This window comes from Schistocerca nitens, chromosome 4 (assembly GCF_023898315.1).
Source record: "Schistocerca nitens isolate TAMUIC-IGC-003100 chromosome 4, iqSchNite1.1, whole genome shotgun sequence".
In the NCBI taxonomy this organism is placed as follows: Eukaryota; Metazoa; Arthropoda; class Insecta; order Orthoptera; family Acrididae; genus Schistocerca; species Schistocerca nitens.
Window position 1 is genome coordinate 168,276,043 of NC_064617.1, and position 72,089 is coordinate 168,348,131.

Consider the following 72,089-nt stretch of genomic DNA (forward strand, 5'->3'; position numbering starts at 1 on the left):
CGAAATTATTCCGTTACAGAACTAGAAACATTATGTGTTCTATGGGCCTTTACGAGATTTCGGCATTTTCTTTATGGCAGACACACCACCGTTTACACAGACCACAGAGTGATACAATTTTTACTTTCGGCTAAATTCACACACGATAGATTAAGCAGATGGAAACTGTATTTAGAGGAATTTAATTTTACGATTGTTCACATTCCCGGCACACAAAATGTTGTAGCAGACGCACTATCGCGTTCTCTCAGCAACAATCAGCAAGACGTAGCAACCAACTTCTGCAAAGCAAATTTCAGCGTTATGTACATTCAGCAAGTTGCATTTGAAAATTTTATTTCATCGTCATTACAGGATATAGCAAAAGAGCAAAGTAAAGACAATGTGTGGAAAGAAATTAAACACCTTTGGCAAAATAAGAATAATGTTACGATTGGGAACCACTACACTGTACGCAATGACATTCTGTTTCTCCGCTCTCATCCAGACAGCAACAATTGGTTATTATGCATTCCTGACGAACTGGTTAACAAATTAATCTGGTACACTCATTTAAGTTATGCACATTACGGAGCCAGAAAATGTTTTCCTATATTGAGACAGAACTGTTATTTTACAAACATGGAAAAACGTATACGACGAGTTTTAGCGTCATGTAAAATTTGCCAGAAAGCTAAGTCTGACACCACTTCACATATTCCTCCATTATATCCAATTGTACCTGTTAAATTAAGACATATGGCCGCAGAAGACATTTGTGGTCCAATTCCGAGAACTAATAGAGGTTTTTGCTACATCTTTGTCGCTGTTCAACTCACTTCAAAATTTGTTACCTTCACTCCGTTACGCAAAGCTACTGCTAAAACTGTTTCGAAAGCATTTGTAAAACATTTTCTATTCCATGTAGGACATGTGATGAAAGTAATTTCTGACAATGGATCACAATTTCGTTCTGCTATATGGACACGCATGTTACGAGCTAGAAAAATTTCTCCGATCTATAGATCCAAGTACCATGCTTCTTCGAACCCTTGTGAACGACTAATGAAAGAAATTGGTAAACTGTGTAGAATATACTGCCACAAAAGACACATTAATTGGGACACACACATATTTTCATTCCAAGATGTAATTAATTCCATACCAAATGAATCCACTATGCTATCTCCGTATTTTATACTGAAAAACGTTGAACCACCTAACAAAATCACAGAATTAGTAAACTTCCCGACATCTCGTCGACTAAGACACCACGAAATAATTGACATTGCGCTGAACAACATCAAAAGTGCCGCAGAGCGCCGGAGAAGACAGCAAAACAGGTTTGTAGACGCCGCGACTTTCACATTGGACAGAAGATATTAGTACGTACACACTATTTATCCAGCAAATTAAAAGGTAGGTGCAGTAAATTTGAACTTCTATACGCAGGTCCATATCGAATTCGCAACATTCCTCACCCCAATGTTGTACACGTCGAAACTCTGAGAACCAGAAAATCGAAAGGAAACCACCACTTATCCAACATAAAACCCTTTATTGAGTGAACATACTTTACGATTTATCATACTGTAATGCTGTTTACTAATTTTTATGATCATTTATGCAATTATATTCACATGACTAATTACTGATGATTATCGTATATTTCTTGGCAAGTGCCCGGCAAGGTAAGGTTAGCAGGTCGCTTTTCTTGTCGTTACACATCAGACCGTGCGCATTTTTCATTTTTTTGTGTGTATGATTGTTTTCCTGTTTTTTTTGTATGCATTAGGAAATAGTTAAGATATAACACACACCAGTTGGCTTTGACATTTTTTGCCCTGTGACATCTCAACATCATGACTATTTTACATTTTTCTTTTTTTTACTGCTGCATTGTGATATTCTCTGTACATTCTTGCCTTTGAACACTGTTTATGCTTTTGACATATTACGTTTTCTGTCATGTTATGCTGTATGCTTAATTGTCACCATTAACCAGTCATTATTTAATGGGTATATGATTTCAATGCAAGACATTAATCTTTGTTCATCAATTTCAGAAAGAAATGATGCGTAAAAGAAATAAATTAAACAGAAATGAGAATTTCACCTACGGAATAAACGAAAGAAGATGCAATAACTTTATGAGGAAGAGTAAATGGATCAGAATTAACAAGAATTAACAAGAATATACTATACACATCATAGAATAGCAGTCTTAACTAATTTTTTCTTTCAGAATACAAGGCGATTGATGCAAGCTGTCAGACAGAACTACACATCTTAGTTTTAAGTGATGAAATATGCTAGAGATAAGGATTAGTTGTATAATGAATAATGAAGTGATTTTTGCAGATGATAATGAATGCTGATGAAGAGTAATGATGAAGAATATACTAATATGGATAATGAAGTTTTTTTCTTTACAGGTGATGACAATAATGAAGTTATGATAATATGGATAATGAAGTGATGGATAATGAAGTTCTTTTTTCTTTACAGATGAGGATAATGTTGAAGTTATGTATTTATGCTATGTAGTTATTTAAGTATTTGTTGCAGTTTGCTTTGACAGCAGGTGTTATATTGCATAGTAGGATGACTGAAGGTTTTGGAAAGGACAGCTATGGAACACATTTTTATATACATTTCACTACCTGTTAATTCGAAGTTCACTACTTTTCAGCATAGTCTGCGTTTCTTCTTTCAGCTCAATAATCCATTTTGTATTTTTTCCAGGAGAAGCCTTTCATGATACTTACTAAACTTGTTACTTATTATACCTGTTCTAGTACTTGCATTTTTATTTTTTTTACCCATTTGTGTCTATCATTTACAAATGTGATCACATATACTGCCTTGTGTCACAACCTTGCTACAGCTGACTCATGACGAATGACGTTACACATTTTTCATTTACAGGCACAACCTAGAAGCAATTTTTTTTCTTTTTTCTTCTTGCTTTCCCTTATAATTACCCAAAGCAATGCATTGCTAGCACACACAAAAAAAAATGTATTACCAGTCCCAAATAATGATACCAGTTTCAGAAAATTCTGAATAATACTGATCAGCTCTGAATAGTATGTCACTTCGTTAATGACTTCTTAATGATACAAAAAAATGCTTTGTAACTGGCTAATAACTGCCATGTTTATTGTAATGAGACTACTTATAATGCCCATGATTATTAATGCTATGATTGTAATTAACTGATTTTTAATAATGACTTCTTAATGATCTGAATAATACTGAATGATGAACAATGTTTTATACTATTCAATACTCGCTGGCCACTGAGTGCCAATAATTAATATAACTAAATGAACTATGACCTTTCATGTTCTGTAACTGGCCAATGAGTGCCAATAATTAGTGTCACTAAACGAATTATGTTATTAATCATGACATTAATTAGCTCTTGTTTTCAATAATGACTTTTCATGTTTTAGTAACTGGCCACTGAGTGCCGATAATTATATGTAACTAAATGAATTAGCTCTTGTTTTCAATAATGACTTTTCATGTTTTAGTAACTGGCCACTGAGTGCCGATAATTAATGTAACTAAATGAATTAGCTCTTGTTTTCAATAATGACTTTTCATGTTTTAGTAACTGGCCACTGAGTGCCGATAATTAATGTAATTAAATGAATTAGTTTTCATATTTTGGTAACTGGCCAATGAGTGCCAATAATTTATATAATGAAATGTATTATGTTAACGCTAGGCCAATAATTGACTCTCCTTTTCAATGAAGACTTCTGATGAACATTATTCTGTCATACTAAATATGGTTTGTAAGTGGCCAAAGACTGCCGCTGTTTATTGTAATACGACTACCCATGATGGCAATAATTTAATTTTATGAACATTATTCTGTAATACTAAATACATGGTACAGAAATGTTCAATAACTAGGCTATGAATGCCGCAAACTACTAATGTAACTACTAATCAAGACTTGTCTGTTACTTAATGTCCTTCACCTTCTGACCTAACTACCTGGAATTACTGGAATTCCATTTGTCTTGTCCATCCTCATGATCATGGAGCACTATATTTGATTTTTGCACTAATTCTACGTTGGTGTTGCCTTGTAAGAGCGTGGTGTTGACACGACATGCTGTCCACCACCGTGAGCGATGGAGACGTTATTAGCGATGGAGACATTATGGTACCACTGTTTGGTGTACCTGATGTACTGCCTAAATGATAACATGGAAGATTACTACGACATTTCAGTGTCTTGGTTACGCTGATAAATACTTCTGGGAAAAGAACTTCAAATTGTGTCACTAGGTGTTGTACTTTGTGGAAAGATATGGACTTTCAGTGCAGCTACGTGCAATCTAAAGTGCTACAACCATGATGCAATCCTTCCCTTTCCTATCCTAATAGTGAAAATCATTTTTTAGCTAACATCATTTATGTTCATGGACTATACGTTTCTTTCGATTTGTTGAACTCCAGTGCAAGTACATTTATGTCACTTGTCGACATGATATTTTGCCATTATGTTTATTTGTTGTGAAAATGCTAAAGACATTTTTTCGATTTGTTCTGAAGTGCAGTATATGTGCACTCTTGTCATCTATATTGTATATACTTTTTGTGATTTGATGATTTTTTTACCCTTGCGTTTATTTGTTATGAAAATATTCGAAAGTTTTTTCAGTGCATGTGCACTTATGTGTTAATGTGTTTTCTACTGAACTTCAGTGCCTGTGCACCTTTCTCATTTTTCAATATGATTTGTGCTTATTCTGTATACCTCTTATGATTTCGTGATATGTTTAATACTTTAGTGCGTATGCACTTATGTCATTTGTTACTCATTGTATATACATTTCGCCATATGCTGATATGTTCTGAACAGCAGTGCATGTGCACTCATGTCACTTGTCAACATGATATTTTGCCATTCTATTTATTTGTTCTGAAAATGCTACAGAATCTAACAGTGCGTGTGCACTTTGTTATCTATCAAATAATTTGTATATACATTTTTCTGATTTACTAATATGTTTTGTACTTATATTTTGTCTTGTCTGAAATGTTTTGTACTCGGTGCATGTGCACCACATTTAACTCATGTACTATATCTGAATATTCTGTAAATTGTAAAGTTGATTAATTAAAGGAAAAATTTTGCCGCGATTGGGAAGTCCAAATGACTCACCATCGCTGCCAAATTTTTGCCCTCCCAGTGGAGGGTTATGAAACGCGTACGTTTCATGGGCAGCGATGGCGAGCCACAGAATCTCTGACCAGAGAGCATGTAGTTAGTGCAGTTGCGCTCGACTCGCAGTAGCGAACAGGAGTCTGTCGGTAGTGGTAGCCCAGTTCGGTTGCGAGCTAGTGGTTGCGAGTAGCGCGTCTGAGATGACGCAGTCGCGGTCTAGATGCGAGAGAGTTTAGTTGTGTGTGAGGAGTCGGTGGGCGCCGACATCGCACTCTGGTCATGATTCAGGACGAGGTATATTTTTATTAAATAACGTATTCATGCAGCATTGCGCTCATCAGATAATCTAATGTATATTTATTGTAATTAACTTTCAAGAATCGCCCCAATAATAATTTTGATTTCAAAGCAATTTTTACAAAAAAAAAATCATTTGATTCCCTTGCATTTCCTTAAAGAAAATTTTCAGTTAAATTAAAAAAAATTATTATTGCGATGCATTTCCTCCAAGCTGTGGCGCTGAATAAGAGCAGATACATTTTTACTAAGGTAAGAATTTCAGTTTAATTATTGAACAGGGCCTAAAGATCGACATTTCGGTCTATCTGTGTTTTCATTGTCACTGAGATTTTATTATCACAGAATTGATTTTCATTTTTGTGAGGAACTTATACTTGGGTCAGATTGCTAGTTTTCATTTAATTGTCTTTATCATTAAATTTCTCTGGGAGGTTACAACCTTCAATATAATCTTCCAACCTATTCACTCCCTCCTTTACCTTTAACACTGGAATTCCCATTGCACTCTAAATGCAGCCATCCCACTTTTCGTTTTACCGAAGACTGTTTTGGCTTTTATACATGCGGAACCAGTTCTTGCACTACAATTTCTTTTACGAATGTTTCACGATTTTCCTAGAGCCATTTTGCTTTGGCCATAACTGAGAAGATACTCCATAAGCAAGCAGTTTCACTACAAGTCACTTGAATACTACAGTGTCAAAAACCATTCAATTTGAAATCCCTTGTCAATAGCACTCATCACTTCGTGTGTGTAAAGAGCTAGTGGTGTTCACAAGAACGATTGTTTCTAAATCCGTGTTGACATTAGTCAATACGCCGTTCTCTTTGAGGTAATTTATAATACTCGCAGGCAATATATGTTCCTAAATTCTGCTGCATACCGATGTTAGTAATTTAGTGGATTATTCCTACTACTTTTCTTGAATATTGGTGTGACTCGTGGAACTTCCAGTCTTTGGGCACGGATCTTTCGTCGAGCAAGTGGTTGTATATTAGTGTTACGTATGGAGCTGTTGGATCAGCATACTGGAATCTAATTGGTGCACAGTCTGGACCAGAAGACATGCTTTCATCAAGTGATTTAAGGTGCTGCACTACTCCAAGCATATCTACTTCTAAGTTACTCATGTTGGCAGCTATTCTTGATTCGAATTCTGGAACATTTAATTCGCCGTCTTTGGTGAAGGCATTTCGAAAGGCTGTGTTTAGTAACTCTGCTTTCGCAGCACTGTCACCGGTAGTATTTCCATTGCGATCGCTCAGAGAAGGCATTGACTGTGTCTTGGCGAGAGAATACTTTACATACGACCAGAATCTCCTTGCATTTTTTCCCATGTTCCGAGATTAAGTTCGCTGTGGAAACTATTATAAGTATCTCACACCGATTTCCGCGCTAAATTTTTAGCTTCTGTAAAAGATGGCCAATCTTGGAGATTTTGTATTCGTTTGAATTTGGCATACTTTTTTCGTTGTTTCTGCAACATCATTCTGACCCATTTTGTCTAACAAGGTGCTCCGTCGTTTGTTAATTTATTTGGTATATATCTCTCAAATACTGCTGCTACCATCTCTCAGAATTCAAGCGGCATCTGATATAGCGTTCATCGTTAATTTGTAAGGAGAGGAGATTGTCTCTCTGGAAGGCGTAAGAGAATTTTCATCTGCTTTATTGAGAAGTTAAATTTTTCGTTTATTTTTGGAAGGTTTGGGGGTTACAACATACACTCACGCTAGACAAACCAGTGTTCACTAACCCCTCTATCCGTTGAGATGCTCGCTATTAGCTCAGGATTATTTGTTACTAAAAGGTCAAGTGTGTTTTCACAATCGTTTAGTATTACCGTGGGCTCATCAACTGGCTGCTCGAAACTATTTTCAAAGAATGCATTTAGCACAATTTCGTATGATGTTCCCTGCGTACCTCCGGATTTAAATATGTACTTTCGCCAACATATCGAGCTTATGTTAATGTCACCACCAACTATAGTTGTATGAGTCCGGCACGTGTTTGAAATTAAACTCTTTCAACCTTTCAGAAATTGTATCATCTGAGTTGTGAGGCCGGTAAAAGAATCCAATTATTAAGGTTTTTAACATGGCTGTCAATCAGCGACTGTTGTATAATACAAAATTTTGTAATCTCATTATTATTTTATTCCGGTGGGCAAGAATGACCTACACATACTTAAACACAGGAACTATGTGCTTCAATTTCACTACAAGATAAACTACCTCTAGCAGCAACAAACACGCCAAGGCCAACTGTGTTAGACTCCCCTTTCGGAATATAATTAGGTTCTTCGGAAATATTTCGGCTGAAGTTATCTCCGGCTTTATCTACCCTTCAGTGCCTAGAACGATTTGAGCATCGGTGCTTTCTATTAGGGCTTGGAGCCCTGGTATTTTCCCAACACAGCTACGACCATTTACGACTGTTATACAGATGGTTCCTGTATCTACGTTCTTCCTATCTTCGACCTGCACTCTTTGAGATTGAAGCCTTTTTTGTATTGACGCGAGACTCTAACCTAGAAAAGCACCCAGGCCACGCCATACTGCCTTTTCAACGTAGATGGTTGATATCAGCAGACATCTTCTGATAATGAATGCTCTCTTTTCTTGCTCTAATCAGCTTTTCATACCCCGTTTGTGCCATGTGGTATTTTGCTTGTAAAGTAGCAGAATTCCTTCGCCTGAATTATGGTCCACAATTTAGATGTTAAGTTTATAGCCTATCTCATTTCTGCTAATCCACATTACCTTCCTTTTTCTTCGGTTTCCTCTCAATTCATTGTGTGTGCTCATTGGATTCTCCACTCTTTTTAACTGGTCACGCAGTTCTTCTTCACTCTCAGTAATGACAGTGTTCCGGCGTAATATCAAGCGCCGGCTCGTCGGTCTAGGATGTTACAGCATAGAGGACTGTGAGACGACGTCAGCAAGCAGTATGCTGACTAAAAAGACACCACGACAGGAGCGGCATCTCACGAAGAGAATAAAAGCGACGCGCGCGCCTAGCCACGGCTACACTAGAAGACGAGCCGTCATTCAAACTCTTTAGCCGTGACTTATTAACTATTGTATTTTGCTTGCTTTGAAATAGTTCATTCCAAAGGACATTGATTATTTGCATGTCGTCAATTGCTTGGGACACTTCTCGCACTATGGAGGAGAAGGATCCAGAAGAACGCCGGCCCTACGTGACATGGGACTAGGCAACGATAAAGAAGAAGAAGAAGAAGAATGAAGAATTGCTTGTGACACCTCTTTGTAAAAACGCAAAGTATTCTGAATTTAACTTGCTGTAATAAACTCTATTAATAAGATTTGTTTTTATTGTTGTTGACTACCCCTCTCCCCGCCCCCCCCCCCCAAATTCTGTAAATCCCTCCAGATTCTCGAGCGCCATGCACTCCGCCTCGCCTTCCGTGTACGCCTCCCGTACCCCACGCGGATCCTCTACGACCTCATTCCTTTCCCCCATCTGCTCCTATTCCTCGAACATATCTGCATACTCTACACCTCCCTCCCCTTAATCGCCCTCATCCTCTGGTTGCTTCTCTCCTCTCCATCGCCCGCCCTCTGCCGCGCCTTCACCGTTGTTCCCCCCCCCTCTCCATCCCACACCATTCATCTGCTTTCCCAAAGTGGTTTCCATCAACTCCCCCTCCCGGATGATGCCCTCTCTCCCTCCATTTATCCCTCCTATCAAATCTGATCCTCACCTCTCCCTCCCTTCCTCTGTCCTTTTACTGAGCTCCCTCTCCCCCCCCTTCCATCCCGTTTTTTCCCTGCGTACCCTCTCTCTCTGCCTTCCTTCTCTCTCCTGGGTCCTATAGCATTTCCCTCCTGTGCCTTTCCCCATTCCCTCTCCTGTCCCTCTTTCGGTTCCACACTCTTTTCGTTTTTCCTCTCCTCCCCCCCCCCCTCCTTTATTCCCCAGATCTGTCCAGGTCCCCCCCCCCCACATCTGCCCACAGGTGTGGTTGTCATCTTCGTGCTGACTTTTTAGTGCAGTGATTCCAGTGATTGTTCAGTGTTGTGCATCTTTTCCGAAGTGTTGCGAACAGACATCATACTGTGGCTGGGTCTGATTTTTATATCTCTTGCGAACAGAAACCAGACTGTCACTGTGTTTTTTAATTGTCTGTCTACTATTTTACCTGTCTGCTTCCTGTGCATTTTATTAGCGTCGCCCACCCTTTGTTTTATGTTTTAACTTTCCACAATTTTTCGCCGTTATACAATTTTAGTCGCGGTTTATTGCCTGCTTTTGTTGTTTCTTACCTTCATATGTTTTAATAATTTTGTAGGCTGTTGAGCAGCGTACTAAGCTGCTGCCAGCCCGCCCCCTTGGGGGGAATCGAAATTCAATAAAGGAAAAAAAAAATTTATCTACATATCCGAGAAAGGAGGTTTCCTAGGCACCCTACTTTAGACGAGTGGGCAGGATACGACCGATAGCATGCAGTTGCAGCAGTGTAAAGCGACCAGTGTTTCGATGCGATCGTTAATTTTGGTTGTAAGAGCTTTTTGCTGCCGGGTTTTACAGTAGAATAACAGCCTAAATAACATGTAAAAACGAGGTGTTTACCTACTGAAACTAATAAGAATTATTTGAAAGTTTTCAGTTCTCAGAAAAGACTGTGATTGAATTATATGTTTTCATTTTCTTTAATAACACTCGGAGAATAGAGAACTCAGCATTTGTAGAAGTAAGTTGTACCTTATACTTCAAGACGAAACCGAATGTTTCGCTCGTGTCACACCCAGAACAAGCCGCGCACACACTGAAAGGGAGCCGTCTTAACTGGAGGCTAGCACGTTGGTAGAACTGTGGAGCGCGCCGCTATCGGGGAGGCGTGTCCGCCCTTCAATGTGCACTTGTGCAGACTCCTACACTGTCGAGCGTCCCACCCCCCAGCAGCAGGTGGTAATGCCGTGGGCGGGCCGGCCGCCGGGGCCCTCCCTGTGGAACATTACGGACTGCGCTGCGCGTGTGGACGGCCTGGAACTGCCGCCGCCGGCGATGCGACGCCGTATCTCCACAACTGTCTGCCTGCTCACGGCAGGTAGATCTCAATTAGAGCGCTGATCCTGGAACCGCTGCTGCTCCAGGCAGAACTGCTTTGTTATCGCAGTACGGACGGCAACGCCCTCAGGCACAGCGACCAAAGCTCGCTTCGCGCTGTTTGCGCTATACTCATCGCCTAGACTCTAATTATAGCAAACACAGGCAAAATAACATAAATTATGTGTGCGTGAAGCGAAAGAACGATTTCTTTAATTTCAGAAACGATATGTGATCTATATGCAGACTGTTTTCAGCAAAGCGTTCCCTTAGTGTTATATACCATAATATAAAATCTCATTGGGCTAACTTCTCGCCAATCGTCGCCGTTAACCTCAAACAGGTACACACTAGTCACTGGAGCTGTGTGAATGCTTAGAACTAGTTTCTGGCGGTGGTACACGATTACGTTATGTGTTGCGAAACCGTCGTACAACTGTCTTATGAATCACTACTGAGAATGAAAAACGTTATCTTGTTATTACAGAAGTTTTATTTAACCACACAACAATCAGTACGTATATACACTCCTGGAAATTGAAATAAGAACACCGTGAATTCATTGTCCCAGGAAGGGGAAACTTTATTAACACATTCCTGGGGTCAGATACATCACATGATCACACTGACAGAACCACAGGCACATAGACACAGGCAACAGAGCATGCACAATGTCGGCACTAGTACAGTGTATATCCACCTTTCGCAGCAATGCAGGCTGCTATTCTCCCATGGAGACGATCGTAGAGATGCTGGATGTAGTCCTGTGGAACGGCTTGCCATGCCATTTCCACCTGGCGCCTCAGTTGGACCAGCGTTCGTGCTGGACGTGCAGACCGCGTGAGACGACGTTTCATCCAGTCCCAAACATGCTCAATGGGGGACAGATCCGGAGATCTTGCTGGCCAGGGTAGTTGACTTACACCTTCTAGAGCACGTTGGGTGGCACGGGATACATGCGGACGTGCATTGTCCTGTTGGAACAGCAAGTTCCCTTGCCGGTCTAGGAATGGTAGAACGATGGGTTCGATGACGGTTTGGATGTACCGTGCACTATTCAGTGTCCCCTCGACGATCACCAGTGGTGTACGGCCAGTGTAGGAGATCGCTCCCCACACCATGATGCCGGGTGTTGGCCCTGTGTGCCTCGGTCGTATGCAGTCCTGATTGTGGCGCTCACCTGCACGGCGCCAAACACGCATACGACCATCATTGGCACCAAGGCAGAAGCGACTCTCATCGCTGAAGACGACACGTCTCCATTCGTCCCTCCATTCACGCCTGTCGCGACACCACTGGAGGCGGGCTGCACGATGTTGGGGCGTGAGCGGAAGACGGCCTAACGGTGTGCGGGACCGTAGCCCAGCTTCATGGAGACGGTTGCGAATGGTCCTCGCCGATACCCCAGGAGCAACAGTGTCCCTAATTTGCTGGGAAGTGGCGGTGCGGTCCCCTACGGCACTGCGTAGGATCCTACGGTCTTGGCGTGCATCCGTGCGTCGCTGCGGTCCGGTCCCAGGTCGACGGGCACGTGCACCTTCCGCCGACCACTGGCGACAACATCGATGTACTGTGGAGACCTCACGCCCCACGTGTTGAGCAATTCGGCGGTACGTCCACCCGGCCTCCCGCATGCCCACTATACGCCCTCGCTCAAAGTCCGTCAACTGCACATACGGTTCACGTCCACGCAGTCGCGGCATGCTACCAGTGTTAAAGACTGCGATGGAGCTCCGTATGCCACGGCAAACTGGCTGACACTGACGGCGGCGGTGCACAAATGCTGCGCAGCTAGCGCCATTCGATTGCCAACACCGCGGTTCCTGGTGTGTCCGCTGTGCCGTGCGTGTGATCATTGCTTGTACAGCCCTCTCGCAGTGTCCGGAGCAAGTATGGTGGGTCTGACACACCGGTGTCAATGTGTTCTTTTTTCCATTTCCAGGAGTGTACATAACTACAAGGGTTTAAAGCAAAGTAATGCCTCCACCTTTGTTAAATGGGTTTGTATGGGAGTATTATAGTAAATCAAAAGCAGAAATAATCCTTAGAATGTGATCTTTAATTACCAATATTCACTTTTCCACAAAATCACCAGTCAAATGCATACATTTCTTCCAACGATGAGCAAGTTTTCTGAAGCCGTCACGGAAGAAGTCGACAATGTTTCCGCAACCACAGTCTCGCAGTTCTCTCAACGTCTTCATTAGAGGCACAATTATGTCTGCGAAGATCGTCTTTCATAATCGGTAAAGGCGTCACCTTCATTCTCGCGACGCGAGAGGAGTTCCTGGCAAATTTCAATGAGACCTGATGGTCATGGAAGACAGGATTCGGTTACGATTGTGGACGAGGCCTTAATGAGTTACTATCGGTCGGCTTTTCTTTTAATCACAGACAATTTATTTAAAATCAACAACAAATTAAAATAACGGCAATAATTTAAGAATTGTTTCACGGCTGAAGGCCTTAATACATTAACAATTGATTAAACTTACTGCAACTTACAATTACAGTTATTAAAATTGTGGTGTGCGTACTGTAAGACCTTCGGTACACACACCATCAGATTATTTGACTTGTCGCTCTAACGAAGTAGGCGAGTGTCAGCTATATGTCGCGTGGTCTTATCGTGGCGTGTTTATCTTCTGCCGTTAGGTCAGACGATAGAAATGCCACTTGCATGCTTAGAGTAGCTGATTGACGGTGACGAACTTTCAACAGAACTTGATTAATTTTCACACATATTTATTAAAACAATAAAAATCATAGATATAACGTAACTTGATTCTGGATGCTATTTACAATTGACAATCTGAAGTTCCTTTGGTCTTGGTACGTTAATCTTATTCTCACACATCTCTGATACTTGACAAAGTGTCTATTCATTTATCTTCATGGCTATGTACTGGAATATGATAATCTTATTACGTGCAGTCTGAAACTTGGCTACAGGCTAATGCTGACTAATGCAGACAGAAATCGGAGGTCTGTACACTTGTTGTAATACCTCGAGCGTTCAGGTATCACTGCGCGAGTGTGATCCGCGAGGAGAAAAGGTTATACGTTAGCAGTAATCTCATTGGCTGCGTTACATATTAATACGCAGATCGGCGGAAGCAGAATTTGGTCCATCTCTAAGACATCGCCATCTCATAGTGCGTAGATGGACGAGCGCTGCGCCTCCGCTGTTGTACTTAGCGGGGCGCGCTCTAGTGGGTAAGTTGTGTACGCGCTGACTACGCGGAACTATGTACACAACAAAAATATAAAAGACAAGTGACCAAGGTCTTAAAAATGGCTCTGAGCACTATGGGACATAACATCTGAGGTCATCAGTCCCCTAGAACTTAGAACTACTTAAACCTGAGGACGTCACACACATCCATGCCCGAGGCGGGATTCGAACCTGCGACTGTAGCAGCAGCGTGGTTCCAGACTGAAGCGCCTAGAACCGCTTGGCCACACCGGCCGGCACCAAGGTCTTAAAGCTCGCTGCAAAATACAATTGCCAAATTAAAATTCTAAGTCAAGTAATCAAATGCATGAAAATTCGCTTCAGTAGTATTAGCAAAGGCGTAGGGTAGTACAGTCAGTTAGTATTTAGTATTGGGAGAAATCTGCACGTTTGGTGGGGGGATAGAGATATCGCCAGCGTAAAAATTAGTGTGCATGACAGGAGAAGACTTAACCAAAAACTAACAAAAAAACACGTGCACACATAAAGAGACCTCACACCACATAATTTACGTCCATACTACGTTAACAGAGCCCTGCAAACATTAAATTTATTTTAGGATTTCGTCCGTAGTAATAACGTAAATAAATAAGTAAATAAATATAAGAAGTAAAAAATTGTATTCAGCATTATTTTCTCTTTTTATGTAAATGAATTATATCAATGTAATGACATTTGTGAGATAATATGGCACTCGACCACTCTTGAGGACTGTGCAGGCTGTGAACCACACAGTATACTGGACGTCATGGCCCACGCCAGACACGGAGGGCGAAGGGAGTGGCCAGCCATAATAGCTTTGGCAGCCCAGGTGTGGGAGACCCCCATTGCACCAGAACCGGACCGCGGCCAACTGACGTGTCTACATCACACAGCACGGTTGTCTACCAGTACACGCGGTATGTCTCACAAGCCAGCGCACGCAGTGGGGCATCACCACACGCCGGCAGCCACCCACTAACGGCCGACGACCCGCCAGACCGCTTTTCGAGGGACTAGTGAGTCACATGGAACCACAGAACCAGTCGACATGCGCACCAGGCCTAACCGACTCAGTGGGGTGCCGTGAGGGACGTGTCCTGTCAACAAAAGGCGAACTAATCTGATGTCCTGCGCCGGCAGGTGCATTCCGATGTAGAGGTGACTGGGGAGAGCAGGGCTGCTCCACGTCTTACTAACGCTGAATGGGTTTCTACGCCAGGGGGTGGGTTGCACATCAAATGCAACGTTGTTACGCCAATCGATGATGGCTAACTGCTGCCTGACCAGGATGACGCCAAGCGTCCAGCTGCGGCCTGTAAGCTGCAAAGATGCTGGTTGCTTCCCAGACACCAGATATTGCGAGACGACAGGTAACACCAGAGATGTCTGCTGCCACTTTTGCCAAGCCATGCGCTGAGTGAGAGGCCATTCCACTTGGGCGCAAATTGCTGTTCTTCAGTCGTACCAGTCACAACTCGTGTGAGTGCATAAGTGCTATGTTTCCAATTTGTGTGACATTTTCAAATGTAAAATTCGTCTTCACAAGGACCCTTGTGGAGGGAGCAATAGGATACCTTTCTGTAATATTATTATGTAATATCTTTTTTCGTTTCTGTATGTATCAATTGATATGTCTTGATTGTGTTTTTTATGTTGTTCTGCACTGTTGTTAATGGTCTGATTATGTGCCTGTATTTGTTTTCATGTCGTAGATAATGATACACAAATTACAAAACTTATGTAATAAGACAAACGGATTACACATGTGATTTCCTTGTTCATTGAGAATTTGAGAATGTATGTGTCTGATGATTGAGATCAAATGAGTGATAGAGCAGTGGTAAATCAATGAGGAGATATCAGTTCATACTCTTGTAAATGATTAGGAACATTAGACATATCTCACCTCAGGATAGGGTGTGATTGGGTATATTTCTTTCCTGCAAGGCGTTTTAATCCGTGTCAAATGTTTATCGGTAGTCTGTGATGTAGCATTGACCCTGGTTCTAATATAATTCATACTACTCACAGCAGACTCTTCATGAACTCCTGCGGGCTTGCAGCTTCATGAGGGTGAATGACCCCTGGAATGAATTAGATCAAGCTAGGATGTGTTTCGCTACCACGATCTTTGTCCATTGTGGTCTTAAAGAACCTGTAAGTTGTTTATGATATTCTATCATAACGTGTTTTGCATAAATTATGTTAGTCTTTGTTTCTTTTTGGGGAAAATAAATGTTGTCTGTAAACTAGATTTTGCATACGTTCTCAATTACTCTCAAATATAGCCCCCAAACAGGTTAACTGTCATTGTGGCGAACATGCCAAGTTGACTTTCATGGTCACCATTCAAAGAAATTACATGAGTGCTCACTGGATGCAAAAACTTCATATCGAGATGTACCTTATTCGGAATGGTTACAGAGATAGAACATATTTAATGTACATTATTTTTTGGGTTAGTGGTGTGCACATATGTGTCTTATCCACCTAACCTGTTTTATGCTTTATTCTAGCCCAACCTACATTGTTACCATCAACCTCTTGGCTTGGTGATGTCCTTCTGCCACTAAACCTGCACGTTTAAGGCGCAGTTATCTATTTTGCATTGCGAGCAAAGTAGTTTGAGGGTTTGAGAGCGTATCACAAAGAAGCATCGGGTAACTGTTTATACATTGGCTGACTAAAATTACACGCATCTACACTGATAAAGAATATGCAGATACGGCGTATGTTAATGGCTTCTGCGATAGCAGGGAATCTGCTTCTGTCAAGATGAACCGATTGGTCGCACCATGGACACTGCTGTCCTCATGATGCACTCAGACAAGCAATACGGCACGTTATTCTAAGAGTGCAGGATTGCATTAAATTCGACAGTGGGACCTTAGAATCTTTATTGTAAACTGCATAGTGGCTATAATGTGGCGTGTGCAGTATTGCTTAAAAGTGAATGTTTTAAAAATACTTATGTTTAGATTGATAGTTTACAAAACAGATGTTCTAATGTTTACGAACTGTTGTACATGTGTGTGTTAGTAAAGCTGACAAAGTATAAATAGTACAAAAAGTAAATGGTTGAAATGGCTCTGAGCACTATGGGACTTAACATCTGAGGTCATCAGTCCCATAAGACTTAGAACTACTTAAACCTAAGTACATCTCACACACCCATGCCCGTGGCAGGATTCGAACCTGAGGCTGGAGCGGTCACGCGGTTCCGGACTGAAGCGCCTAGAACCGCTCGGCCACACCAGCCGTCTAAAAAGTAAATAGTAAGGTACATTGAAAGAGTTCTGTGTCAGAAACGCTTATGAAAAGGTACATGCTTTTATGAATTTTTTTTTTCTTCAGATGACTATTCCCATCACATCCTTGAATATTGACCTTTACTCCTGGGATACCGTGTATAGGGCAATTCTTTTTGTGTCTAGTTTACTTTTATCATCCACTGTCGAACCAATTTATCTTTGTTATGGTTTGTAACACTCCCATAGTCGTTTGCTTTGTTATGGTTATCTCTCTGTAATTTCACACTTCTCTACTATGCAGTATCGAGATATGCAAACTATGGGTATCTATTAGTATACTAATTACGCTATTTGGAAGGATAGTCCTGTCACTCCTAAATAACCCCCTTGTGGGAGATTTTTAGAGCACAATACTATACAAAAGATATTCAATCAACATTGAGATTAAACAGGTTACTGCAATAAACTAATATTGATTACCTTCTGCTCAGTTCTGCCCAGTTGTGAATAACACAAACTGAGAGTTTCTGCACGGGATCACTGACTTCACTTCTGTACGGGATCACTGACTTCCAAGTAGAAGAACCTTAGAGAAAATTCGAAAGTTTCACCGTTTCAGACAGCGTGCTGGCAGAGTCCAATGACTACTTTGGAAGTATTCTTGCGCTGTGAACCAGGCATCACTGGGCTGAAAGCTAGATCCTCAGACAGCAGGCTACTGTCCAGAAACAGTTAAGTCCAAACTATGTCTAAATCGCTTCACTGCCAGCAACAAACGTAAGACGAGAGCTCCTAGCCAAAGGCGGAATCCAGGAATCTCTTAAGCGCAAGTGCATAACAGAGAAAGAGCTCCCCAGGTATCTGTATGCCAGGCACAAGACGAGAACTCCGAGCATAAGGAAGTGAATTTCACAATCGTCTTAAGCGAACAGGAAAGTTCAGTATACTAGCTAACGCCTGCAACAGAAGTTCTACCTAACCTTTCAGCTCTCACAGAAGTCCTCCCAGTTTTGGGCTCGGACGAAAGTCTTCGTTTCTCTAGAACTACTGGCTCTCCAGCTCACCCCTGATTACGCCTCACATAGGTAAGGGCGGGCGAATCATACGTAATCTCACTACCCCATGTTCGTGCTCCCACTCTCCTCACTCTAAAAAGCTCCACCCAGCCATAAACGCAAGTTTGATTTCTCCCATGGAATCTCCTAAATCAAATCGATACTGCTTTTCATTCAAATAAATACACCAACATGAAACGTCTGTTTTAAAATCGCGGGAAATAGGCTGGCGGACGTGCCAGCGTGTCGTCCGTGCCCGACACGTTCCAGCCTGCTTCTATATTGTTTAAATGATTCGCAGTCCTGCCAACCTGGCGTCAATCTACCACTAGCAGTCGTTGTGTGGCTCCAGCCCTCGTATTTCCTTACGGCCGTATACTCGTAGAATTTCGTGTCTTCAATGTTACATGAGTCGCTGGCCGATCGCCCAAAATAGCAGCGATGTCACTGCGTGTCCTTAGAGATCCCCCGGTCTTGGCGTCCCCCACAGAAATAGTTCTTGAGCGTCCGGCCGCCGTCCAACTGCCCGCTGTGTTTCTTTTTGCCCCAATGACTGGTCGAGAAATCAGTGTCTCTTCTCTCCACTGAGTTCTACACAGCCACGCTAGATTAAATTCCACCACCAAACATAAAAGTAAAATTAAATTATTAGTACAAAAGTGTATTGACGGAGTCAGCTGTATTCTATTTCCATAATAAAAAGGCACCAAGCCTGAAAATTATATCAAAATACAATCTAAGTGTCCTAAATTGATGCAATGAAAGGAAATTTCGTAAGACTGGATTTATTTTGCCACAAAACAGTGTAAACAGGTGATAGTAAAGTAGAAACAATGTAAAGAATACAGAATGTAAATATGTTCTTCGTTTTTTTTTAACTTAACGGACTTGAGCAGATGTTCCGACAAGTGATTAATGTGCTTCTTGTGGGGTGTGACCACCTCTGGCAGCAATAAAGGCCAGGAAACAACAGGGCATGCTGTGAATGACGTCATCAATCTCATGTTGAAGCAATAACGCCCATTCTTCCTACTCGTAAGCTCGCAAGTCTCGGAGAGAGGTTGGTGGAGGCTAACTTGCTGCAAACCGTCTCCTTAGTGCATCCCAGACATGCTCTATGGTATTCAAATCTGGAGACTGAAGCGGCCACTTCATGCACTCAGTGTCTTCCGTTTCCAAGAAAACTTCAACCACCCGTGCCCTATGAGGTCGAGCATTATCGCCCATCAATACGAAGTATGGACCTACAGCACCTTTGAACAACCGCACATTAGGTCACAAGATCTCTTCACGATACCTGAAAGCAGTTAACCTTTTCGATTCACCCGTAAAATTTGATGAAGGCGTGTTCTACTGGTCAATATTATTCCTGCTCAATGTGTGTCCCTTTCCACAATGTTTTGGTCCAGTGATCGTGTTCCACGTTCCCTCCAGATGCAAATCTGTCAGTATGTACTCTCCAGACCAAATTGGGACTCATCTGTGAAAAGAACATTGGCCCTGTGTTTGACGGTCCAGGTGGCATGTTAACAAGTCCACTCTAGACGTTCCTTTCTTTGAAGACGGGTCAGAGGTTCACATACAGCAGCTCTCCGAGAATAAAGGCCACTCTACCGAAGCCTTCTGTAGACAGTTTTCGTCGATACAAAACGTTCAGCGGATGCTGTGAGTTCACAAGCCGGTTGCAGTGGAGTCCTAAGGCGGTACCGCCGTGCCCTTACAGCCAAATAACGGTCATCTCTTCCTGACCTCACATGTGCTCGGCCCTGCCGTGGTCTTAGATCTCTATAAATTGTCGCCACATCCGAGAAACAACTTGGGGATACATCTGCTTGTGACTCTCTTGCTTCCATTCTTCTTAAGGCCCTCCACCGTAGAGGGTATGGTAGGGGTCTTCTCGGTGGCATAATTCACCGTCTGTGACTGTGTACTCAGCGATTGTGGGTTGGAACTACACGGCAAACACTACCCTGTGTGGTAGGTGCCCTGACGTCATCGTCGGCGTGGTTGACCGTTGACCGAAATGCCATCTTCCGTGCAGAAAACGATCAAATGGTTCAAATAGCTCTGAGCACTATGGGACTTAACATCTGTGGTCATCAGTCCCCTAGAACTTAGAACTACTTAAACCTAACTAACCTAAGAACATCACAAACATCCATGCCCGAGGCAGGATTCGAACCTGCGACCGTAGCAGTCCCGCGGTTCCGGACTGAGCGCCTAGAACCGCTAGACCACCGCGGCCGGCAGAAAACGATCGTAGGGACGTTGGCAGTCTCTGTGATTTGGACACAGGACGGGGAAATAGCGGTTTGTTGCTTTAGTTCGGAACACCAGAGTATAACACTGTAGGTCGAAATCACCGTAAGCAACCAAATCTTACAATCTTGCAAGTTTATGAAGTTGTATAGAGTTGACATTATGAGGACAACCGCTGTTGTTTCGAGAGAGGTAATGTGTAATCATCCTCACATGTCAAAAAATTTAATCGAACGGACTTCCAAAATTGTACTTGGAGGTGGATTTATCACAATCCTGCTGACTGGCCGCCATCCTTTAAGAAAGGGAACCAAAGTTTTTCTAAATATAATCCTCATCTAATATTCTGTTAAATATAATAAATCAATAACAAACTAAAGCATGTTCTCAGACGCCACATCTCACATTTGTAAGGAAGAAGAAAGAATTTTTTAGGAAATACATGTGTCATTATCGAGTAAGTATCATTTCGAGTTGAATGTTCAAGGGGAAGGGGGATGAAGAACAACAGAAACACTCACTTGGACCACTTTTTATTTGGAAACGAAACTCAATCGCTAGCGGATAATTAAGATTACTTACAAAGGGAAATACAGTTATTAGATGAGATTTGTGAGGAGTACCACAACAGAATTACAGAAGCTTTTAAAGAATAACATGCAGCAGCGAACAAAAAATTGTAGCTAATAATAGATCAGGTCAGACCATCTTTATGGATAGTTTGTCTGGTCAGACCTTTTTTATAAATAGTTTTTGACATTATATATGATTAAGACGAAGACATGGAGAAGAGATTAGCGAAGTTTCGGACTATATGAGAAACAGTAAACATAAAAAAATTAAAGCGGGAAAGACACAAGTTTGAAATTTTATAAGACAGCAGCGTTCCCAATGCTTGTTCACGGAAGTGAATCGTTGGTTAAACGAGTGCGTGCTGAAAAGTAATGCCCTCGAACGTTTTATGTGAAAATTGTTCAAGATTTTTAATTAAAACGTAATATATTAACATCCTTTACCTTTATTCTTCATGTCTACATATTTATTTCTCAACATATTCATTGTGGCGACGAACACATACCTCCTAGCGAGAGAGCAGTTTATTCACACATCATTATAAATATTAGTCTTTGTTCACAGAGCCATGTTTTTAAAACAGATGAAAATCGGATCGGACCAAGTCGGAACTGTGTGGCTGATGATCGATGACAGTGAATCTAAGACGTCGGATTGTTGCAGATGTCGCAGCGCTTGTGTGTGGTCTGACACCATCATGCTGACCGAGAAGGTACACTATATATGGAAGAACTATTCGAATTCGAAAATCGATTTATGCACGCTGTTTTCCACGTTCCAACATTGTTACGTTACACTCCGCAATGTTATAGGTTACAATTCGGAGCCTTCTAGCGGAAGAGGAGTTCAAGTATGTAGACACAAAGAACAAAGATGTAGCATTTTAATAAGTTTGTTTTCTTATAAAGCTTGCGAAGTTTCAAAAATGGTTCAAATGGCTCTCAGCACTATGGGACTGAACTTCTAAGGTCATCAGTCCCCTAGTACTTAGAACTACATACACCTAACTAACCTAAGGACATCACACACATCCATGCCCGAGGCAGGATCCGAACCTGCGACCGTAGCGGTCGCGCGGTTCCAGACTGAAGCGCCTAGAACCGCTCGGCCACACAGGCCGGCTTTTGCGAAGTTTCACGTAACAAAATTCGAAGGCGTTACTTTTCAGCATTTTGAGACAGAGATGAGATTTCTAAGAGCAATAGAGGGATCTGACAGAAGTTCAGAATATAGGGAATAACTGCAGTATATTTAACATCAATAAAATAGGAGAAACTGGTACGAACATCTCGAAAGAATGAGTGGAAAAAAGGTTAGAAGTCAAGGAAAACCGAATATTCATTGGTACCGCGACAAGCAAAAATCAGAGGCATAATGCTTTAAGTGAAATGATGATTTGCTATATAAAGAATGTTTTCTAGTTAACGAAATCGGACACGGAAATTTCCAGTTGTTGGACCTGACATACAGCTGGAACGTGTGAAAAGTGAACAGCAGCGACGGCGCTAAGCAGTTCGCCGTACGACGCAACCGTACCGTGTGAAACAGGCGTAAACTCTGGTCAGGGGTTCCAGGTAGCGGTCGCTGCCCGGAGGTTTACACTGAGGGCCTGCGCGTGTATACTGGCGCTTACAGGGCGCTCTGTAACCGCGGCTCCTGGCAGTGCTGTTCAACGTTGAGGGCTGTGCAGTGCACAGTAGGGCTGCGGCTGCGGTCGCTTAGCCAGCCGTCTGGACCGGCCGGCTTAATCCGCGTGGCGCAGCTATGGCTGAAACTCCCTGCGGACCGCCGTAGCGATACCTCTGTAGCAGGTTGTTTGTCCTCATTCCGCCTCTGTATATTGTTCCTTAGCATAAATTTGTGTGCGGCGTTTTGCGCTTGTGAGGTCACACTATGCTCACAGCGTGGACAGGAAGACAATTTCTTCCTGTAATACTGCTTGTACCTACACTGATCAGCCAGAACTTTATGAACACCGACCTACTATCTACACTAATGCTCAGAAATTAAGGATCACTGCAGAATGTGGTGCCACACAACGTGGCACTACACAAAACAGTCTGTAATAGCATAGGCACATAGGGAACACACACGCCTCAGATCTGTAAGTCCACAGTATTGGTGATAAGTTCAGAAAACCGTCCCAAAACACATATGCTACACAACGCTACTGTTTCCTCCTGTGATGTGCGTACTGTAAGACCTTCAGTACACACACCATCAGATTATTTGACTTGTCGCTCAAACGAAGTAGGCGAGTGTCAGCAATATGTCTCGTGGTCTCACCGTTGCGTGTTTATCTTCTGCCGTTAGGTCAGACGACAGAAATGTTACTTGCACGCTTAGAGTAGCAGATTGACGGTGACCAACTTTAAACAGAACTTGATTAAGTTTCACACACATTTATTAAAATAATAAGAAGCATAAAAATTACTTAACTTGCTTCTGGATGTTATTTACAATTGACAATCTGAAGTTTCTTTGGTATTGGTACGTTAATCTTATTCTCACATATATCTCTGATACGTGACAAAAGTGTCTATACATTTACCTTCATGGCTATGTACAGGAATAAGGTAATCTTACTACGCGCAGATGGAAACTTGACCATACACTGGTACACTAATGCAAACTGGTACAGACTGGTGCGGACAAATACAGACTGACTAATCGGAGGTCTGTACACTCCTTATAATACCTCGCGCGTTCATGCATCACTGAGCGAGTGTGATCCGTGAGGAGAAAAGGTTCTACGTTAGCAGCAATCTCATTGGCTGTGTTACATATTAATATGTGGATTGGCAGAAGCAGAATTTGGTCCGTCTCTATGGCAGCGCCATCTCGTAGTGCGGAGACGGACGAGCGCTGCCGCTGCGCTGTTGTGCTTAGCGGGGCGCGCTCTAGTGGGAAAGTTGTGTACGCGCTGACTACAGGGAACTATGTACACAACACCTCTGCATGTACCTCGACATCAATATGGGATATGATCACCATGCACAAGTACACAGGCCGCACAATGGGATGGCATATTCTGGATCATGTGGTCGAGCAGCTGCTGGGGTATAGCCTCCCACTCATGCACCAGTGCCTGTCGGAGCTACTGAAGTGTCGTAGGGGTTTGAAGACGTGCAGCGATACGTCGACCGAGAGCATCGCAGACGCGCTCGATGGGGTTTAGATCTGGAGAACAGGCAGGCCACTCTATTCGCCTGATATATTCCGTTTCAAGGTACACCTCCGCGATGGCAGCTCGGTGGGGCCATGCGTTATCACCCATGAGGAGGAAGGTGGGACCCACTGCACACCTGAAAAGGAGGACATACTGGTGCAAAATGATGTCCCGATACACCTGACCTTTTACACTTCCTCTGTCAAAGACATGCAGGGATGTACGTGCACCAATCATAATCCCACCCCACACCACAAACCACGACCTCCATACAGGCCCCTTTCAAGCACATTAAGGTGTTGGCATCTGGTTCACGCCAGATGAAAACCCGGCGAGAATCACTCTTCCATGAACATAACCTGGGACCACTGATCCAATGCCCTTGTATTGTGTTCTTGACACCGGGCTCTCCTGTGTTCAGGGGTCCGTGGAATGCGCCTTGCAGGCCTCCGGGCTAATAAACCCTGTCTGTTCATTCGTCTGTAGACTGTGTGTGTGGAGACAACTGTTCCAGTGGCTGCCGTAAGGCCCCAAGCAAGGCTACCTGCAGTACCTAGAGGCCATCTGAGGGCACAGATGGTGAGATATCGGTCTTGTTGTGGATGTCCCGTACTGTAGCGCCTGGATACGTTTCCTGTCTGATGGAATCGTTGCCATAATCTTGAGATCACATTTTGTGGCAGACGGAGGGCCCTGGCTGCGACCTGCTGTGTTTGACCAGCCTCCAGTCGACCTAGTATTTTGCAACTCATAACTTCATCAATAGGTTTTCTTTGAGCTATTTTCAACACATAGTCACAATTAGCACATCTGAAAACGCTTGTACACTTACTGACTGAACCGTAGTTTGACATTCAACACACCTCTGCGTATGTGGACTGCTGCCAGCGCCACCTTGCGAAGACTGCAGGTCAAATGCACCGCATGGTAATACCCCGAGCTGATTTAAACCCGCAAACCGCCCACCAGAACGTTGTTTCACCATGTATCAGCATTATCCTTAATTTATGAGCATCAGTGTATATAAACCAGTCCAGGCGATAGCAGCCTCACCTAGCGAGGAATGACTGCTAGTCAGACACACGCATATTGCATGTAGTGTAAGTGAGAGTGCTGTCCGTGTGTAAAATGGAGAATGCACGTGATCTATCTGAGTCTCACCGAGGGCAGATTGTGATGGCCCAGAGACTCAGCACGAGCATTTCGGAAGCTACACGACTTGTCGGGTGTTTCAGGCGTCCTATGGTGAATGTCTTCAAGACGTGAAGAAACCAAGGGGAAACCAATTGTAGACGTCGTGTGGTGAGTGGCTACCCCTCATTACAGATGTCTGACGTCGTAGTCTGGGCAGACTGGTAAAACAGAAAAAGCGATGAACTGTAGCCTAACCAAGATCGGGCTTTAACGCGGGGCAAAGTGTGGCTAAACATATAGCGCACCGAACACGACCCACGCCTGTGCCAATGTTAACACCACAACATCGGCAACTAAGACTAAAATGGGCACGTGACCACTATCACTGTACGTTGGACTGTGGAAGAGCGTTGCATGGTCTGATGAATCTCGACGCCTTCATCATGCTGATGGGAGTGGGGAATCCGTCGTGTTCAAGGGGAATAACTCCCTGACACCTGTGATGGGGGACGGAGACCACGTGGCGACGGCCGGATTACGCTCTCTGGAACATTCACATGGGCATCCATAGGTCCAGTGGAGCTCGTGCACGGCACCATGACGGCCTAGGATAATCGTGCACTCGTTGCAGACCACGTTCACCCCTTCATGACCATCATGTTTCCCGACGGCAGTGGCATTTTTCAACAATGCTCGACGTCAGGCGCGTCATGGAGTCGTTAGATGAACATAGTGGCTAGTTCCAGTTGCTGCGCTGGCCCTTCAGCTCGACGGATCTGAACCCGATCGAACACCTCTGGTACGTGATTCAACGTAGCAACAGAGCTCACCGCACCTTCCCCGGAATATATGGGAATTAGATCACTTGTGTGTGCAGATACGGTTGCAGCTCCCTCCTGCGACCTACTAAAGCCTCATTTCGTCCATGTTACGATGCGTCGTCTCTATTATCAGCACCAAAGGTGGACATTCCGGGTATTGGATAGGTTGTCATAATTTTTTGCCTGATCAATGTAACTATGAGTTCTCATCTGTTTGTGGCTGAATGTCTGATTATAATTCTGAATATGACAAAAGATAACATTTCGATTAAGAACTGATATGCCTAGACCGTGCGTGAAACATGTGATGCAGCGTTGTGGAAGTACAAGGCGTGGGCAGATGCACGGAAACTGCAAAACCAAAACCCAATACCATGTGCAGTGTGTCGTAGGAATTCCGTTGGCACTCAGGAGAACTTACAGTCATCAGCAATGGATAAATACAAGTCCTGAATCTTTCTCAACGAAAGCGTATAGCATTTCTGCTGCAAAAAAATGCCGCAAGTTTAGGTAATAACGATGGAGGTTGATAACAATTGCGGACCCTTCTCTCCAGATCACAACGACTCAACAATACTGAGATTTGGCGACTGTGGCGGCCAGGTGGGATGTGACTGTTCATCCTCGTGCTCACAATACCATCTAGTACGACTCGAGCTGTGTGAACAGGAGTGCTGTCCTCTTGGAACACAACATCACCATTGGGGAACAAACATGGGCTGGACCATATCAGCCGAAATGGTTACGAAGATTTGCATTACTGCTGATTGATATTGGAATTTCTGTTTACCCTGCAATTCGCTGCTTACGGAGCTCCCTTCGTGTTATTTTGTTGTTGCCAGGCTTCGCTAGTGCGACATTGAGTTCCGCGGCGACATTTTCAGCTCTCGTCCTCTTTATTTTTTGTAACAGTCATCTTAAATGACCGTCTGTCACGATCACTGAACACATTTTTTCTTGTATGTGGTATAAATCTTTGATACGGTGCCTCTTAAAACACCAAAAACTTCGGCTGCTATGGTCACCGAAGGACCAACCACACGAGCACCAATAATCTGCCCACGTTCGAATCCACTTAGCTCCGATATAACTCACTCAAAACTCCACGGAATATTGTTTTGACCACGACTGACAGTTGCAAACGTATTGAGGACATTGTACATGTGCCGTTTCAGGTCAAATACAACAAAGCGACCTGCAGCCTTCTATGGCATCTGCATTCGTGTAGAAGGGTGTATTACTCGAGGTGTTTTCATATTTTTATCCAAAACCAGTATGTAAGTATGTACTCTTCACCAGATTTTACTTTAAGGGCTACCGCCTCCAGGCGCACAACCCATGGCACGATGTTTATAGGTAACGAGATTCCAGAACGAGATTCGTAAAATGCAGATACACCTGAATATAAACAGAAAATAGCAATATTTACGAAAAAAGGGCAAGAGTTAAAAGACTGATTTTTGAAATTATCCACTTCTCAAGGTATAAATTTTGACAACAAACAGTTTACCATCAGAATGCTCATCAGTATAGTCCACTATGTGTGTCCGCTACATAAAAAGAAAACAGATCCTAACAATTATAGACTGATCTGTCTCTTACCAATGAAGTATAAGATGTTGTCCACTGTACTTTAGAAGAGAGGTCAAGGAATACTCGACCAACAGCCAGAAAATTATAAGTATGATTTAAAAAGGGATTGTCTTGTGTCAACCAAATATTAATTCTAAAGGAATAATATCAATGAGGAAGACTGATAAACTTAAGATATTTAATAAATTTTCTAGATTTTAAAAAGGCCTATGATTCAATTGATCCAAATGCACTAATCAACACTATAAAGAAACTAGGAGTCCATAATGAAATAATTGAAGTAATTAAAGGAACTTTAACAAACACAATGTGGGCATTAAAATTTATGGAGGAACTGTCAAAACCTTTTGAAATAAAGTCAGCAGTAAGAGGAAGACAAGGTCTGTCACCTCTGTTTTTCATTGGCGTATTTGCGTGTTGGAGAAGACCGAGAGAGAATCAGGGAAATCCATCAACACTATAAGTCTTCAAGTAGGAAAAAATCAAAATAAAATCACCATAGATTGTCTAGAATTTGCAAATGATATGGCATTTAATTACTATCTTACTGGATAGTGCCAAAGAATAAATCACAAAACCAAAAACAGAAGGTAGACGAAACATAATGAAAAATATCATTTGAAAAAGAACAGTTCTGAAAAATATCACTGATGTCTCCCGAAATCTTAACATTCGTAACAACATAGTATCAAAAGTAAATCGTTTCAAATACCTACAAGAATAGATAACGAGCAATACGAAAGCGAGATGCAGCAGAAACACTTAAACTAACAGGTTTTAGGGATCTTAAAACTCTAGAAAACGTTGAAACATGAATTATAAGGAAAATACTGCGACTCAAAAGCAATAGTAATGCTGAATACTTTGTTTGATAAAACAGAGAAGTTTATTTGAAATAGAAAAAGTGATGGCATATGGAGAAGTAGACTGCTGTTTTATGGACACATGTACCAAATGGGTAATAACAGACTGCCCAACTTACTAAACAGCTACAAATCCAAACCCTAGTCGTTCACTGACATTGACAAAGATATGAAAGAGCTGGAATTAGAATTGACGTAATAGGTAAAAGTATACATTATGGAGGAGCAATACAAAACGCAGGTTTTCGGTAAGGAAAGATGCCCTCAAATGAAAGGAAATGAATCCGAGAAGAAAAGGAACAACGCTCTCAAAGGGTGAAGGAAGTCTGGTTGCAAGAGAAATTAGAAGCAAAGAAGTAAATGTTGATATATCGTAAACTCCAAAAAGAGTCACTCTAGAGAATAAATAAATGAATAATAACCGATGTTATTATAGCGAATAACAAGAAAGAGGTAAACTGATCTCACCATAGTGGATAGCGAAAGGTTTACAATAATTACAGCCGTTTTTATGTAAAATCGAATACAGACCCAGCCATAGAGGACAGCGTGTAAGTAGGCTGTTTAGGTTTTTTTATTGGTAACGCCACCTCAGTATGAAAATCACTGGCTGTGCTGTGTGCAGTCTGTGGCTGCTTTGCATTGTTGTAATACTCGCCATTGTGTGTGCAGTCTGTGGCTGCTTTTCATTGTTGTAATACTCGCCATTGTAGTGTTAGGCAGCTGGCTGTGAACAGCGCGTAGCGTTGCGCAGTTGGAGGTGAGCCGCCAGCAGTGGTGGATGTGGGGAGAGAGATGGTGGAGCTTTGAAATTTGTCATGAACTGCTATATTTATAAATGATGATATCAAGGTAAATACATTGTTTGTTCTCTATTAATATCTTTCATTTGCTAACTATCCCTATCAGTAGTTAGTGCCTTCCATAGTTTGAATCTTTTATTTAGCTGGCAGTAGTGGCGCTCGCTGTATTGCAGTAGCTTGAGCAGCGAAGATTTTTGTGAGGTAAGTGATTTGTGAAAGGTATAGTTTAATGTTAGTCAGGGCCATTCTTTTGTAGGGAATTTTGAAAGTCAGATTGCGTTGCGCTAACAAAATATTGTGTGTCAGTTTAAGCACAGTCGTATGTAAAATTGTTTAAAAAGGGGACGTTTCATATGGCGACCAGTTTCTAGCTGCACTGCAGCACTGGTTAAAATAAAATTTTATAGATGTACTAATATAAATATTTTCTGTCTCCAGATCCAGTAAATAATAGTTTTGTGATATATTTCCAAAAAAATGAGGGAGCATAAAAAGACGTTTCCCTTCACAAGAATTGCATAAATAATTTCTTTACGATTTGGTAACTTATCTGCTAGTGTAAGTTCTCGTGATGCATCACTCTAGTGTTAAGATGTGACATAGGTATTAGACATGGCCATTTTTAGTGTAATACTTTTTCTGCTTGAACTTTGTCATGTTTAGGTATAAGTTATGCTGTTTGCCAGGCATAGTGCTACTGAATTTTAATTTGTGTTACTCTGCTAGGCCAGATTTATTTTTCTTGTTTGCTGCGCATTGCCTCATATTAGTTGTAATGTTGAATTGCTTGGCAATTTAGATTTACTGTAGCTTGCTTTGCCAGCTTAAAATTTTTGTCATTGATGTTTGTGTTACTTGATTTGTTCTGCTGCATTGCCTCGTCCCTTAGTTTAGCATCTGAGCTCAGTAGATTTAAGTTAGCTTAAGAGGGGGTAGACTATATAAGAGAACAAGTTGTGATGAATTGGAAGAAATACATTGAAAATCTATAAGAAAATGGTTTGGCCAAACAGTATTTTGAAAGAGGATATGAACAAAAAAGTAGGTTTTAGGGACAACAGGTTTAGGTAGGATTTTCTTGGAAATAAATGATGAAGTAAGATAATGGAAAATAAATAATGAGGTAAGAAATATGTGAACATATATATACAGAAAGCATGCTTGAATAGGATTTTTTTGGTGGAAACAAATGTGGAAATAAGACAAAAGATCTATGGAATGAAGTCTTGGGTTGGACTGCAGTACCAAAAGTTACACCGAAAACGAACCCTGTCCTTTCCATTGTGTTATCCCCCTATGTGTTTGTGTACCCTTGGTATTTGTTTTCCTCCTGTCTCTGTGTAGTTTCATAGAATTTTTTTTTCTAATACTATTCACTATGATGAGGAATACTGTTATCCTCAAATATAATTGGTATTAATAATATGTTATTTAACTTGTAAATATGCTTAGATATTATTTATTCTGTTTTGTTTTAATGCTCATGTGTGAAGTTGATGTTTCGAAAGTTATTCTGAACTTTTATGTATCTACTTATCTCATAATTCCTGTAACATTGATGTATATATTTATTTCTATTCTGTTGTAAAGCCTGTACTACAAATGTTATCTGTATTATTATGTTTTTAATGATGTATTTTGTACCTTTGTAATTGTATTCTTATGTTATAAAATTGTAATTGACAGCAGTTCATCAAATTAAGCAACTTGTAAGTTACATTTCACTGCACACGTTTTTGTTGGTCATAGTATATGGACAATATGTGAGAAGTAGGGATTGATAGTGTTTGCACATGTGTTAATAATTCAGCAAGGGACTGGATAACAGCATTGCTGGTTCTGAGGACAATTCCAAAAACTTTGTGAGTGCACAAGTGGTGGTTATGGTCTTGCTAAATTATCCGCAAGACTCTTCAATGGTGATTGTGCACCTGCACAGTCACAACAGATGGCTGCTGGCCATCTCTACAAGGACTACAGTGGGTCTGCATCTTTGATGACCCACCAGTACCATTATCTCTACAAGGACTACAGTGGGTCTGCATCTTTGATGGCCCACCAATACCATTATTTCCACTAGGACTACAGTGGGTCTACACCTTTGCTGACTCACCAGCACCATTATTTCTGCAATGACTGCAGTGGGTATGCGCCTCTGATGGCCCACTAATACCGTAATCTCTACCAGGACTGCAGTGGGTCTACTCTGTGATGACCTACCTACCAATGTTCTTCAAAACGTCGACTGACTCTGCTGTGGGTTCACTCGGTTGTGGCCCATTACCTGTCTGCATGTCGAGTCAGCACTGTCTTTCCGTTGGATGGACAACGCTACTTCTTCAAGACTGCATGGAAATCCACTACTTCCGTGTTCATTTTCTTTTACTGCTCAGACTTTGAGAGAAACACTGCTATTTTACTGTCATGAACGATCAGGACTGTCTTTATGGACTGTGAGAAAATTTGAGCTTTTGACCAACATTGTATCAATAAGTGTGTGCATTTGATTTCTTTGTTATTGTAATTATGAAAAATTTTTCAAATCTGTATTGGGCACTGCCCAAAAAAATTTGTAAAATTTTTTGTGGGTAGCATGGGGGCTATGTATGTAGGCTGTTTAGGTTTTTTTATTGGTAACGCCACCTCAGTATGAAAATCACTGGCTGTGCTGTGTGCAGTCTGTGGCTGCTTTGCATTGTTGTAATACTCGCCATTGTGTGTGCAGTCTGTGGCTGCTTTTCATTGTTGTAATACTCGCCATTGTAGTGTTAGGCAGCTGGCTGTGAACAGCGCGTAGCGTTGCGCAGTTGGAGGTGAGCTGCCAGCAGTGGTGGATGTGAGGAGAGAGATGGCGGAGCTTTGAAATTTGTCATGAACTGCTATGTTTATAAATGATGATATCAAGGTAAATACATTGTTTGTTCTCTATTAATATCTTTCATTTGCTAACTATCCCTATCAGTAGTTAGTGCCTTCCATAGTTTGAATCTTTTATTTAGCTGGCAGTAGTGGCGCTCGCTGTATTGCAGTAGCTTGAGCAGCGAAGATTTTTGTGAGGTAAGTGATTTGTGAAAGGTATAGTTTAATGTTAGTCGGGGCCATTCTTTTGTAGGGAATTTTGAAAGTCAGATTGCGTTGCGCTAACAAAATATTGTGTGTCAGTTTAAGCACAGTCGTACGTAAAATTGTTTAAAAAGGGGACGTTTCAAGCGTAGCGCAGGACACACTGGACACAGGAATACTGGAATAGCCGAAGGGATGTTGGAGTTTGCGATAGCTGCGACGGCTGCCTACGTGCGTGGCTGGCGACCACCAATCACCTCCTACTGATGAATCACGCTTCCAATTCGCTGCTACCACATTCAGCAATCACGCGAACCGAGTACACACCCACCCATTGATCATTCTAAATTGGATGGTCCGACTATTTAATTACACGGTCCAAACCTGTGTGGAACCAACGCCATTTAGACGAGCGCCAGGGCAGGAATAAATTTAGTTGACGAGCCTTCGCCGTGAGATTACGCAGACTTAATGCCTTGCCTTGCCACCACCCAAGCTTTGTTAGTAACGTGTTACAGATTTTCTTTACGCAGCAGATTGGAAGTGTTTCGTATCCGGACACGACACAGTAGGTGTGGTTGATGCCTGCCTGGAAGTGAGAAAAAAAATTCAATCAATTTGTACATCACCAACATATATATTTAAAGCTTCACCGTTTCCTTCTCGATGTTGTTGTTAAGTCTTCAGCGCTAAGACATGTCAGATGCTACTCTCTGCATGAACCTGTGCTGTGCGGTCATGTGCATAGCTATTCCAACCTACACTCCCGCTGATTTATTTATGGAGGACTTCGAGGACATGGCACTGAGGACTTCAGCTTTGCAACCAACGTGCTTCTGGAGATACGTGGACGATACCTTCTTCGTCTGACCGCATGGACGTGATCCTGTTGACAGATTTTTGGACCACTTCAGCTGTCTTCATCCCCGTATCAAATTTACTACGGAGGATGAAAATGATGGGATGCTTTCATTTTTAGACGTTATGGTTTATAAAAAACAAGATGGAACTTTGGGACACAGTGTTCACCGAAAGCCGACACACACAGATTGGTATCTTCATCCTAAGAGTTGTCATCCACCACACCAACGCAATGGCGTCCTTAGGAATTTGGTACGGAGAGCATATGCCATTTCCGACGCAGACAGCTTAACCCAAGAACTTGAGCATTTGATGACTGTTTTTAAGGAAAATGGATACACCAGAAGCAGATTCGTCGGACTATGGAGTTTGGACCATCTCCGGAGGTGTACGAAGAGGAACATAGATCTGTGGCCTTTCTTCCTCATGTTGGAGGCTTATTGCTTAAGTTTGGAAGAATTTTAAGGAATTTTAACAGTAAGAGTGTGTTCCGTCCACCTTCTAAGATTAGGGCTCTGCTCGGTTCTGTGAAGGATGATTTGGGGCTTAGGAAACCCGGGGTGTACAAAATTCCGTGTCAATGTGGGAAAGCTTACATTGGCCGTTCGATTCGCACAGTGCATGACAGGTGTGTGGAACATCGCCGTCATACCAGGCTACAACAGCCGGAAAAATCGGCGGTAGCAGAACACTGCCTAAATGAGGAACACAATATGAAATTTGAGGAAACTGTGGTGGTTGCCAATATTTCCGGTTTTTGGAACAGTGTCTATAAAGAGGCGATTGAAATTAGGTTGGCTGATAATTTAATCAACAGAGACAATGGGTTTCCTCTTAGCAAGACGTGGAATCCTGTATTATCTCGCATCAAAACTGAACGTTCTTCGGTGCGGCCTTGATTGCGATATATCGTTGCCAGCAGTGTTTCACTAAGGGCGGCGCCACCTCCCTGTTTTGGAAGGCAGAAACCGTGATGGGCGGCGCATGCGCCGTGTACTGAACTGTGGCCTATATAGGACGTCGATTTGCAACCTGGTGTCAGTTCTCAGCGGGAGTCATCAGCAGAAGCAGCATTTTCCTAAAGATGGCGACCAGTTGGATCGCCGAAATATCGCGTCAAGTTGATTTTAGGATCCGGCAGCACACCCGAAGAGACTTTCATAAATTGTATTATGCTTCTCATGTGGACATAGGCACGCAGGCAATGGGAAGACCTAACTTTTTGATTGAACATTTTGCTTGTTGTGACAAGTCTTGTCTTGCTGATATCCAGTGCATTTGGCCCTTAGCTCTATGTAGTATGATATGCATGACACTTTGCAAAATACACATAGGCAGTACTGCTGGTGTTACAGCTTAATGCCCACTTTTTAGAACGTGAAATTTATCAACTGCTTGTCGTTACCGACAGTTAGCTGCGCTATTATATGCTTACAGTTAGATTAATATACCATAGTGTAAGGCGCAACAGAGCCACAGATCAGTTATATTCACATCTGGCATGGTAGTCAAGTGTCGTAAACATCAATCCAAGCATAAACTGCCTGAAAAAATATGCCAGCAGCACAAATCATGCAAGTGTTACAATGGTATCATGGTATGTAAACAGGTGTTGGCATGTAAATCTGACGTCCATTTTTGCTACTTTAAAGAACGAACTGACATTACCTGGTAATTTTGCAAATTTTTCTGCAGCAACATAGAGGACATACGGATAATGCATTACTAGAAATACATAATCTGTGCTTAATATTGCTTTTGAACCAGCCATAGCATAGGTTAAGCACGAAACAAAGCGCTGCAATATTTTCCAGTCGGAATAACGCTTTGTAAACCGCTTGAACTGCAGTTCCTATACTCAAGTCTTAAATAACCACAAGATCTAAGGAAATTACGCAGTATAAAGCACCATACGCGCGCGCGCGCGCGCGCGCGCACACACACACACACACACACACACAAACGCGCGCGCAAAGGCGAGCGCATGTATGCGTGCGGATTAAACATGAACAAAAGGAAAACAAAACCATTTCTGGAAGGAGTAAGGTGTTTAAAGATTTCATTCCGTTGTGTCAAGTAAATTGGAGAACATTTGCTTTGTTTACACATAAAACGACCCATCTCGCTGACATTGGTGTAATACTTACAAAGGAAACAGAAAGTAAATTTTCTTTGATAACTTTATCATTTATAGAGTACAGGAAAACAAAAGTAGTTTGCTTATTGTGATACGTAAGTACATTTACAAATCTGGAGAGTTGAAACATTACGTCGAAATGTAAGTGTATTATTTTTCAAAATACGTAAGATTTCGAATTCAGAACGCACTTTGCAACCACAATGGACTTTAAAAAGTAAAAGTTGCCACATCTAAATTGTCTGTATTACTTATTAAAACACACACAGCTTGCTTATTCTAGCTACTGATACAAAATTTTAACGTTACCCAGCACCTACTAACGATGACACTTTGATTGCTACACCGTACATTGCAAGCACATTGGACCCTCAAATGAAACATTTTCATATTAAAATTGTCTGTATAAGTTATTAATGTACACACAGATCTGTTATTAGTACATCTTCATTAAATTATACGTTGATTGACGACCATAGATCGATCATTGCATCTCACATTTAATACATCTAACAAACGTAAAAACTGATTGCAAATTAAACATATGACAATTATTGCTGATCCAGGTAACAGCTTAAAGAGCACTTATCGATAAGAGTTACCAAAGTAAACCATGTTATTCCCACATCTCTAAGACGAATGGATGGATGTTCCTACGACACTTCTCAAGTACAGTGAACCTTAAAATTAGGGAAGAGTCCAAGAGTATGGATTGTCTTACATAGTGTCCACAGCCAGTTCTTGTTTCTAGTACTAGGTTTAAGCACAAACAATGGGTGAGCCGAAAGACTCCGTGATTCCACTCGTCATACTTCTGTCGTTTTGTCCTGCGTTGAGTTGTTTATGAGTTGTAATCGTATAATGTTGTTTGTGTGAGAGGAACGCGCAAGAAGTTAGTTTTAAGACTTCTGTACACACTTATCAGGTGGGCAATTGAATTTATTTTTACAATTATTTTAACTGTTTTTTTTAAGAATACTGTAGCCCTAAAATGATCAAACCATCGTGTATTAAACAATAATTAATACGTATCGTTTTTACTGTGTGATCGTCGTAGAGTACCGGCTGGCCAGTTGTCTTCCAGTACCGATTACTCAGAACGTTTGGGGAAAATACTAATAACTTTGTCTTCTCTTTTCATATTGAAATGGCTGACAATGAGGGTAAAACAAAAGGAAAGCGGACTGAAGAGAATACGAGGATAGCAATGAAGTAATATCGGGAACAATGACAGCAAGGCAGGCTGCCGAATCTTTTCATGTCCTGAGGAGCTCTTTAGATGAACGAATAAAAATTTTTAGAACAGGTGTATCTGTAGATCTAACCCCTCAGGTGGGCAAGTCTAAGAAGACATTCAACAATGATATGGAAACAAAGTTAGTTCTATACATGATAGGTTTAGATAACAGGTTCATGTCACATAGTAGGAAAGAATTTGAGGTTAGCATTTGCACCACCACCAATCCAATAATGAAAAGTAAACTCTCAGCAAGTTGTTTCATTATAACTTTATTTGTACGACATCCTCAACCGTCCCTTAGACATCTTAATCGCCTAAACTTCGGAGGGGCTTGGGCCCAAATAGACATCTCTATGAGCTCTTCTTTACGAAATACGAAGAGCTAATCTCGTAATAGGGTTTCTCTGCTAGCAGAATTTGTAACTGCGACGGCACTTAATTTCAGTACTTCATGCGACTGATGTGAAGGTCACTACTCAAATGGGGAAAAACAAGTGAGCCAGATCAGTTCAGGAGAGAGAGCAAGGAACGTGACCGTCCTCCCACGCATGCATACTGGACATATTTTTGTTCCTCCTCTTTTCGTCTTCCCCAGCAAGTACTGAAAAAGGACGCTCCTCCACGAAGTATTTTCACACCTTAATCAAATGGCTGAATGTCTGCCAAATCATTTCCGAAGTGGTTAATGTTGTTTGTCGAAAGGAAAAATTGTACTGAAGATGAACCAGCGCTTTCCATAGTGGATGGCCACGAAAGCCACAAAGACGTCGACATAATATTGTACACAAGAAAACATGTACATTATCAGCTGGGCCTTCTCATACAACGCACAAGTTACAGCGGTTGGATCGAGCAATAATCCTACCATTTAAAGCAGCATACAGTATGCGGGTGAAAAAATACTAATCGTTGAAAATCTTCGGAGAAGACGTTGCTGGGCTGGTGAACACTGCCTAATCTTCTGCTGTAGAATGGTTCTAGCGCAGTCTGCATTGACTTGCACACTTCATTGGCCCTACAACACAAGTGTTGTTCTCCGATTTCGATTTTATTGCTGCTGAACCTTATAAGGAACCTGTTCTTACGAATGATCAGAACTTCAGCTATTTTGGCTCTGAACCAAGACCTTCATCAGCTACCACTTCCAAAACGGGACATACGTCAGTTAACACATGGAAACTAGGAACTTCAGCAGTTACTTCAACCTATTTATGGCCTGAGAATTTTGAACCAGAATATTCCGGAACCACGCCCATCTTCCAGTCATGTAGCAATCACTCCTCTGTCAACTGTGGAAACTCCTATCTGTTCTAGTTCAGTATCTCAGCATTTCTTGAATGTAGTTGAAAAGACCTCTCCTCTAACAAACCACTCAGTAGTCAAAGAAAAAAAAAGGCGACGGACACAGAAAAGTGAAGATTTTACTTCTTCGCCCTATAAGCACAAAAGTTGGAGGAAGAAAATTAATCGAAAATGAAAGAAAAAGAGCAGAGAAAAGGAAGTCATAAAGAGAACTGAAGTCAGGTCAAGCTCTCAACAGACGATCGTCATGTCCATCTAACAGAAACAAACTAGTAAATAATCCATATAGCGATGCAAAAAACAGGATGCGTCAAAATAATCTGGAATTTGGTAGGGACACTGTAACTACTGATGAGGGCACAATATGTGTAATACCCTGTTAAATGCAGGAGAGAGAATGCGTACAGCGCGCTGTACATAAGGAATGGGCAAATGCTGGTTGTGTAGAGCAGAAAAGAATATTGTATTTTATTTGTGATCATTACAATAAGTGAACGATGGTTTTTGAAATTACTGAGTTTTGTACATATAATAATGTGTTCAATAGTCTTCTGTATTTGTGTAACGTTATCAATAAAGGCTTAAAATCTTCCTATAGAGGCACTGGCTGGTACTGGAAGATAATATTTTACTCACTGAAAAACCACCTTATTTTACCTCTACATGACCCGCCACTTTCCTAAAATAACAGGGAAACCATACATACACATTAGTAAGGAACCAAATTAAGTACCAGACTACTGTATTAAATTCCTAAATTTTAAGATATTTCACATTTTACGAGTGAAAAGGTTGAGGTGGCGGGTGCTGTAGGACTCTCCCCTAAATATATGTAAGTCTAAGTTGCCGGTATAGCTTATTCAAATACACGCACTCCATCAACTGAACAGGATGATACCAATAATATTCGCCATGCATTCGATCACCATGTGGGATAACGGTTGTCACCATTTCGGTAATGGCAGTCACCACTGGCGGTAACACACGGTACTGGCAGTTACCGTTTACGGTAATGGTAGCCAAAATGTGTGTTAATGGCAGGCACCATTTCGCTTGGGGTAATGGTACTCACCATGTTTGTGGTACCGGCAGTCACCACTACTGTTCAGTATACTATTTCATCAAAGTGCCATTTGGTTCCCTTCACCTAACGATTTAGCACTATTTGCAGAAGATATCAAACGTAGCGTGGAGTCACTGTAAATTTGGCTGCCTCTGAAAGCATAGAATCCCTCGTTTCTTACCAATAAATAATTCTGATGCTGTGTTTCAGTATGCTACCCCATTCAATTATCACGTAGTTTTCACTGTGCGACTGGTGAAGACGACAGAAGTTCTGTGCTGCAATATCAAGCAAATGCTTTAAAATTAGGTCCCTATAATGGTTTTACAGGTCTCCATCATGACCTATACTGTTCGGCTGACTTTGATATTAGATAAAATTTTTACTTTGGCATATTATTGTTTACCGTACTAAATCTCGCAAAGAAATGCGCTTTTGTCTGTAAATTAGATTTGGAGTAGTGCTCATGTGTGTTTTGCGGGGACCTCGTATGTGTTCAGATAATATTGCTGTGCAACTCAAGATGTATGTCGGTTGTTGCTAGAGTAAGACGTTGTCATTTTACTCATTTGGATTAATTAAATGTTCTCAGTAAGCAAGTTGTATGTATGTTAAAAAATTATACAGACAATTTAGATGCGGAAATATTTAATTTGAAGGTCCATCACGCTTGAGAAATGTCGTAGGGACATCGAACATACTGTTTTAGGAACGTGGGAAGAACGTTGTCTATTTTGGTAACTATCGTTGACGGTACACTTTAAGCTATAGGTTACACCACCAGAAGTGTTAGTATGTATGTCTTGCAATTCATTTTTACATAATTTGGTGGATTTGTTATGTGGAACAATAATCGAACCTTGGTCATCTACTTAACTATAATTTATTTAAGTAGAGCCAATAAGTAAGTATGTACTTTAACCAGTTTTACAGACGATACCGATGTTCGTACTAATTTACGAGTCATCGAGTTAAACTAAAGTGATTTCTGGCGTTCCACAAGAAAGTGTTATAGGATCTCTGCTCTTCCTTATCTTTATAAACGATTTGGGAGACAATCTGCGCAGCTGCCTTAGATTGTTTGTAGATGATGCTGTCGTTTAGCATCTAATAAAATCAGAAGATCAAAACCAATTGCAAAATGATTTACGAAAGATATCTGTATGGTGTAAAAATTGGCAATTGGCCCTAAATAATAAAAAGTGTGAGCTCATCCACATGACTGCTAAAAGGAATCCGTTAAACTTCTGTTATACGATAAATGACTCAAATCTAAAGACCGTAAATTCAACTAACTACCTAGGAATTAAAATTACGAGCAATTTAAATTGTAAAGAACAAATAGAAAATGATATGGAGAAGGCGAACCAAAGACTGAATTTTGTTGGCAGCACACTTAGGAGATGCAGCAGATCTACTAAAGAGACTGCCTACCCTACGCTTGTCCGTCCACTTTTGGAGTGATGTTGAGATCATTACCAAATAGGATTAATGGAATACATCGAGAAAGGACAGCACGTTTTGTATTACCGGGAAATAGAGGATATAGTGTCACGGACGTGGTACACGAATTGCGATCTAAATCGTTAAAACAAAGCCGTTTCTCTTTGCGGCGGGATCACGACATTTCAATCACCAATTCTCTCCTCTGCATGCGAAAATATTTTTTGACGTCTATCTAGATAGGGAGAAACGATCACAATAAAATAAGGGAGTATTTTTTCTCCGTACATTGTTATAGAGTGGAAAACTAAAGAATTAACGTGAAGGCCGTTCGATTACATATCTGTTTTCGTCGTTAACTAGTGTTGTTTAATGCAAAGCTTTTATCAGTAGTGACAATATCCAAATTGCGTGTATTTTTATAATTAACGCAGACAGTTGTGATGTGGAAATATTTACTGGGAATGGTCCATAGTGCTTGCAACGTGTGACCTGTCATAGAAATCTTAAATATTTTGAAAAACAATGCAGTTTTATGTTGCAGTTAAGATCGAATTTTTGAGATCAGTAATTGTAGGTTGCTCATTGTAATATTACAATGAGCAACCTACAACTGGTTTTCTGTACTCGATAAATGAGAAATAATTTGATCATAGATGTTACTTTCGAGATATTGGCTCTGCTTTCTTGCACCAATGTGTCTGCCAATATTACACCTATGCTACAATCTTTGGTCTTTGTCTGCCAATATTGCTGGTAACAAATGTCAACACATTCTTGTACGTATTTAAACAGCATTGTTACTCTGCACAAAGTTAAGGCTTGATAAGGTTAGGAATTTGTTTTGTTACTGTTATAAAGATAATTGTGCGATTGGTTAATGTGGCCCAGTTTACAGTTCTTGGAGACTATAAAAATATATATTTTGCTTTATTGTATTTAGTGTACTGTTTTGTTAATTGAAGTTTGATGCTTTTTGAAATAATTGTTACACTGAGCCTCATGATCTACAACCACCAGCTTGAACCACCCTGCACTTAAATAATGCATATGTTTGACCCTCGCGCCTATTGATATGAAGGTTACGTAGTATTTCATTGCAAATCTTCGGACATGGCCACATTTGTATGCACCTGACTGCCTCATTTTAATACTACGCTGAGACTGACTGGAGCGGTCGAGAGGGAGAAGGGCGCTGGACGGGGTTGGGGGTGGAAACCACAACTGGGCTAGTTATGGGATCTTACATTTTGATTGGCAGCCTGATTATAATGCTACACTGCGAAATGTTGGGGCCAAGGAATAGAGTAGGGAAATGGGGAGAGGAGGGGAGAACAGAAGAAAAATTTTTACGTTCTTATTAAAATCTCAGACTATTACACCTTTCTACTACACCTTGCACACCATCTCGATTAATTTTTATCATGGTTGGATCCATTGAGTTTATTTCCCGCGGTTCCTCGGGTACCGTGAGATAGTAAGTGAAATATCAATCAGAAAATTAGTTATTTGAAATGACGTGTGAAGTTCCAGTGTGTGTAATTAAATGAGATTGACTGAAAACTGGAAGGCATAAACAGACGCCATTTAAATGCCATGTCCAGGATAGTGTTGTGCAACTGGGTATGAAGCCTCACGTGGATGCCGGAGGACTCGTATCATTCATATCGCGAAGAGATAATGCACATAATATTATATCTGCATGTGACAGGGAATATGTCGCCTTTCCATTACCATCTCAGACCTTTCTCCTAACTTTCATACTGCTCATCGGCAGATCTTTTTGCCTGTTGTGCGTTTGTTATACAGTAAGTGTATTGTATGACATTCTCGTTTCAGTCTTATAATCTGTAACGTAGTATCCATATCAGTAACGTGTGAACGGTATCAGATACGATGTATCGCAGAGGACAGTGTCCATTGCGGCAGAGTTTTTTAAAATATTTTTCATTGATTGGGGTTTGTAGGGGGAGGGGGAGAGGGATTGTTGTTCCTTGGAACACATATCAGACATTCGCCGCTAGCCAGCTAATGATAACATTGACTTTATGTAAGCCGCTTTCTTTCTCCGATATTGTGGAAACTACTCTGGAAAAGTATGGTTTTTCTAAATACCAAGCAATTTACAAGGTGCAAAATATCCAAATGCCTAGGATCAAAAATTCTATTAGGTTTAAAAGTTCTACAGTCGAGAAAAGGCTTGTCAATACTATATTTAAAATTATACCTGTTACATTAGTACTCTGCTACACAGCAATAATCAGGCAACGAAATCATTTTAAATAAGGTATGGTCAGAAACCAGTTACATGTTCAATAAATTTAGAAGCAGGGTCTATTAAAAACTAACACAAATTTCTCTTTTACAGAGAGATATGGTTGTTGAGACATAGCAAATATCTCATATGCTGTGGCAGAAGATCTTCTTTCCCTCCATGGTACAAGATAGGGTACGACTAACAAGGTATAGCTTAAACGTACACTGAGGCAACAAAAGTCATGGGATACCTGCCAATATCGTGATTGACCTCCTTTTGCCGGCGAAGTGCAGCAACCCGACGTGGCATGGACTCAGTCGTTGGAGGTCTCCTGCGGAAATATTGAGCCTCTATAGCCTTCGTAATTGTGAAAGTGATGCCGGTGCAGGATTTTGTGGACGAACTGACCTGTCAATAATGTTCGATGGAATTCATGTCGGGCAATCTGCATGATTAAGTCAATCGCTTGAATTATCCAGAATGTTCTTCAGACCAGTCCCGAATAGTTGTGGCTGATGACATGGTACATTATCATCCTTAAGAATTCAATCGTTGATTGGTGCAAAAAGTCGCCAAATAGCCGAACATTAATATTACCAGTCAATGATCAATTTGATATTAACACAACCACCACCAGCTTCACAGTTCATTCATTAGGCCTGCGCCACACTCGAACCCTACTGTCAACTCTTACCAAAAGAAAACGGCATTCCAGTCGTATAGGGTCCAACCGATAAGGTCGCGAGCCCAGGAAGGCGCTGCAGACTAACTAATCGCTGCATTTGTTGCTATAGGTAAACTTTTCTTCATAAGTTAGAGGGATTCTTCCATGAATTTTGCACAGCGTACATACCATACTTACAGGTGTATGAAACTCTAGAATTTATTTAATTTATGAAAAAACCAATGAGCTGCTATATTTTAAACTTCATGTTTAGAAAAAAACAGAAATTTTGTAGTTAATTAACTCAATTTTTACCACAGTTTTTAATATATTTTGAAAATTCTAGATTTTCATACACCTTTAAGTATGGTTTGTATGCTGTGCAAAATTCATCGAAGAATCTCCCTTACTTATGAAGAAAAGTGTACTTATAGCAACAAATGCAGCCATTAGTAAGTGAAAAAATGATGAAATTTCACACGTAAAAAAAAATTACTTCTTTATGTTTTCGAACTTCCACTGCAATGAGTGTGAATCCTTACTCCTTCCTGGTCATGCTGACAAAGTTTTGTGAATTTATTTGTAAAACTATAGACAGTGGAAATTAAAATGTCTTGTGGTGCCTCTCCTGCTCCAAGTCGGCCCGTTTGACGTCCTACCCCCCTTAAGTTGGACATCTAATGAAATGGAACATTTGAAACTAATGACTATCAATGCACCTAATGAAAAAAAAAAAAAAAAAGAAAACGAAAATGGGCGATTTTGGCTATCTCGAAAGTAGAATAGGTTAGAGGGAAGATAAACGTAGTGGTAACAGTTGTCAATATCCAAGAATATGCAACAAGAGTTATGATTATCTTGAAGCATGTAATGACATGCTCGTCGGCTATATTAAAAATAACAGACGTACACAGACTTCGTTTTTAAATAAACTTGCTTATTTCATTTTGCGCACAGTAGCAATGCAAATTACAATTTAGACTGGAGGCTATTTCTTATTATTAAATACCATAACAGAGCTGGGAACACAAGGACGATACAGCGTAACGATGAATCTGCAGTTTCGTTAACAAAGGCACTCACGTCGGCCATCTGCTGCAATGGCCATTAACGCCAGATTTCACCGCGCTGTCCTAATGGATACGTTCGTCGTACGTCCGACGTTGACTTCTGCAGTTATTTCGGGAAGTGATGCTTTTAAGTTATCGCTGACAATTCTACGCAGACGCCGCTGCTCTGGGTCGTTAAGTGAAAGCCGTCGGCCGCTGGATTCTCCGTGGTGAAAGGTAATGCATGAAATTTGGTATTCTCCACATGCTCTTGATACTGTGGACCTCAGAATATTGAATTCTCTAACGATTTCCATAACAGAATGTGCCATGTCCGTAGGTACAATTACCACACCGCCTCCTAAGCCTGTCAGTTTCCATCGTGCACTCGTAATGAAGCAGGAAACATTTTCACCTTAATCACCCGAATGAAAGAGAGCTAGTGCACTGCCCCTTTATACCTTGTGTAAATGATACTACCGCCATCTCTAGACGTGCATTTTGGTATCCCATGACTTTTGTCACCTGAATGTGTAACTAGTTTTCAAAATAAATATAATTTTACTCAAAGTAAAATTCTGTAACTGAATTATCAACTAAATCTTCCTAATACCTTTAATTGTAACACATTACTTAATATGTGGAATATAAAATATTTTCAAAAACTATGTGAGGCATAACCACATTTCTCACAACAAAAGCAGTAAAAAATGCCGAAACCTACCCTGATACGCTCTCCTTCATATGGTTCTAAAAAAGGCCAACAACGAAACTCTATGTGCTCTTAGGTACTCTGTGCTCTAGGTATGTACTATCCATTTGAACAATGTTAGAAATACGTTTGTCTAATGTGTTCACGATGGATTAAACAAGCGTTGTCTCACCTCTAGATCATCAGTATAAAATGGCAACGTCTGATCCGTTAAATAATAGCTTGCTTGTAAATAAAGATAAATAGGGACAGGTAGAGGAACAGTACGCTGTGGTTAATCACTCAGCGTTTCTGCCGTCTACAGAACAGAGACTTTAGAGGTCAACAGTTACACGATTTATTTACGAACAATATGAAAATGTCACAGTTTGTTCGCACAGCAACGTCCAGAAATTTGTTAGTATTGATTCATGAGTATTGAGTTGCCATCGGTGGCATTATTAAACCTTAGGAAGTGGTTTACAATTATGTATCGTTTAAGTTACGTTTTTGTATTGTGGTTTATAGCGCTGCAAAGATGTGAAGGTAACGTGGTTCATGTGCTGTCCTGTGGATCTGTATCACACCGATGATAATTGTATAAGAGATTTTCTTTGGAAAGTAATAGAAGTGGTACTGACGGTAGTAAATCTGTGAGGGTGGGTCTTCAGTACTGTTTGCATAGCTTTGTCGGTAGAGATTCGTCTGGGAAAGGCAGAGGTCCCCAGTTCGAGTCCTGATCCGGCACGTGGTGCAGGAAGCTGCACTGTCAAAAAGTGTTGCTGTGTTAGTGAGGAATAGCGAACGCCTCAGGCCTCAAGACGCACGTTTTCAGCAGGGAGCTGGTTCAGTCGTCTTTTGATCGGATATCGCGTACAGATGTGGGGTGAGTCTCACGCAGTGGTTCATCACACTGTAATGGGCATGACGATAGAGGCTTGGTCACCGTCCTATACCCTGTTACGACCCTCGTCTCTGGGGTGGTGGAAGACGCCTACCGTTCAAAGAGGGACCCCACCCCACCATTTGGCATTTACTGTGGTAAACAAGAATTCTCTTTAGAAGGAGCAATTCGATGCTTCCGCGGGGCTACGATATGAATGGACGATATGAAGTTTCTAAGGGGAATGGCAAATGACACGTGTTGTGGGTGCTATTTAGCATCTGCGTTAATTTCCTGCCAAGAGATGAGTGAGAACGGTCGCACTGAAATGCAACAAGATTCTAATAAAGTGGAGGCACTAAATTGACTGATCGCAAGATAGCTGTCCCTAACGGGCGACATTTGAGTTTGCTCAGTGAATAAATTCCACCCGTAATGATATCTGCTTGCAGTCGTCTAGCCGAGGGCATTTTGGGCGGCGCAGGGCGTTTAACAAGGACGGTAAACGATAATTTGACCGATAGGACAAGAATGTAATCCAGTAAGCTGAGTGTATTGTCGTGCGGATTAACATAACTCGGAACGACGTAAAGGCGTTGACGAGGCAGGGAAGAAGACACTCATGATTGAGACACTAACAGCGACACTTCATGATGGGCGTGTTAGATGAAAATCCAGCACCAAAGCATGCGTTGCCCGTCCCATACGCTGACTCCAGCGCGCCCGGTCGCTACCTCCAGTCGCCGCTAACCGACCGTAGGCAACACCTTCTCAGTTTCCTGGCGCACCGACGGTTTCAGCGGCAGCAGAATAATCACCAGCTAGTAAATTGCACTACATCTCTTTGAATCTCTCTCTCCGTCATCTGATTCCACATCTGAGTTCCGTTTCTCTCGCCGCAGCCAGCATTATAACACCACGGTATCAACGCTAATTATTTTGTAATTGTTTATAGGCAAATTATTATTTCCTTGTCTTAAGAATAAATTCATTTCGATAACTGTGGTCCAAAGCTATTTTGCTTCTTCGATTAAATACTTGACTAATATTCTTAAATTATCCCTCCTGACGCTCGTAATAATTTTCACTGAAAATGCAAAGCCGCACTCCACTGCAATTTAGGGTAGACTGATTATGCTGATTTAATACACTAATACCGCACTCAAGAGCACTTTAATAATGTTAAAAGTTAGTTTTACAAAAGTAACATTTAACTGGGAAAAGGGTAAATAGCTTATAGAAATGTTTGATACAGCACTGAATGCAGTAGAACTTCAAGTTTTATTCCCGCCTAACACTGTTACTTCCCGGAGTCCCCGCTAGATGGCATGTGCAAATGAGTTATTCCGGTAATCGTCATGGCGTCGTATAAAGTTGCCGAGTAGGTAGTGCTGATTATGATTTCATGAATACAAATCCGCTGCTACAGACAATTCAGGACTAGATATCACTAGCTACCAAGTCAAACACAAACTTATTATCAGTTGGTGTTGTGAATTGGCAGGAGCCAATTCACGGGGTTTGGAGGAAGCCGAAATGCACGCGTTTAAACTCACGCAGACTGGCGTGAGGTCTGGAACAAGGTAAAGTAATTATCCTATGAAGAAAAGAACGTAGTTGATTGAATACTTAACTTTAATCCATAATTGATGATACATAATTACAATCTCAATATAAACTGGTAATGGCGCCTTGCTAGGTCGTAGCAAATGACGTAGCTGAAGGCTATGCTAACTATCGTCTCGGCAAATGAGAGCGTATTTGTCAGTGTAGCATCGCTAACAAAGTCGTCTGTACAACTCGGGCGAGTGCTAGGAAGTGTGTCTAGACCTGCCGTGTGGCGCCGCTCGGTCTGCAATCACTGACAGTGGCGACACGCGGGTCCGACGTATACTAACGGACCGCGGCCGATTTAAAGGCTACCACCTAGCAGGTGTGGTGTCTGGCGGTGACACCACAGTTGGTACAATATTATCACCAAAACTGTGTGTATATCACATGTGCTTTTAGAGGGTGTTTCAAAAATGACCGTTATATTTGAAACGGCAATAAAAACTAAACGAGCAGCGATAGAAATACACAGTTTGTTGCAATATGCTTGGGACAACAGTACATTTTCAGGCAGACAAACTTTCGAAATTACAGTAGTTACAATTTTCAACAACAGATGGCGCTGCGGTCTGGGAAACTCTATAGTACGATATTTTCCACATATCCACCATGCGTAGCAATAATATGGCGTAGTCTCTGAATGAAATTACCCGAAACCTTCGACAACGTGTCTGGCGGAATGACTTCACATGCAGATGAGATGTACTGCTTCAGCTGTTCAATTGTTTCTGGATTCTGGCGGTACACCTGGTCTTTCAAGTGTCCCCACAGAAAGAAGTCACAGGGGTTCATGTCTGGCGAATAGGGAGGCCAATCCACGCCGCCTCCTGTATGTTCCGGATAGTCCAAAGCAATCACACGATCATCGAAATATTCATTCAGGAAATTAAAGACGTCGGCCGTGCGATGTGGCCGGGCACCATCTTGCATGAACCACGAGGTGTTCGCAGTGTCGTCTAAGGCAGTTTGTACCGCCACAAATTCACGAAGAATGTCCAGATAGCGTGATGCAGTAATCGTTTCGGATCTGAAAAATGGGCCAATGATTCCTTTGGAAGAAATGGCGGCCCAGACCAGTACTTTTTGAGGATGCATTGACGATGGGACTGCAACATGGGGCTTTTCGGTTCCCCATATGCGCCAGTTCTGTTTATTGACGAAGCCGTCCAGGTAAAAATAAGCTTCGTCAGTAAACCAAATGCTGCCCACATGCATATCGCCGTCATCAATCCTGTGCACTATATCGTTAGCGAATGTCTCTCGTGCAGCAATGGTAGCGGCGCTGAGGGGTTGCCGCGTTTGAATTTTGTATGGATAGAGGTGTAAACTCTGGCGCATGAGAGGATACGTGGACGTTGGCGTCATTTGGGCCGCAGCTGCAACACGGCGAACGGAAACCCGAGGCCGCTGTTGGATCACCTGCTGCACTAGCTGCGCGTTGCTCTCTGTGGTTGCCGTACGCGGTCGCCCTACCTTTCCAGCACGTTCATCCGTCACGATCACAGTCCGTTGATATTTTTCAAACAGATCCTTTATTGTATCGCTTTTCGGTCCTTTGGTTACATTAAACCTTCGTTGAAAACTTCGTCTTGTTGCAACAACACTGTGTTCTAGGCGGTGGAATTCCAACACCAGAAAAATCCTCTGTTCTAAGGAATAAACCATGTTGTCTACAGCACACTTGCACGTTGTGAACAGCACACGCTTACAGCAGAAAGACGACGTACGGAATGGCGCACTCACAGACTGCGTTGTCTTCTATATCTTTCACATCACTTGCAGCGCCATCTGTTGTTGAAAATTGTAACTACTGTAATTTCGAAAGTTTGTCCGCCTGAAAATGTACTGTTGTCCAAAGCATATTGCAACAAACGGTGTATTTCTATCGCTGCTCGTTTAGTTTTTATTGCCGTTTCAAATATACCGGTCATTTTTGAAACACCCTGTACAAGGAATTGATTGCAGAAGGGACATTGGTCGTGTTACAAAACGTACCCGCATTGAGCATTTGTAAATAACACTTGAAGATGTACTGCATTCAGTGATGTTTCAATCATTTCTGTAAGCTATTTACCTTTGCACAGTTAAAAGCTCGTTTAAATAATAGTTTGATGAGGGAGAAAGGAAAGGGCCCACGGCTGTCAGCTGCATCGGGACTACATGAGGAATCAGCGGAAACGTGTGAAAACGTGTACCAGACCGGGATTAGAACCTAGCACAGGCTTACAAGGCAGCTGCGTTAACGGCACAGTGTTTATCGCAGTTGCGCGGACCGCCTCGGCACACCTTCCGGTCGAACGACATTCCCTCCTGGTGGCACCTAGTCGCAGTCCGCATCCACATTCTCCTGTGCTGCTTTTAAATTCCCTCAGAAGGTCGGACGTTACTGTGCATCTGCACTGAAGTGGTTGTTTCATAGCCCATTAACGCGAACCAGCTATATTAATGCGCCGTGTCTGTTGTTTCCGACGTATCTGTAAGAATTGACATTTATATAATTAGAGTTACCTTTTGTGTAACTAATTTATATACGCTCTGTATACTAATGGCCTTAAATTTTCTACCGCTAAAGCATGAACTACCTTCACATCCTGGATGACCTCACTAGGCCCATTCTCAAAGAGTGGAACTGAGTGGCAACGCTTCGACCACCAAGTTGAGAGTGTGCCACTAACCATGTACCATTCGTAGGCAACAGCCAGTGGCCCATTTTGATTTCACACATGCGCAAAGATGTGCATTTTGGAAGTTATTACCTCTATTCGCTACAGCATGAACTATCTTCACATCCTGGATGACCTCACTAGGCCCATTTTTAAAGAGTGGAACTGAGTGGCAACGCTTCGACCACCATGTTGAGAGTATGCCACTAACCATGTACCGTTCGTAGGCAACAGCCAGTGACCGATTTTGATTTCACACATGTGCAAAGATGTGCATTTTGGAAGTTATTACCTCTATTCGCTACAGCATGAACTATCTTCACATCCTGGATGACCTCACTAGGCCCATTTTTAAAAAGTGGAACTGATGGCAACGCTTCGACCACCATGTTGAGAGTATGCCACTAACCATGTACCGTTCGTAGGCATCAGCCAGTGGCCGATTTTGATTTCACCCTTGCGCAAAGATGTGAATTTTATAAGTTATTACCTCTACTCGCTACAGCATGAACTATCTTCACATCCTGGATGACCTCACTAGGCCCATTTTCAAAGAGTGGAACTGAGTGGCAACGCTTCGACCACCATGTTGAGAGTATGCCACTAGCCATGTACCGTTCGTAGGCAACAGCCAGTGGCCGATTTTGATTTCACACATGCGCAAAGATGTGCATTTTGGAAGTTATTACCTCTATTTGCTACAGCATGAACTATCTTCACATCCTGGATGACCTCACTAGGCCCATTTTCAAAGAGTGGAACTGAGTGGCAACGCTTCGACCACCATGTTGAGAGTATGCCCCTAACCATGTACCGTTCGTAGGCAACAGCCAATGGCAGATTTTGATTTCACACATGCGCAAAGATGTGCATTTTGGAAGTTATTACCTCTATTCGCTACAGCATGAACTATCTTCACATCCTGGATGACCTCACTAGGCCCATTTTCAAAGAGTGGAACTGAGTGGCAACGCTTCGACCGCCATGTTGAGAGTATGCCACTAGCCATGTACCGTTCGTAGGCAACAGCCAGTGGCCGATTTTGATTTCACACATGCGCAAAGATGTGCATTTTGGAAGTTATTACCTCTATTCGCTACAGCATGTACTATCTTCACATCCTGGATGACCTCACTAGGCCCATTTTTAAAGAGTGGAACTGAGTGGCAACGCTTCGACCACCATGTTGAGAGTATGCCACTAACCAAGTACCGTTCGTAGGCAACAGCCAGTGGCCGATTTTGATTTCACACATGCGCAAAAATGTGCATTTTGGAAGTTATTACCTCTATTCGCTACAGCATGAACTATCTTCACATCCTGGATGACCGCACTAGGCCCATTTTCAAAGAGTGGAACTGAGTGGCAACGCTTCGACCACCATGTTGAGAGTATGCCACTAACCATGTACCGTTCGTAGGCAACAGCCAGTGGCAGATTTTGATTTCACACATTCGCAAAGATGTGCATTTTGGAAGTTATTACCTCTATTCGCTACAGCATGAACTACCTTCACATCCTGGATGACCTCACTAGGCCCATTTTCAAAGAGTGGAACTGAGTGGCAACGCTTCGACCGCCATGTTGAGAGTATGCCACTAGCCATGTACCGTTCGTAGGCAACAGCCAGTGGCACATTTTGATTTCACCCATGCGCAAAGATGTGCATTTTGGAAGTTATTACCTCAATTCGCTACAGCATGAACTATCTTCACATCCTGGATGACCGCACTAGGCCCATTTTTAAAGAGTGGAACTGAGTGGCAACGCTTCGACCACCATGTTGAGAGTATGCCACTAACCATGTACCGTTCGTAGGCAACAGCCAGTGGCCGATTTTGATTTCACACATGCGCAAAGATGTGCATTTTGGAAGTTATTACCTCTATTCGCTACAGCGTGAACTATCTTCACATCCTGGATGACCTCACTAGGCCCATTTTCATAGAGTGGAACTGAGTGGCAACGCTTCGACCACCATGTTGAGAGTATGCCACTAACCATGTACCGTTCGTAGGCAACAGCCAGTGGCCCATTTTGATTTCACACATGCGCAAAGATGTGCAATTTGGAAGTTATTACCTCTATTCGCTACAGCATGAACTATCTTCACATCCTGGATGACCGCACTAGGCCCATTTTTAAAGAGTGGAACTGAGTGGCAACGCTTCGACCACCATGTTGAGATTATGCCACTAGCCATGTACCGTTCGTAGGCAACAGCCAGTGGCCGATTTTGATTTCACACATGCGCAATGATGTGCATTTTGGAAGTTATTACCTCTATTCGCTACAGCATGTACTATCTTCACATCCTGGATGACCTCACTAGGCCCATTTTTAAAGAGTGGAACTGAGTGGCAACGCTTCGACCACCATGTTGAGAGTATGCCACTAACCAAGTACCGTTCGTAGGCAACAGCCAGTGGCCGATTTTGATTTCACACATGCGCAAAAATGTGCATTTTGGAAGTTATTACCTCTATTCGCTACAGCATGAACTATCTTCACATCCTGGATGACCTCACTAGGCCCATTTTCAAAGAGTGGAACTGAGTGGCAACGCTTCGACCGCCATGTTGAGAGTATGCTACTAGCCATGTACCGTTCGTAGGCAACAGCCAGTGGCCGATTTTGATTTCACACATGCGCAAAGATGTGCATTTTGGAAGTTATTACCTCTATTCGCTACAGCATGAACTATCTTCACATCCTGGATGTTCTCACTAGGCCCATTTTCAAAGAGTGGAACTGAGTGGCAACGCTTCGACCGCCATGTTGAGAGTATGCCACTAGCCATGTACCGTTCGTAGGCAACAGCCAGTGGCCGATTTTGATTTCACACATGCGCAAAAATGTGCATTTTGGAAGTTATTACCTCTATTCGCTACAGCATGAACTATCTTCACATCCTGGATGACCTCACTAGGCCCATTTTCAAAGAGTGGAACTGAGTGGCAACGCTTCGACCGCCATGTTGAGAGTATGCCACTAACCAAGTACCGTTCGTAGGCAACAGCCAGTGGCCGATTTTGATTTCACACATGCGCAAAGATGTGCATTTTGGAAGTTATTACCTCTATTCGCTACAACATGTACTATCTTCACATCCTGGATGACCTCACTAGGCCCATTTTTAAAGAGTGGAACTGAGTGGCAACGCTTCGACCGCCATGTTGAGAGTATGCCACTAGCCATGTACCGTTCGTAGGCAACAGCCAGTGGCCGATTTTGATTTCACACATGCGCAAAAATGTGAATTTTATAAGTTATTACCTATATTCGCTACAGCATGAACTATCTTCACATTCTGGATGACCTCACTAGGCCCATTTTCAAAGAGTGGAACTGAGTGGCAACGCTTCGACCGCCATGTTGAGAGTATGCCACTAGCCATGTACCGTTCGTAGGCAACAGCCAGTGGCCGATTTTGATTTCACACATGCGTAAAAATGTGAATTTTATAAGTTATTACCTATATTCGCTACAGCATGAACTATCTTCACATCCTGGATGACCTCACTAGGCCCATTTTCAAAGAGTGGAACTGAGTGGCAACGCTTCGACCGCCATGTTGAGAGTATGCCACTAACCAAGTACCGTTCGTAGGCGACAGCCAGTGGCCGATTTTGATTTCACACATGCGCAAAGATGTGCATTTTGGAAGTTATTACCTCTATTCGCTACAGCATGTACTATCTTCACATCCTGGATGACCTCACTAGGCCCATTTTTAAAGAGTGGAACTGAGTGGCAACGCTTCGACCACCATGTTGAGAGTATGCCACTAGCCATGTACCGTTCGTAGGCAACAGCCAGTGGCCCATTTTGATTTCACACATGCGCAAAAATGTGCATTTTGGAAGTTATTACCTCTATTCGCTACAGCATGTACTATCTTCACATCCTGGATGACCTCACTAGGCCCATTTTTAAAGAGTGGAACTGAGTGGCAACGCTTCGACCACCATGTTGAGAGTATGCCACTAGCCATGTACCGTTCGTAGGCAACAGCCAGTGGCCGATTTTGATTTCACACATGCGCAAAAATGTGCATTTTGGAAGTTATTACCTCTATTCGCTACAGCATGAACTATCTTCACATCCTGGATGACCTCACTAGGCCCATTTTCAAAGAGTGGAACTGAGTGGCAACGCTTCGACCGCCATGTTGAGAGTATGCCACTAGCCATGTACCGTTCGTAGGCAACAGCCAGTGGCCGATTTTGATTTCACACATGCGCAAAAATGTGAATTTTATAAGTTATTACCTATATTCGCTACAGCATGAACTATCTTCACATCCTGGATGACCTCACTAGGCCCATTTTCAAAGAGTGGAACTGAGTGGCAACGCTTCGACCGCCATGTTGAGAGTATGCCACTAACCAAGTACCGTTCGTAGGCAACAGTTAGTGGCCGATTTTGATTTCACACATGCGCAAAGATGTGCATTTTGGAAGTTATTACCTCTATTCGCTACAACATGTAGTATCTTCACATCCTGGATGACCTCACTTGGCCCATTTTTAAAGAGTGGAACTGAGTGGCAACGCTTCGACCGCCATGTTGAGAGTATGCCACTAGCCATGTACCGTTCGTAGGCAACAGCCAGTGGCCGATTTTGATTTCACACATGCGCAAAAATGTGAATTTTATAAGTTATTACCTATATTCGCTACAGCATGAACTATCTTCACATCCTGGATGACCTCACTAGGCCCATTTTCAAAGAGTGGAACTGAGTGGCAACGCTTCGACCGCCATGTTGAGAGTATGCCACTAACCAAGTACCGTTCGTAGGCAACAGCCAGTGGCCGATTTTGATTTCACACATGCGCAAAGATGTGCATTTTGGAAGTTATTACCTCTATTCGCTACAACATGTACTATCTTCACATCCTGGATGACCTCACTAGGCCCATTTTTAAAGAGTGGAACTGAGTGGCAACGCTTCGACCGCCATGTTGAGAGTATGCCACTAGCCATGTACCGTTCGTAGGCAACAGCCAGTGGCCGATTTTGATTTCACACATGCGCAAAAATGTGAATTTTATAAGTTATTACCTATATTCGCTACAGCATGAACTATGTTCACATCCTGGATGACCTCACTAGGCCCATTTTCAAAGAGTGGAACTGAGTGGCAACGCTTCGACCGCCATGTTGAGAGTATGCCACTAACCAAGTACCGTTCGTAGGCAACAGCCAGTGGCCGATTTTGATTTCACACATGCGCAAAGATGTGCATTTTGGAAGTTATTACCTCTATTCGCTACAGCATGTACTATCTTCACATCCTGGATGACCTCACTTGGCCCATTTTTAAAGAGTGGAACTGAGTGGCAACGCTTCGACCGCCGTGTTGAGAGTATGCCACTAGCCATGTACCGTTCGTAGGCAACAGCCAGTGGCCGATTTTGATTTCACACATGCGCAAAAATGTGAATTTTATAAGTTATTACCTACATTCGCTACAGCATGAACTATCTTCACATCCTGGATGACCTCACTAGGCACATTTTCAAAGAGTGGAACTGAGTGCCAACGCTTCGACCGCCATGTTGAGAGTATGCCACTAACCAAGTACCGTTCGTAGGCAACAGCCAGTGGCCGATTTTGATTTCACACATGCGCAAAGTTGTGCATTTTGGAAGTTATTACCTCTATTCGCTACAGCATGTACTATCTTCACATCCTGGATGACCTCACTAGGCCCATTTTTGAAGAGTGGAACTGAGTGGCAACGCTTCGACCGCCATGTTGAGAGTATGCCACTAACCAAATACCGTTCGTAGGCAACAGCCAGTGGCCGATTTTGATTTCACACATGCGCAAAAATGTGCATTTTGGAAGTTATTACCTCTATTCGCTACAGCATGAACTATCTTCACATCCTGGATGACCTCACTAGGCCCATTTTCAAAGAGTGGAACTGAGTGGCAACGCTTCGACCGCCATGTTGAGAGTATGCCACTAGCCATGTACCGTTCGTAGGCAACAGCCAGTGGCCCATTTTGATTTCACACATGCGTAAAGATGTGCATTTTGGAAGTTATTACCTCTATTCGCTACAGCATGAACTATCTTCACATCCTGGATGACCGCACTAGGCCCATTTTTAAAGAGTGGAACTGAGTGGCAACGCTTCGACCACCATGTTGAGAGTATGCCACTAACCATGTACCGTTCGTAGGCAACAGCCAGTGGCCGATTTTGATTTCACACATGCGCAAAGATGTGCATTTTGGAAGTTATTACCTCTATTCGCTACAGCATGAACTATCTTCACATCCTGGATGACCTCACTAGGCCCATTTTCAAAGAGTGGAACTGAGTGGCAACGCTTCGACCACCATGTTGAGAGTATGCCACTAACCATGTACCGTTCGTAGGCAACAGCCGGTGGCCCATTTTGATTTCACACATACGCAAAGATGTGCATTTTGGAAGTTATTACCTCTATTCGCTACAGCATGAACTATCTTCACATCCTGGATGACTGCACTAGGCCCATTTTTAAAGAGTGGAACTGAGTGGCAACGCTTCGACCACCATGTTGAGAGTATGCCACTAACCATGTACCGTTCGTAGGCGACAGCCAGTGGCCGATTTTGATTTCACCCCTGCGCAAAGATGTGAATTTTATAAGTTATTACCTATATTCGCTACAGCATGAGCTATCTTCACATCCTGGATGACCTCACTAGGCCCATTTTCAAAGAGTGGAACTGAGTGGCAACGCTTCGACCACCATGTTGAGAGTATGCCACTAACCATGTACCGTTCGTAGGCAACAGCCAGTGGCCGATTTTGATTTCACACATGCGCAAAGATGTGCATTTTGGAAGTTATTACCTCTATTCGCTACAGCATGAACTATCTTCACATCCTGGATGACCGCACTAGGCCCATTTTTAAAGAGTGGAACTGATGGCAACGCTTCGACCACCATGTTGAGAGTATGCCACTAACCATGTACCGTTCGTAGGCAACAGCCAGTGGCCGATTTTGATTTCACCCTTGCGCAAAGATGTGAATTTTATAAGTTATTACCTCTATTCGCTACAGCATGAACTATCTTCACATCCTGGATGACCTCACTAGGACCATTTTTAAAGAGTGGAACTGAGTGGCAACGCTTCGACCACCATGTTGAGAGTATGCCACTAACCATGTACCGTTCGTAGGCAACAGCCAGTGGCCGATTTTGATTTCACACATGCGCAAAGATGTGCATTTTGGAAGTTATTAACTCTATTCGCTACAGCATGAACTATCTTCACATCCTGGATGACCTCACTAGGACCATTTTTAAAGAGTGGAACTGATGGCAACGCTTCGACCACCATGTTGAGAGTATGCCACTAGCCATGTACCGTTCGTAGGCATCAGCCAGTGGCCGATTTTGATTTCACACATGCGCAAAGATGTGCATTTTGGAAGTTATTAACTCTATTCGCTACAGCATGAACTATCTTCACATCCTGGATGACCTCACTAGGCCCATTTTTAAAGAGTGGAACTGAGTGGCAACGCTTCGACCGCCATGTTGAGAGTATGCCACTAACCATGTACCGTTCGTAGGCGACAGCCAGTGGCCGATTTTGATTTCACCCTTGCGCAAAGATGTGAATTTTATAAGTTATTACCTATATTCGCTACAGCATGAGCTATCTTCACATCCTGGATGACCTCACTAGCCCCATTTTCAAAGAGTGGAACTGAGTGGCAACGCTTCGACCACCATGTTGAGAGTATGCCACTAACCATGTACCGTTCGTAGGCAACAGCCAGTGGCCGATTTTGATTTCACACATGCGCAAAGATGTGCATTTTGGAAGTTATTACCTCTATTCGCTACAGCATGAACTATCTTCACATCCTGGATGACCGCACTACCCCCATTTTTAAAGAGTGGAACTGATGGCAACGCTTCGACCACCATGTTGAGAGTATGCCACTAACCATGTACCGTTCGTAGGCAACAGCCAGTGGCCGATTTTGATTTCACCCTTGCGCAAAAATGTGAATTTTATAAGTTATTACCTCTATTCGCTACAGCATGAACTATCTTCACATCCTGGATGACCTCACTAGGCCCATTTTTAAAGAGTGGAACTGAGTGGCAACGCTTCGACCACCATGTTGAGAGTATGCCACTAGCCATGTACCGTTCGTAGGCAACAGCCAGTGGCCGATTTTGATTTCACACATGCGCAAAGATGTGCATTTTGGAAGTTATTAACTCTATTCGCTACAGCATGAACTATCTTCACATCCTGGATGACCTCACTAGGACCATTTTTAAAGAGTGGAACTGATGGCAACGCTTCGACCACCATGTTGAGAGTATGCCACTAGCCATGTACCGTTCGTAGGCATCAGCCAGTGGCCGATTTTGATTTCACCCTTGCGCAAAGATGTGAATTTTATAAGTTATAACCTCTATTCGCTACAGCATCAACTATCTTCACATCCTGGATGACCTCACTAGGCCCATTTTTAAAGAGTGGAACTGAGTGGCAACGCTTCGACCACCATGTTGAGAGTATGCCACTAACCATGTACCGTTCGTAGGCAACAGCCAGTGGCCGATTTTGATTTCACACATGCGCAAAGATGTGCATTTTGGAAGTTATTACCTCTATTCGCTACAGCATGAACTATCTTCACATTATGGATGACCTCACTAGGCCCATTTTCAAAGAGTGGAACTGAGTGGCAACGCTTCGACCACCATGTTGAGAGTATGCCACTAACCATGTACCGTTCGTAGGCGACAGCCAGTGGCCGATTTTGATTTCACCCCTGCGCAAAGATGTGAATTTTATAAGTTATTACCTATATTCGCTACAGCATGAGCTATCTTCACATCCTGGATGACCTCACTAGGCCCATTTTCAAAGAGTGGAACTGAGTGGCAACGCTTCGACCACCATGTTGAGAGTATGCCACTAACCATGTACCGTTCGTAGGCAACAGCCAGTGGCCGATTTTGATTTCACACATGCGCAAAGATGTGCATTTTGGAAGTTATTACCTCTATTCGCTACAGCATGAACTATCTTCACATCCTGGATGACCGCACTAGGCCCATTTTTAAAGAGTGGAACTGATGGCAACGCTTCGACCACCATGTTGAGAGTATGCCACTAACCATGTACCGTTCGTAGGCAACAGCCAGTGGCCGATTTTGATTTCACCCTTGCGCAAAGATGTGAATTTTATAAGTTATTACCTCTATTCGCTACAGCATGAACTATCTTCACATCCTGGATGACCTCACTAGGACCATTTTTAAAGAGTGGAACTGAGTGGCAACGCTTCGACCACCATGTTGAGAGTATGCCACTAACCATGTACCGTTCGTAGGCAACAGCCAGTGGCCGATTTTGATTTCACACATGCGCAAAGATGTGCATTTTGGAAGTTATTAACTCTATTCGCTACAGCATGAACTATCTTCACATCCTGGATGACCTCACTAGGACCATTTTTAAAGAGTGGAACTGATGGCAACGCTTCGACCACCATGTTGAGAGTATGCCACTAGCCATGTACCGTTCGTAGGCATCAGCCAGTGGCCGATTTTGATTTCACACATGCGCAAAGATGTGCATTTTGGAAGTTATTAACTCTATTCGCTACAGCATGAACTATCTTCACATCCTGGATGACCTCACTAGGCCCATTTTTAAAGAGTGGAACTGAGTGGCAACGCTTCGACCGCCATGTTGAGAGTATGCCACTAACCATGTACCGTTCGTAGGCGACAGCCAGTGGCCGATTTTGATTTCACCCTTGCGCAAAGATGTGAATTTTATAAGTTATTACCTATATTCGCTACAGCATGAGCTATCTTCACATCCTGGATGACCTCACTAGGCCCATTTTCAAAGAGTGGAACTGAGTGGCAACGCTTCGACCACCATGTTGAGAGTATGCCACTAACCATGTACCGTTCGTAGGCAACAGCCAGTGGCCGATTTTGATTTCACACATGCGCAAAGATGTGCATTTTGGAAGTTATTACCTCTATTCGCTACAGCATGAACTATCTTCACATCCTGGATGACCGCACTAGGCCCATTTTTAAAGAGTGGAACTGATGGCAACGCTTCGACCACCATGTTGAGAGTATGCCACTAACCATGTACCGTTCGTAGGCAACAGCCAGTGGCCGATTTTGATTTCACCCTTGCGCAAAAATGTGAATTTTATAAGTTATTACCTCTATTCGCTACAGCATGAACTATCTTCACATCCTGGATGACCTCACTAGGCCCATTTTTAAAGAGTGGAACTGAGTGGCAACGCTTCGACCACCATGTTGAGAGTATGCCACTAGCCATGTACCGTTCGTAGGCAACAGCCAGTGGCCGATTTTGATTTCACACATGCGCAAAGATGTGCATTTTGGAAGTTATTACCTCTATTCGCTACAGCATGAACTATCTTCACATCCTGGTTGACTGCACTAGGCCCATTTTTAAAGAGTGGAACTGAGTGGCAACGCTTCGACCACCATGTTGAGAGTATGCCACTAACCATGTACCGTTCGTAGGCGACAGCCAGTGGCCGATTTTGATTTCACCCCTGCGCAAAGATGTGAATTTTATAAGTTATTACCTATATTCGCTACAGCATGAGCTATCTTCACATCCTGGATGACCTCACTAGGCCCATTTTCAAAGAGTGGAACTGAGTGGCAACGCTTCGACCACCATGTTGAGAGTATGCCACTAACCATGTACCGTTCGTAGGCAACAGCCAGTGGCCGATTTTGATTTCACACATGCGCAAAGATGTGCATTTTGGAAGTTATTACCTCTATTCGCTACAGCATGAACTATCTTCACATCCTGGATGACCGCACTAGGCCCATTTTTAAAGAGTGGAACTGATGGCAACGCTTCGACCACCATGTTGAGAGTATGCCACTAACCATGTACCGTTCGTAGGCAACAGCCAGTGGCCGATTTTGATTTCACCCTTGCGCAAAGATGTGAATTTTATAAGTTATTACCACTATTCGCTACAGCATGAACTATCTTCACATCCTGGATGACCTCACTAGGACCATTTTTAAAGAGTGGAACTGAGTGGCAACGCTTCGACCACCATGTTGAGAGTATGCCACTAACCATGTACCGTTCGTAGGCAACAGCCAGTGGCCGATTTTGATTTCACACATGCGCAAAGATGTGCATTTTGGAAGTTATTAACTCTATTCGCTACAGCATGAACTATCTTCACATCCTGGATGACCTCACTAGGACCATTTTTAAAGAGTGGAACTGATGGCAACGCTTCGACCACCATGTTGAGAGTATGCCACTAGCCATGTACCGTTCGTAGGCATCAGCCAGTGGCCGATTTTGATTTCACACATGCGCAAAGATGTGCATTTTGGAAGTTATTAACTCTATTCGCTACAGCATGAACTATCTTCACATCCTGGATGACCTCACTAGGCCCATTTTTAAAGAGTGGAACTGAGTGGCAACGCTTCGACCGCCATGTTGAGAGTATGCCACTAACCATGTACCGTTCGTAGGCGACAGCCAGTGGCCGATTTTGATTTCACCCTTGCGCAAAGATGTGAATTTTATAAGTTATTACCTATATTCGCTACAGCATGAGCTATCTTCACATCCTGGATGACCTCACTAGCCCCATTTTCAAAGAGTGGAACTGAGTGGCAACGCTTCGACCACCATGTTGAGAGTATGCCACTAACCATGTACCGTTCGTAGGCAACAGCCAGTGGCCGATTTTGATTTCACACATGCGCAAAGATGTGCATTTTGGAAGTTATTACCTCTATTCGCTACAGCATGAACTATCTTCACATCCTGGATGACCGCACTACCCCCATTTTTAAAGAGTGGAACTGATGGCAACGCTTCGACCACCATGTTGAGAGTATGCCACTAACCATGTACCGTTCGTAGGCAACAGCCAGTGGCCGATTTTGATTTCACCCTTGCGCAAAAATGTGAATTTTATAAGTTATTACCTCTATTCGCTACAGCATGAACTATCTTCACATCCTGGATGACCTCACTAGGCCCATTTTTAAAGAGTGGAACTGAGTGGCAACGCTTCGACCACCATGTTGAGAGTATGCCACTAGCCATGTACCGTTCGTAGGCAACAGCCAGTGGCCGATTTTGATTTCACACATGCGCAAAGATGTGCATTTTGGAAGTTATTAACTCTATTCGCTACAGCATGAACTATCTTCACATCCTGGATGACCTCACTAGGACCATTTTTAAGAGTGGAACTGATGGCAACGCTTCGACCACCATGTTGAGAGTATGCCACTAGCCATGTACCGTTCGTAGGCATCAGCCAGTGGCCGATTTTGATTTCACCCTTGCGCAAAGATGTGAATTTTATAAGTTATTACCTCTATTCGCTACAGCATCAACTATCTTCACATCCTGGATGACCTCACTAGGCCCATTTTGAAAGAGTGGAACTGAGTGGCAACGCTTCGACCACCATGTTGAGAGTATGCCACTAACCATGTACCGTTCGTAGGCAACAGCCAGTGGCCGATTTTGATTTCACACATGCGCAAAGATGTGCATTTTGGAAGTTATTACCTCTATTCGCTACAGCATGAACTATCTTCACATTATGGATGACCTCACTAGGCCCATTTTCAAAGAGTGGAACTGAGTGGCAACGCTTCGACCACCATGTTGAGAGTATGCCACTAACCATGTACCGTTCGTAGGCAACAGCCAGTGGCCGATTTTGACTTCACACTTGCGCAAAGATGTGCATTTTGGAAGTTATTACCTCTATTTTGAATGCTCTTACGTTTTTATTTCACACTAGAGTTATTATCTGTCTTATGTTCAACAGGATTACCTTATCATTTTTTATTCCATTGGACTGAATTCTTAATTTTGTTGCATTTTCATTTCACGATCAAGTTATTATTGATTTTACTTTTAGAAGGTTTATTCGTTCATTATCTGCACCAGTTGAGTCAAAGCCGCCACACACATTAGAATATGAGCTGGTGATCCTGAACGGTTTTCGAGCAGTTAACATATTTATTATCGTCAAAAATGATTATAGCGGGTAATGTCTTGAATATGAGGGAACGATCAGTTCTACCAAATATCGTCTTGCAGTGGATGGCAGTTATTGGAGTTACTCAGAAATAAAGATGATAATCTAGCAGACTGTGAGCCATAGATGAGTGCAAAATACAGGTGTTGTGATGTAATCCAAACCATTAAACCCACCGTTGCCACTTTTAAATTAGACACATTAATATATACGTTCTGAGCTAAAAAAATACCTTAGGACGGGGGGAAATTCTGTAAATAATGTGACACCTGTTTTTATTGGGCAATTTACGTTCAAAAAACGCGGAATTTGTTGTGAGTGGTCTTGAAATACTCCCGCTTCGGGCCATACATTTTCATGAAGTTCCAATAGGTGGTGACACTATACGTAGCCTTCAACTTAATGTCGGTAAAGGAGGCGCATTCGAAGCAGACATCTGTAAAGGAGCTTCTTTTGGTGGGAAACCAGAGCATTGCAATTATTCATAGGCGCTTGTAGAATATCTATGCACACCGGGGAATTAACAAAAGCACGGTGAGTCGTTGGGCGATGCATCCGTCATCGCCGCAACAAGGCCGCGAAACCATTTTGATATCCCGCGTGCAGGCTGGTTCCACACAGCTGTGACTCCTGCAGTGCTGGACTTAAGTGTGTTCGTTGCCACAAAAAACAAACGTCTCCTTCATAAGAATTCACACAAGTCTGTCCACCGAAGCGGAGCTCACTGAACTTCATTGTACTGTTCTTCCTCATCCACCCTACACCCTGTATATCGCACCTTCCGACTTCCATCTGTATGGACCATTGAAGGAAGCACTGTGGGGGAAGCAACACGTGTATGAGGGGTAGGTTTTTGACGCGCATACAGACCATCCCATGAAGGGAGTGTATGGCCGTCGCACTATGTTGAAAAAAGGGTTTTTTAGCCAAATCAGGATGGAGTAATATGGTGTATTGAAATCCTAAATAAAACCAACCAGCTTTCAGAAAAATAATATAGTGTTACATTACTTATTGAACGCCCCTCGTAAAATCGTCTATCCACACCTACACTACTGGCCATTAAAATTACTACACCAAGAAGAAATGCAGATGACAAACGGGTGTTCACTGGACAAATATATTATACTACAACTGACATGTGATTACATTTTAAAACTATCTGGGTGCATTGATCCTGAGAAATCAGTATCCAGAACAACCATCTCTGGCCGTATTAACGGCCTTGATACGCTGGGGCAGTGAGTCAAACAGAGCTTGGATGGAGTGCTGCCCATGCAGCTTCAACACGATACCACAGTTCATCTAGAGTAGTGACTGGCGTATTGTGATGGGCCAGTTCCTCGGCCACCATTGACCAGTTTTCAGTTGGTGAGAGATCTGGAGAATGTGCTGGCCATGGCAGCAGTCGAATATTTTCTGTATGCACAAAAGACCCATACAGGACCTGCAACATGCGGTCGTGCATTATCCTGTTGAAATGTAGGGTTTCGGAGGGATCGAATGACGGGTAGAGCCACAGGTTGTAACATATCTGAAATGTAGCGTCCACTGTTCAATGTGCCGTCAATGCGAACAAGAAGTGACCGAGATGTATAACCAATGGCACCCCATACCATCACGCTGGGTGATACGCCAGTATGGCGATGACGAATTCACGCTTCGAATGTGCATTCACCGCGATGTCGTCAAACACGGATGCGACCATCATGATGCTGTAAACAGAACCTGGATTCATCCGAAAAAATGACGTTTTGCCTATTGTGCACCCAGGTTCGTCGTTGAGTACACCATCGCAGGCGCTCCTGTCTGTGATGCAGCGTCAAGGGTAACTGCAGCCATGATCTCCGAGCTGATAGTCCCTGCTGCTGCAAACGCCGTCGAACTGTTCGTGCAGATGGTTGTTGTCTTGCAAACGTCCCCCATCTGTTGACTGAGGGATCGAGACGTGGCTGCACGATCCATTACAGCCATGCGGATAAGATGCCTGTCATCTCGACTGCTATTGATACGAGGCCGTTGGGATCTAGCACGGCGTTCCGTATTAACCTCCTGAACCCACCGACTCCATATTCTGCTAACAGTCATTGGATCTCGACCAACGCGAGCAGCAATGTCGCGATACGATAAACCACAATCGCGAAAGGCTACAATCCGACCTTTATCAAAGTCGGAAACGTGATAATACGCATTTCTCCTCATTACATGAGGCATCACAACAACGTTTCACGAGGCAACGTCGGTCAACTGCTGTTTGTGTATGAGAAATCGGTTGGAAACCTTCCCCAAGTCTGCACGTTGTACGTGTCGCCAGCGGCGCCAACCGTGTGTGAATGGTCTGAAAAGCTAATCATTTGCATATCACAGCATCTTCTTCCTGTCGGTTACATTCCGCATCTGTAGCACGTCATCCTCGTGGTGTAGCAATTTTAATGGCCACTAGTGTATATATGTTTACAAACAATATCTATCAACGCGTTTGTAGCGTCTTGTGGTGAGTCATGCAAGTGTAAACAGCAACGAACTAACGGGGTCACTAATCGTGGTCACTAATCGTTGGTTAACACATGTGACTCAGTGTGGCAGACTGACAGCATTTCAGCTCACCGCCAGCCAATTACTTGAACGTCCAGAGTAGCCGTGTCCGCCATTATGCCAAATCCGCTCTGAGCAGTCATCACAGCAGCTGCCTAATTGCCGGCATAGCAGCATTACTGCGGACCGCGATAGCAGAATAGCTGCAGTAATGAATGCCAGGGCACGCACAGAATGCCCATTAAAGGGGGGCCTATCTCTCTGCTCAGCGACAGTAGAGCTACGGAGAGTCGCTGATCCAGTAGAGCACTGACGCAACTAGGCGTTAGCAGGGCGTAGGGGTGAAGGATAAAAAAAGGGAAGGAGCATTCACCGATTTAGTCTAAAGTGAGCTAGAAATACACGTTTCCGGAAAGCCATTTACCATCATGTATATCGATAGTGTAAAAAGATGGGTTAGCCTATGAGTGCAGTATTCTGCAAATAGTGAAACGTCCCCTTAGAAAAATTTATACAGGACTGTGGTTATACTGACACACATTTTTTTTTTTTTTTTTTTTTTTTAGCGCAACGCAATCTGACTTTCAATAATCCCTACAAAAGAAAGGGCCCTGACTAACATTAAACTATACCTTTCACAAATCACTTACCTCACAAAAATCTTCGCTACTCAAGCTACTGCAATACAGCGAGCGCCACTACTGCCAGCTAAATAAAAGATTCAAAGTACTGAAGGCACTAACTACTGATAGGCATAGTTAGCAAATGAAAGATTTTGATAGAGAACAACCAATGTATTTACCTCAATAGTCATAATATATGTAGCAGTTCAAGACAAATTTCAAAACTCCGCCATCTCTCTCTCCACATCCACCACTGCTGGCGGCTCACCTCCAACTGCGCAACGCTACGCGCTGTTCACAGCCAGCTGCCTAACACTACAATGGCGAGTATTACAACAATGCAAAGCAGCCACAGACTGCACACAGCACAGCCAGTGATTTTCATACAGAGGTGGCGTTACCAATAAAAAAACCTAAACAGCCTACTTACATAGCCCCCATGCTACCCACAAAAAATTTTACAAATTTTTTTGGGCACATACATATTTGTTAAAAATTTTTTTCACAATTACAAAAAGAAATCAAATGCACACACTTATTGATACAATGTTGGTCAAAAGCTAAAAATTTCTTACAGTCCATAAAGACAGTTGATCACACTAAAATTGCCGTGTTTTTCTCGAAGTCTGAGCAGTAAAAGAAAATGCACACGGAAGTAGTGGATTTCCATGCAATCTTGAAGAAGTAGCGTTGTCCTTCCAACAGAAAGACAGTGCTGACTCTCGACATGCAGACAGGTCATGGGCCACAACAGAGCAAACCCACAGCAGAGTCAGTCGAAATTTTGAAGAGTATTGGTAGGTAGGTCATCACAGAGCAGACCCACTGTAGTCCTGGTAGAGATTACGGTATTGGTGGGCCACCAGAGGTGCAGACCCACTGTAGTCCTTGTAGAGATGATGGTAATGGTGGGTCATCAAAGATGCAGACCCACTATAGTCCTTGTAGAGATGGTCAGCAGCCATCTGTTGTGACTGTGCATGTGCACAATCACCATTGAAGAGTCTTGCGGACAATATAGCAAGTCCATAAACACCACTTGTGCACTCACAAAGTTTTTGGAACTGTCCTTAGAACCAGCAATGCTGCTATCCAGTCCCTTGCTGAATTATCAACACACGTGCAAACACTAAGAGTCCCTACTTCTCACATATTGTCCACATACTATGACCAACAGAAACTATGACCAACAGAAACGTGTGCAGTGAAATAGAACTTACAAGTTACTTAATTTGATGAACTGGTGTCAATTACAATTTTATAACATAAGAATACAATTACAAAGGTACAAAATACATCATTAATGAATATAACAATACAGATAACATTTGTAGTACAGGCTTTATAAAAGAATAGAAATAAACATATACATCAGTGTTACAAAAATAATGACATAGGTACTTACATAAAAGATCAGAATAACTTTTGAAACATCAACTTTACACAATAGCATTAAAACAAAACAGAATAAATAATATCTAAGCATATTTACAAGGTAAATAACATATTATTAATGCCCATTATATTTGAGGATAACAGTATTCCCCATCATAGTGAATGTAGCTTAGTATTAGGAGAAGAAAAAATTCTATGAAACTACACAGAGACAGGAAGAAAACAAATACACAAGGGTACACAAACACATAGTGGGATAACACAAAAGGAAAGGACAGGGTTTGTTTTTTTTGTTTTCAGTGTAACATTTGGTACTGCAGTCCAACCCAAAACTTCAATCCATAGCTCTTTCGTCTTATTTCAACCTTTGCTGCCACCAAAAAAATCCTATCCAAGCATGCTTTCTGTATTTATTTCACATATTTCTTACCTCATTATTTATTTCCAAGAAAATCCTACCTATACCTGCTTTCTGTACTTTTTTTCGTATAACTTCTCAATGCATTTCTTCCAATTCATCGCAACTCATTCTCTTCTATAGTCTACCCCCTCTTAAGCTAACTTAAGTCTACTGAGCTCAGATGCTAAACTAAGGACGAGGCAATGCAGCAGCACAAAACAATTAACACAAACAGCAATGACAAAAAAAAATACAAAAGGCAAAGCAAGCAGCATAAATTACAACTAATATAAGGCAATGAGCAGCAAACAAGAAAAATAAATCAGTAGCAAAACTGGCTTAAAAGAATAATACAAAGTGAAATTTAGTAGCACTATGCCTGGCAAACAGCATAACTTATACCTAAACATGACAAAGTTCATGCAGAAAAAGTATTACACTAAAAATGGCCATGTCTAATACCTATGTCACATCTTAACACTAGAGTGATGCATCACAATTTATTCTAGAAAAGAAATTACCAAGTACTTGAAAAGAAAATTATGAATGCAGTTCCTGTGAAGGTAAATGTCTTTTTGTGCTCCCTCATTTTTTTGAAAAAAATTATTATTTACTCGATCTGTAGACAGAAAATATTTATATTAATACATCTATAAAATTTTATTTTTACCAATGCTTCAGTGCATCTAGGAACTAGATATTAAACAAAATGAGTTAATAAATACATAAAGCAAGCCATATGGCATTTCTCTCAATTAGTAAGACAATAGCCGTGAAATGTTTCTCATCGTTTCATTAGGCATTTTAGTAAATATCATAAATTAAGAGCTCCACAGTGTAATCATATGTTTTCAAGTTCGACCGTGTCGTTTTTGCGATGCTCTCTACAAAGGAACGTCAATAGCGAGGATAATTGCCTCCCTTTTTTTTCTTCTCCACCTGCGCCTCTGGCACACACTAATGACTTCTTTCCAGGCGACTGTCGCCCATCTGGGTGCCCACGACGCATTACGTGCAGGTGGTCACTTAACTTTCTTACGGAAATATTTACGACAGCAGTTTCTGCTACAGTGACGGTCTCATATAGAGTTATTTCACAGGTCAAGAATTAGCGTTGCAAATCTGTAGAAACAAAATCCTATAAATATAAGTGACAAAAAAAATATTCGTCAGCATTGTGATACAGTCACGCATTTACACACATTTCATAACTCTTAAAGTACGATTCTTGGTTTCCAACATACTTCTTCACAAGTCAGAGTCTCTAACCACTACTCATTACTCCTTACCTTATTACACGTATATATATATTCGTCGTCATGTCAATCTTGCGACGACACTTCAATATTTCATCATAATTAATACATAGCATAATCAAATTCCTCATATAGCATCAGCTCATTGATCACAAACATACCTCAGTAGCATAATACACATCGTCGTCGTAAAAATAACATCATAACACCTCAGTCAACTCTCAAAATCGTCGTAGCTTTCTGCAATAATTTCAAATCCTAAAAAAATATTCTCTGCTCATTTGAATAGTGTCATCTACCTCAAATGTACTTTAAAATCATGCTCCCTTACCAAATACATCATTCAAAGCTCTCATAGTATCACAATGGTTCCGAAAAAATATGAACATTTCACAAAGTACAGACAAAACACAATTTCATAAGTGTGAAGTTATCCAACATCTGTCACTGATGTAGTAAAAAAAATGTTTATCTCTCAGTTACATGATCAGATAGCTGTGTAATGTGTGTGTTAGAGAAATATGGTACCGATGTGTAAAGTTGTATAAGCAAATACCATATTAGCTAGGGCTCCTCGTGCTTGCCAAACACATGGTACACAAAGTAAGCGTGTACTCCCCTGAGGATTAATGTAATTATACCCCCAGGTGTTACAGATTATTGCAATGGAATGAAATGTATCACGGAAAAACTTTGTATCATTGTACTTCAAATATCTTTAAAAATAAATGATTTAAGTACAAAATTAATCGCTCAAATACGTGTCCTGTAGCGCTAAATGTGCGTCTTGTTGCAACATAATCTCTGTGGAAGTGTCGTAGTTATCGTCCTCCGAAAGCTAAGTTCTGCAGAAGTCAATGTACTTACCTCATGATACACAAAAGTGAAATGCTTTGCGTATAGATATCTTAGTTATTACGCTTATTGCCGTGATGAGGAAAGTACTGTGCTGTAAAGTATTGTTGTGCTACAGATAAGGCAGTCTCATTGTAGCTATACCACAAAAGTTACTACTAAAACCTAAGTTACTACTAAAACCTGTTTTACTTTCCAGAAGAATTCAGAAAAACTGTACAGATATAAAACAGATACAACGCAAAAACAACATTGTAAATTGTCACTCATTAGTAGCGTCGTGATAAAACCGTGTAGTTATCACATAAACTAACCACTATGTCATCTGGTATCTCACTGAAAGTACTTTAAATCCAGAATGTATTTTCAAGTAAACCAAAATGTTGCATTAAAATCTCATTACCAGTACCAGTATGTGTACTAAGTATGTAAGCCTTATAGTCGTTACGTAATCGTGCAACTAACAAGCAACAATGTACAAATAACAACACTGTGTCGTCTGTTCACTATAACAATGCATTCGCAATTTATGTTGAAATAAGTTCTCTTGGTTCTTGACTGAATATTTAACTTCAAACAGTGTTGCATGTTAACAGTTTCTAAGTCTGACAATGCATACTAGAAATGTGAAGTGAAACGTTTTATGGCAAAGACAAAGTTAAAAAGCAGATTATCTTTCAATAAACGGTTTTACATGTGAAATGTGGTGTAAACCTTTACTCTTCCTAGTACGCAGAGTTTCAACTTCAACGCAATTATCATGTGGTATACGTCGGATTCTGTAAGGTCCATTGTAAACTAGAAAGAATTTGTGACTCAAGCGTTTCTTCTTATGTGACAATGAATGAGCTTTAATGAGAACTTTCTGACCAATACATAATTTCTTTGCATTTGCTTTACCGTGTAGTTTTCTCCTTTTGTCTGCTGCAGATTTTATATTTTTAATAGCCAAATCAATTATGTCTTTGTGTCGAAGTTTACGTGTATTCGGGAAAAGTACAAGCTCTCTGATTCTGTTCGGTGGTTTTTCATTCTTCAGTACAAGAGTAGGTGGTAAAGCAGTGGAGTCATGAGGCATTTCATTCAGCACGTTTTGAAATAAGTGTAAATATCTGTCCTGATGCTGATGCTTTCTGTGACAATAAAGTCTGCAAAGCTTATTGATTTCTTTTATAATCCGTTCAGATGGGTTACAATGTGGTGAGTACAATGAAATAAAAACAGGTTTGATTTTATGGTTGCGAAGCATGCGTGACCAAACAGCAGATCTGAATTGCGGTCCGTTATCTGAAATGACTTTAGCAACGTAGCCAACTTCACATAAGAAATTTTTAACAAAGGCGTTGGATACAGACCGTCCAGTGGCTTTACCTAACGGTGTGAAAGAAACAAATTTTGAAGTAAGTTCAACAGCAACTAGAACGTACGAAAATCCATTCGATGTTCTGACAAGGGGTCCCAATAGATCAACAGCAGCAAATTCTTTTAATTTAGAAGGAATGATAGGAAACAACGGAGCACGATGTGAGATAGTAGATGGTTTCGCCTTTTGACAAAGTTTACAAATAGACAGGACACTTCGAATTCTCTTTTCCATATTGTTAAAATAACAAGTCGTTCGAAGAATATGATAACATTTTCGTGGACCAAAATGTGCGTAGCTGAAATGAATGTACCAAATGAGCTTATTAACAAAATCGTCAGGAATGCAAAGTACCCAT